Raw genomic sequence first — 69677 nt, 5'->3', positions numbered from 1 at the left:
CTGAATGCTGTTTTAAATACTTTGAGGGGTGCAGTTTTTAAAATGGGGGTGATTTATGGGGGTTTGTATTGTATGGCCCCCTCAAAGCCACTTCACAATTGAACTGCTCCCTGAAAAAATGGCATTTTGAAATTTTCTTGAATATTTGAGAAATTGCTGGTAAAGTTCTAAGCCTTGTAACGTCCTACAAAAAGAAAAGAATGTTCAAAAAACAATGCAAACATAAAGTAGACACATGGGGGATGTGAACTAGTAACTATTTTGTGTGGTATTACTATCTGTTTTACAAGCAGATACATATAAATTTAGAAAAGCGCAAATGTTTGCAAAATTTTTATGTTTTTCACAAATAAATATTGAATTTATCGACCAAATTTTTTCACTTACATAAAGTATGATACGTTAAGAGAAAACAATCTCAGAATCGCTTGGATAGGTAAAAGCATTGCGAAGTTATTAGCACATAAAGTGACATGTCAGATTTGAAAAAATTGGCTTAGTCTTTAAAGAGGCTCTGTCACCAGATTTTGCAACCCCTATCTGCTATTGCCTGTGATCGGCGCTGCAATGTAGATTACAGTAACGTTTTTATTTTTAAAAAACGAGCATTTTTGGCCAAGTTATGACCATTTTTGTATTTATGCAAATGAGGCTTGCAAAAGTCCAAGTGGGCGTGTTTAAAAGTAAAAGTCCAACTGGGCGTGTATTATGTGCGTACATCGGGGCGTGTATTATGTGCGTACATCGGGGCGTGTATTATGTGCGTACATCGGGGCGTGTATTATGTGCGTACATCGGGGCGTGTTTACTACTTTCACTAGCTGGGCGCTCTGACGAGAAGTATCATCCACTTCTCTTCAGAACGCCCAGCTTCTGGCAGTGCAGATCTGTGACGTCACTCACCGGTCCTGCATGGTGTCAGACGAGCGAGGACACATCGGCACCAGAGGCTACAGATGATTCTGCAGCCGCATCGGCGTTTGCAGGTAAATCGATGTAGCTACTTACCTGCAAACGCTGATGCTGCTGCAGAATCAACTGTAGCCTCTGGTGCCGATGTGGCCGACACGATGCAGGACCTGTGAGTGACGTCATAGATCTGCACTGCCAGAAGCTGGGCGTTGTGAAGAGAAGTGGATGATACTTCTCGTCAGAGCGCCCAGCTAGTGAAAGTATTAAAAACGCCCCGATGTACGCACATAATACACGCCCACTTGTACTTTTGCAAGCCTCATTTGCATAAATACAAAAATGGCCATAACTTGGCCAAAAATGCTCGTTTTTTAAAAATAAAAACGTTACTGTAATCTACATTGCAGCGCCGATCACATGCAATAGCAGATAGGGGCTGCAAAATCTGGTGACAGAGCCTCTTTAAGGCCAAAACAGACTGGGTCCTGAAAGGGTTAATAACATTGGCTGTAGGTTTGGGGTCATTTTCCTGCTATAGAATAAATTTGGAGCCAATCAGATGCCCCCTGATGGTATTGCATGATGGGTAAGTTTCTGCTTGAATTTCTTAGCATTGAGGACACCATTAATCCTGACCAAACCCCAACTCCATTAGTTGAAATGGTACCCCAAGGACCCTCCACCACGATTCACTGCTGCCTGCAGACCCTCATTATTGTACCGCTCTCCAGGAGCCTCCACCATGCTTCACTGCTGCCTGCAGACCCTCATTATTGTACCGCTCTCAGGGAGCCTCCACCACGCTTCACTGCTGCCTGCAGACCCTCATTATTGTACCGCTCTCCAGGAGCCTCCACCACGCTTCACTGCTGCCTGCAGACCCTCATTATTGTACCGCTCTCCAGGAGCCTCCACCATGCTTCACTGCTGCCTGCAGACCCTCATTATTGTTCCGCTCTCAGGGAGCCTCCACCACGCTTCACAGCTGCCTGCAGAATTATTATTGTACCGCTCTCCAGGACCCTCCACCATGCTTCACTGTTGCCTGCAGAACCTCATTATTGTACCGCTCTCCAGGAGCCTCCACCACGCATCACTGCTGCCTGCAGAACCTCTTTATTGTACCGCTCTCCAGGACCCTCCACCACGCTTCACTGCTGCCTGCAGAATTATTATTGTACCGCTTTCCAGGACCCTCCACCATTCTTCACTGTTGCCTGCAGAACCTCATTATTCTACTGCTCTCCAGGAGCCTCCACCACGCATCACTGCTGCCTGCAGAACCTCATTATTGTACAGCTCTCCAGGAGCCTCCACCATGCTTCACTGCTGCCTGTAGACCCTCATTATTGTACCGCTCTCAGGGAGCCTCCACCACGCTTCACTGCTGCCTGCAGACCCTCATTATTGTACCGCTCTCCAGGACCCTCCACCATGCTTCACTGCTGCCTGCAGACCCTCATTATTGAACCGCTCTCCAGGAGCCTCCACCACGCTTCACTGCTGCCTGCAGACCCTCTTTATTGTACCGCTTTCCAGGACCCTCCACCACGCTTCACTGCTGCCTGCAGAATTATTATTGTACCGCTCTCCAGGACCCTCCACCATGCTTCACTGTTGCCTGCAGAACCTCATTATTGTACCGCTCTCCAGGAGCCTCCACCATGCTTCACTGCTGCCTGCAGAACCTCATTATTGTACCGCTCTCCAGGACCCTCCCGCATGCTTCACTGCTGCCTGCAAACCCTCATTATTGTACCGCTCTCCGGGAGCCTTCACCACGCATCACTGCTGCCTGCAGAACCTCATTATTGTACCGCTCTCCAGGAGCCTCCACCATGCTTCACTGCTGCCTGCAGAACCTCATTATTGTACAACTCTCCAGGACCTTCCACCATGCTTCACTGCTGCCTGCAGAATTATTATTGTACCGCTCTCCAGGACCCTCCACCATGCTTCACTGTTGCCTGCAGAACCTCATTATTGTACCGCTCTCCAGGAGCCTCCACCATGCTTCACTGCTGCCTGCAGAACCTCATTATTGTACCGCTCTCCAGGACCCTCCCGCATGCTTCACTGCTGCCTGCAAACCCTCATTATTGTACCGCTCTCCGGGAGCCTTCACCACGCATCACTGCTGCCTGCAGAACCTCATTATTGTACCACTCTCCAGGAGCCTCCACCACGCTACAATGCTGCCTGAAGACCCTCATTATTGTACCACTCTCCAGGACCCTCCACCATGCTTCACTGCTGCCTGCAGACCCTCATTATTGTACCGCTCTCCAGGACCCTCCACCATGCTTCACTGTTGCCTGCAGACACATTATTGTACTTCTCTCCAGGAGCCTCCACGATGCTTCACTGTTGCCTGCAGAACCTCATTATTGTACCGCTCTCCAGGAGCCTCCACCACGAATCACTGCTGCCTGCAGAACCTCATTATTGTACCGCTCTCCAGGAGCCTCCACCACGCATCACTGCTGCCTGCAGAACCTCATTATTGTACCACTCTCCAGGAGCCTCCACCACGCTACAATGCTGCCTGAAGACCCTCATTATTGTACCACTCTCCAGGACCCTCCACCATGCTTCACTGCTGCCTGCAGACCCTCATTATTGTACCGCTCTCCAGGACCCTCCACCATGCTTCACTGTTGCCTGCAGACACATTATTGTACTTCTCTCCAGGAGCCTCCACGATGCTTCACTGTTGCCTGCAGAACCTCATTATTGTACCGTTCTCCAGGAGCCTCCACCACGCATCACTGCTGCCTGCAGAACCTCATTATTGTACCGCTCTCCAGGAGCCTCCACCACGCATCACTGTTGCCTGCAGAACCTCATTATTGTACCGCTCTCTAGGACCCTCTACCATGCTTCACTGCTGCCTACTGAACCCTCATTATTGTACCGCTCTCCAGGACCCTCCACCATGCTTCACTGTTGCCTGCAGACCCTCATTATTGTACCACTCTCCAGGAGCCTCCACCATGCTTCACTGCTGCCTGCAGACCCTCATTATTGAACCGCTCTCCAGGACCCTCCACCATGCATCACTGCTGCCTGCAGACACTCATTATTGTAACGCTCTCCAGGACTCTCCACCATGCTTCACTGTTGCCTGCAGACCCTCATTATTGTACAGCTCTCCAGGACCCTCCGCCATGCTTCACTGTTGCCTGCAGACACTCATTATTGTACCGCTCTCCAGGACCATGCACCATACATCACTGCTGCCTGCAGAACCTCATTATTGTACCGCTCTCCAGGACTCTCCACCATGCTTCATTGCTGCCTGCAGACCCTCATTATTGTACCGCTCTCCAAGACTCTCCGCCATGCTTCACTGCTGACTGCAGACCCTCATTATTGTACCGCTCTCCAGGACCCTCCAACATGCTTCACTGCTGCCTGCAGAACCTCATTATTGTACCGCTCTCCAGGACTCTCCACCATGCTTCACTGCTGCCTGCAGACACTCATTATTGTACTGCTCTCCAGCCCTTCACCGAACAAACTGCCTTCTGTTACAGCCAAATATTTCATCAGTCCAGAGCGCCTGCTGCCATTTTTCTTCACCCCAGTTCCTATATTTTCGTGCATAGTTGAGTAGCTTGGCCTTGTTTCAACGTGGAAGTTTTGGCTTTCTGGCCACAGTTCTTCCATGATGATCACTTCTGGCCAGACTTCTCCGAACAGTAGATGGGTGTACCTGGGTCCCACTGGTTTCTGCCAGTTCTTAGCTTATGGCACTTCTGAATATCTTCCGATGTTGAAGTGAAGTAAGCATTATGTGTCTTTCATCTGCTGCACTAAGTTTACTTGGCTGTCCCCAATGTTGCCTGTTTCTTTGTGCTTCTTCAAAAGAACTTGAACAGCACATCTTGAAACCCCAGTCTGCTTTGAAATATTTGCCTGGGAGAGACCTTGCTGATGCAGTATAACTACCTCATTTCTTGTTGATGTGCTCAGTCTTGCCATGGTGGACCTGTGACAAGAAACTGTCTTCCACAACCTCACCTCTGTAGCAGATTTTGGCTGCACCTCACTCAGATATAAGCCTCCTGCACAGCTGTTTCTGTTACACTTAATGATGCTCATTATCACCTGTTTGGTAGAATTTGTTAATCATACACCTGACAAGAATCCTAAAAAATCCATGCCTGTGTGCAAGTGTACCTAGAAGAATTGATGCTGTTTTGAAGGCAAAGGTGGATCACACCAAATATTGACTTGATTTAGATTTCTCTTCTGTTCATTCACTTTGCATTTTGTTAATTAATATATTGTACATAGGGGGCAGAATTATAGTAGTTATATGTTTGTATATAGGCGCAGTATTATAGTCGTTATATTCTTGTATATAGGGGAAGAATTATAGTAGTTATATTCTTGTATATAGGGGCAGTATTATAATAGTTATATTCTTGTATATAGGAGCAGTATTATAGTAGTTATATTCTTGTATATAGGGAGCAGTATTATAGTAGTTATATTCTTGTATATATGGGGCAGTATTATAGTAGTTCTATTCTTGTATATAGGAGGCAGTATTATAGTAGTTATATTCTTGTATATAGAGGCAGTATTATAGTAGTTATATTCTTGTATATAGGGGGCAGTATTATAGTAGTTATATTCTTGTATATAGGGGGAAGTATTATAGTAGTTATATTCTTGTATATAGGAGCACTATTATAGTAGTTATATTCCTGTATATAGGGGCAGTATTATAGTAGTTATATTCTTGTATATAGGGGCAGTATTATAGTAGTTATATACTTGTATATAGGAGTCAGTATTATAGTAGTTATATTCTTGTATATAGGGGCAATATTATAGTAGTTATATTCCTGTATATAGGGGCAGTATTATAGTCGTTATATTCTTGTATATAGTAGCAGTATTATAGTAGTTATATTCTTGTATATAGGGGGCAGTATTATAGTAGTTATATTCTTGTATATATGGGGCAGTAATATAGTAGTTATATTCTTGTACATAGGGGGCAGCATTATAGTAGCTATATTCTTGTATATAGGAGCAGTATTATAGTAGTTATATTCTTGTATATAGGAGCAGTATTATAGTAGTTATATTCTTGTATATAGGAGCAGTATTATAGTAGTTATATTCTTGTACATAGGGGGCAGCATTAGGGCATGACCACACGTGGCGGATTTCCTCCGCAACTGTCCGCATCAATGCCGCACAGAATCTGCGTTGCAGATTCTGCTGCGGATCTGCACAAAATTTGCAGTACATTGATGCGGACTAGCTGCTGCGGACTGCGGGAAAAGTGCTTCCCTTCTCCCTATTCAGTGCAGGATAGAGAGAAGGGACAGCACTTTCCCTAGTGAAAGTCAAAGAAATTCATACTTACCGGCCGTTGTCTTGGTGACGCGTCCCTCTTTCAGCATCCAGCCCGACCTCCCTGGATGACGCGCCAGTCCATGTGACCGCTGCAGCCTGTGCTTGGCCTGTGATTGGCTGCAGCCGTCACTTAGACTGAAACGTCATCCTGGGAGGCCGGACTGGAGACAGAAGCAGGGAGTTCTCGGTAAGTATGAACTTATATGTTTTTTTACAGATACATGTATATTGAGATCGGTAGTCACTGTCCCGGGTGCAGAAACAGTTACTGCCGATCGCTTAACTCTTTCAGCACCCTGGACAGTGACTATTTACAGACGTCTCCTAGCAACGCTCCCGTCATTACGGGAGCCCCATTGACTTCCTCAGTCTGGCTGTAGACCTAGAAATACATAGGTCCAGCCAGAATGAAGAAATGTCATGGTAGTAAAACCAATACGCTCCGCAGCACACATAAGATCTGCGGACTTCATTGCAGAATTTTGACTCTCCATTGAAGTCAATGGAGAAATTCCGCCATGAGTCCGCCACTGCTCCGCAACAGACAGAGCATGCTGCGGACACCAAATTCCGCTCCGCAGCCTATGCTCCGCAGCGGAATTTTACGCCTCGTCTAAACGAACACTGCTAAATTAAAGTGTAAGTCAATGGACAAACGGCACCGCTGCGGATTAACGCTGCGGAGTGTCCGCAGCGGAATTTAAGTGAAATTCCGCCACGTGTGAACCCAGCCTAATAGTAGTTATATTCTTGTATATAGGAGCAGTATTATAGTAGTTATATTCTTGTACATAGGGTGCAGCATTATAGTAGTTATATTCTTGTACATAGGGGGCAGCATTATATTAGTTATATTCTTGTACATAGGAGGCAGTATTATAGTAGTTATATTCTTGTATATAGGGCAGTATTATAGTAGTTATATACTTGTATATAGGAGTCAGTATTATAGTAGTTATATTATTGTATATAGGGGCAGTATTATAGTAGTTATATTCTTGTATATAGGGGAAGAATTATAGTAGTTATATTCTTGTATATAGGGGCAGTATTATAGTAGTTATATTCTTGTATATAGGAGCAGTATTATAGTAGTTATATTCTTGTATATAGGAGCAGTATTATAGTAGTTATATTCCTGTATATAGGGGCAGTATTATAGTAGTTATATTCTTGTATATAGGGGCAGTATTATAGTAGTTATATACTTGTATATAGGAGTCAGTATTATAGTAGTTCTATTCTTGTATATAGGGGCAGTATTATAGTAGTTCTATTCCTGTATATAGGGGCAGTATTATAGTAGTTATATTCTTGTATATAGTAGCAGTATTATAGTAGTTATATTCTTGTACATAGGGGGCAGCATTATAGTAGTTATATTCTTGTATATAGGAGCAGTATTATAGTAGTTATATTCTTGTACATAGGGTGCAGCATTATATTAGTTATATTCTTGTACATAGGGGGCAGTATTATAGTAGTTATATACTTGTATATAGGAGTCAGTATTATAGTAGTTATATTCTTGTATATAGGGGCAGTATTATAGTAGTTATATTCTTGTATATAGGGGGCAGCATTATAGTAGTTATATTCTTGTATATAGGTGTAGTAATATAGTAGTTATATTCTTGTACATATGAGCAGTATTATAGTAGTTATATTCTTGTATATAGGGGCAGTATTATAATAGTTATATTCTTGTATATAGGGAGCAGTATTATAGTAGTTATATTCTTGTATATAGGGACAGTATTATAGTAGTTATATTCTTGTATATAGGGGGCAGTATTATAGTAGTTATATTCTTGTATATAGGGGGCAGTATTATAGTAGTTATATTCTTGTATATAGGAGCAGTATTATAGTAGTTATATTCTTGTATATAGAAGCAGTATTATAGTAGTTATATTCTTGTATATAGGGGCAGTATTATAGTAGTTATATTCTTGTATATAGAGGACAGTATTATAGTAGTTATATTCTTGTATATAGGGGCAGTATTATAGTAGTTATATTCATGTATATAGGAGGCAGTATTATAGTAGTTATATTCTTGTATATAGGGGCAGTATTATAGTAGTTATATTCTTGTATATAGGAGCAGTATTATAGTAGTTATATTCTTGTATATAGGAGGCAGTATTATAGTAGTTATATTCTTGTATATAGGGGGCAGTATTATAGTAGTTATATTCTTGTATATAGGAGCAGTATTATAGTAGTTATATTCTTGTATATAGGGGCAGTATTATAGTAGTTATATTTTTGTATATAGGGGCAGTATTATAGTAGTTATATTCTTGTATATAGGATCAGTAGTATAGTAGTTATATTCTTGTATATAGGGGCAGTATTATAATAGTTATATTATTGTATATAGGGGCAGTATTATAGTAGTTATATTCTTGTATATAGGGGCAGTATTATAGTAGTTATATTCTTGTATATAGGGGACAGTATTATAGTAGTTATATTCTTGTATATAGGAGGCAGTATTATAGTAGTTATATTCTTGTATATAGGGGCAGTATTATAGTACTTCTATTCTTGTCCATAGGAGAGGATAGACGTGTGCTTGTGAGCTCCCTGTTAGGACTATGCATGGCTTCTGACCCAGGTGGAGGGGAGGGGTCCTGGGCTGATGATCCTGGGAAAGCCCAGAGTCTGGAGTTTGACCTGCAGCATGGAGATGGTGGAGGTGAAGATCTGGAAATGGTGGCTGGTGAGTCAACTGAATCTCATGATGTTGGTGAATTGTGCACAAAAATGACAAAGAAAAATATCTTTAAAATGGAAATGCAAGTTCACAAATTGAGAACTGAAATTAACCAAGAGACTGATCCAAAGGCAAAGCTGATGAAATGTGAGTGTCTTGATGTTTGTACACGTGAGCTGGTGATATTGAAGGAGAGATTGCAGAAAGACTCATGCACAGTGCCCAAAATAAAGAACCGGGCAATGGAGAATAAAAGGGAGACTAGAGCCCAAACTGTGAAGAGAAAAAATATCATTGCAAAAAAAGACACTGACTATAAGACTGTGTATAATATTGTGGCACAGGGAAACCCTGGAAGATATGAGTGTGCAGTGGCTGGAGGATCACATCTCTCATCATGTGTGGGGTCTGTGCAATCAGTGAACAAAAATGCTGCTAAAGCTGCAGAGAAATGTGTGCCAGCTGACGAGGGGTTAACTGCAGTAGACTCTATGTGCAGTACTGATGAAGTAAATGCGAGTGGCACTCCTGGGAGTGAGCAAGAAAGTGCCTCATGTCCTGACATTATAAGTGAGACCTCGCTCACCGCGGTGATTGACAGTCTGATATCTGATGAACCAGCGGCTCAGGCTGAGGCGGACATTGCAGACCCTGTGCTGGAGGTTCAGCCGTCCGCAGTGTCAGTGAATGGAGTGCAGGTTACACAGCGATCAGGAGCAGACACAGGAGGATCTGCAGTACAATCAGCTGAGGAGAGGTCCAGTCCTGACCCACCTGCTGACAGACCTCAGTACAGGAGACTGTTCTCCAGCGTCACAAGGCCGACTAACCCCCCACCTCAGAGGAGGAACGCGGTCAGAATCAGGTACTCAGGACCAGAGGAAAACCTCCCCTCCAGACTCTACATTGGGAAAGTTTTGTTGAAGGAGTTTATGAAGTTTAAAGCTTCTGAGGTGTTCGCTCTGATCCACGTTCCCTCCAGCAGGAATTATGACATCAGTTTCAAGCTGCAATATAGTCTAGATTTATTCTGGAGTATTTATAATGATACAAAGGAGCACGCGATGTGGGAGCATCTACATGTCATCCAGCTGACTAAACCCCAGGTAGTCACTGCCACCGTCCTGTTCCAGTCTGAGGTGGTGGCTCTGGCAGATTTGCAGCACTGGTTGAGCAGATATTGTGAGGTGAAGAGGCTGCCAACAAAGATCTATGATGAGGAGGAGATCTGGAATGGAGGATATTCTGTCAAGATCCAGCTGGTTCAGGAGAATGGAGTGACCAGACATCTGCCGCACTCCTTCTACCTGGGCTCGGAGAGAGGCATATGTTACTACCCTGGTCAACCGCGACTGTGCCATAGATGTGGGGGCAGGCACCTGGCATTCAACTGTTCCCGTATTAAGTGCTCACTATGTGGTCAGTTTGGGCATGTGAAGGATGATTGTACAGGACCTGTCATCTGTAACCTGTGCTTAGGACCTGGACATACATTCCGGGAGTGTCCGCATGCAGAGCATAATAAGGAGGAGACCTTTAAAGGAGCCATGGAGGAAGACCAGGAGGATGTCTCCATATGTGTAGATACAACCCCAGAACCTGGAAGTCCCAGCGAGGATGTGAGCCAAAGTACCAGAGACCCTGCTCCAGAGACGAATGTCCCATCTATGGATGCTGCACAAGTGTCACCAGCCACTGAAAATAGAGGTCATGCTAAAAGCAAAATATCCAGTCACTCTGTTACCAAACATCTGCCCGACACCAGTAAGGAACCAGCTGATCCAGCCGCAGCGACCAGTAAAAAACCAGCTGGGCCAGCCGAAGCGACCAGTAAAAAACCAGCTGATCCAGCCACAGCGACCAGTATCGATGAGGAGGGATTTCAGACGGTTAAAAGGAGAAGTAAAACAGATGATTCTTCTAGGAAAAAAATCACTGCTGCAAAGAAATCACCGGAGTCTCCAGTGCTGGCGATAACTGGGGGACGTTACTGTGCGCTGGGGGAAGATGACCAGGAAGAAGAAGCAGAGATGGAGCAAGTCTCCTCACACAACCCAGATGACGAACCTCAGGATGAAGACGCTGACCCCCCAATGTCCACCAAAAGATGGGGTGTTACAGGACATAGCAGTGGAAGAAGGAAAAAAAGTAGGAAAGACATGTAACCAAGATGAGGCTGAAAATCACCTCCATCAATGTGAACAGTCCGAAGAAAAGGAGCAGGCGGCAGGCGATATTCCAGCGTCTGTCTGACGACAAAACCAATGACATCTTTATACAAGAGACTTATGTACAGAGTAATGTCCCTGCTGTGTCCCTGCAGTCACCACATCTAGTGGGACAGTGAAGCTCTTTGCTGCTGTATGGAGACTTCTACCCCGAACTCCGTTCATATCATAGAGGTTCACTATATGTCATAAATGTGGTGACCGTGTACCATCTGTGGTGTGCGCGATGCTGCCCGGTCACCAATAAAGAAGAACTCTCCTGTAATACTGTCTAGAATAATATCATGAAAAATAGTTGAAACAATCTATACTGGAGCAATATTCATATATTATGGTTTGTTTAATTATTGTGATGTTATTAAGAGACAAATGTTTATTTTCTTTATCTGTTATGAGTGTATTGCAAAGGTATTGTAATAATTTGTTGCAAGTTTTCAAATAAAAAAGATAATTATAGTAGTTATATTCTTGTACATAGGGGACAGTATTATAGTAGTTATATTCTTGTATATAGGAGGCAGTATTATAGTAGTTATATTCTTGTATATAGGGGGCAGTATTATAGTAGTTATATTCTTGTATATAGGGGCAGTATTGTAGTAGTTATATTCTTGTATATAGGAGCAGTATTATAGTAGTTATATTCCTGCATATAGGGGGCAGTATTATAGTAGTTATATTCTTGTATATAGGATCAGTATTATAGTAGTTATATTCTTGTATATAGGGGCAGTATTATAGTAGTTATATTCTTGTACATAGGGGGCAGTATTATAGTAGTTATATTCTTGTACATAGGGGACAGTATTATAGTAGTTATATTCTTGTATATAGGGGCAGTATTGTAGTAGTTATATTCTTGTATATAGGGGCAGTATTATAGTAGTTATATTCTTGTACATAGGGGGCAGTATTATAGTAGTTATATTCTTGTATATAGGGGCAGTATTGTAGTAGTTATATTCTTGTATATAGGAGCAGTATTATAGTAGTTATATTCCTGCATATAGGGGGCAGTATTATAGTAGTTATATTCTTGTATATAGGATCAGTATTATAGTAGTTATATTCTTGTATATAGGGGCAGTATTATAGTAGTTATATTCTTGTACATAGGGGGCAGTATTATAGTAGTTATATTCTTGTACATAGGGGACTGTATTATAGTAGTTATATTCTTGTATATAGGAGGCAGTATTATAGTAGTTATATTCTTGTATATAGGGGGCAGTATTATAGTAGTTATATTCTTGTATATAGGGGCAGTATTGTAGTAGTTATATTCTTGTATATAGGAGCAGTATTATAGTAGTTATATTCCTGCATATAGGGGGCAGTATTATAGTAGTTATATTCTTGTATATAGAGGGCAGTATTATAGTAGTTATATTCTTGTATATAGGGGGCAGTATTATAGTAGTTATATTCTTGTATATAGGGGGCAGTATTATAGTAGTTATATTCTTGTATATAGGAGGCAGTAATATAGTAGTTATATTCTTGTATATAGAGGGCAGTATTATAGTAGTTATATTCTTGTATGTAGGGGGCAGTATTATAGTAGTTATATTCTTGTATATAGGATCAGTATTATAGTAGTTATATTCTTGTATATAGGGGCAGTATTATAGTAGTTATATTCTTGTATATAGGATCAGTATTATAGTAGTTATATTCTTGTATATAGGGGCAGTATTATAGTAGTTATATTCTTGTATATAGGGGGCAGTGTTATAATAGTTATATTCTTGTATATAGGGGGCAGTATTATAGTAGTTATATTCTTGTATATAGGAGCAGTATTATAGTAGTTATATACTTGTATATAGGAGCAGTATTATAGTAGTTATATTCTTGTATATAGGGGACAGTATTATAGTAGTTATATTCTTGTATATAGGGAGCAGTATTATAGTAGTTATATTCTTGTATATAGGAGGCAGTATTATATTAGTTGTATTCCTATATATAGGAGGCAGTATTATAGTAGTTATATTCTTGTATATAGGGGCAGTATTATAGTAGTTATATTCTTGTATATAGGGGCAGTATTATAGTAGTTATATTCTTGTATATAGGGGCAGTATTATAGTAGTTATATTCTTGTATATAGGGGCAGCATTATAGTAGTTATATTCTTGTACATAGGGGACAGTATTATAGTAGTTATATTCTTGTATATAGGGGGCAGCATTATAGTAGTTATTCTCTTGTACGTGGTGGCAGTCAATGCACAAAAGAGACTAATCCTCGCAGATTATAGAAAGTATGACATTTTTCGCATTATATTGGGACATGATGGGAATTGCATTTAGAACAATATACATTTAGCAAAATCCCATCAGGACATCCCTCTTTAGTAATCTAGTACAGTGGTGACTCTCAGACCACAATGCCTTCCTTTCATGAATGAGGACTATTTGCCGGTACACATGAAATTATTAAGATGTGGCCCCGGGCTCTGTATTTGTTGCACTTTTAAGGAAGTCACCTGAACTGCCTAAATTCTTACAAGGAACCAGAGATGTGCGGTAGACGCAGATGATACACTAGAAATTTACACATAACGTTGAGTACATTCGCAATTCTATCTTATGTCTTCTACTTGAATGACATCCAGAGCTGCATTTATAATTCTGTCATTTGGAATCCTAACTGCAATGCATTGTTGGGGATATATTTCTTGCTATATCGTGCATGGTAGATAGATCACATTTGCCACAATGCAACACAGCAAGGTATTCTTTGTACTTTCAAAGCCAACAGGGCGACAAGGAGATGAAAATAACAGGAAACTGGCACAACTGTGACTGCAGCTTTGGATGTGACTGCTGTAGAAGACATGATATAGCTGAAAAAGATAAGAAAAGCTAAGGATATGCAAAGATGTTGAGTGTTATATGTAGAATGAGGTTCATTATTGATGCGGTGATACCTCTACCCTGGTAATAGAATACACCTGGCACGGGGAGATGGGGCATTTCTCTGGGTACAATGCTGAGCTTGTTACTAGATTTTTGTCCTGTCCCATCGGACTCACATTATCGTGATTGTGTTGTAGGAAATACTAGCTGACCCCATTACACTGAGTACACAAACCCTCCGCTGTCTACCCGCCCTCCATCGCTGCCAAGATGCCCATAGGTGTGGAGCCAGGAGGGCGCAGAATGGGGAACATTAGACCTGGTTCATCCAGTGAGTTGGAGTCACATTGCATTTCCCATCCTATAATATACAGAGAGCAACTGAGAGAACACAGGACTGGCGCTCCAGCATTAACCCCTGCCTGCACATAGATCTATACGCCCCCAGCGTCACGTCTTATAAGGACATCTCATCTATGGGAAGGGACTATAGCAATAGGGGCAAGTGCCTGGGACTACCACTAATAAGGGGGTCCCTACTAGACATAGCCCCTTGTACAATACCTACCTGGAGGCTCATGGCATGCTAATGACTTCAACTGTCATATTATTTAGAGTATCACACATGAAAGGATTAGATACACAGCTCAGCGCACAGTATCACACATGAAAGGATTAGATACACAGCTCAGCGCACAGTATCACACATGATAGGATTAGATACAGTGGCTCAGCAGACAGTATCACACATGATAGGATTAGATACAGTGGCTCAGCAGACAGTATCACACATGATAGGATTAGATACAGTGGCTCAGCAGACAGTATCACACATGATAGGATTAGATACATTGGCTCAGCAGATAGTATCACACATGACAGGATTAGATACAGTGGCTGAGCAGACAGTATCACACATGATAGGATTAGATACACAGCTCAGCAGACAGTATCACACATGATAGGATTAGATACAGTGGCTCAGCAGACAGTATCACACATGATAGGATTAGATACATTGGCTCAGCAGACAGTATCACACATGACAGGATTAGATACAGTGGCTGAGCAGACAGTATCACACATGATAGGATTAGATACACAGCTCAGCAGACAGTATCACACATGATAGGATTAGATACACAGCTCAGCAGACAGTATCATACATGATAGGATTAGATACACGGCTCAGCAGACAGTATCATACATGATAGGATTAGATACATCAGCTGTATTTTGGCTGGGTACTGTGAAGCCTAGTGATCATGGTATAGCACTGCACTGCGGCAGGAACAGATAACATTGGGGACACAGGCAGAGGATTGTCTAAACTGGATAAAATTGTAACAAACCCTCAGGTGTGGGAGATATTAGGTCTGTACAGGTTTTTAGCCTCTGGGTGTAAACAATAATGTTCCAATTCACTGACTGAAAGCAGAAATCTTGGAAAAAAAGTTGACTGCATTATTGATTCCGTCGAAAATAACAGAAACCTGCTGGAACGGTGACAAACGGAAGCCATTAGCAATTTTTAACGGATCCGTTTTTATAAGTTAATTATAATATAAAAACGGATCATTGTAATGGATTATACAACGCAAGTGTGAACTTAGTCGTAACCAGAATGTTCCCATTTTACTGACAGCAAGCAGAGATTTGGAAAATGGTGAGGAATTGAAACACAAAGTTTAATAGAAAAATCTTTAGCAAGGAGCTTCACTTTATTTCTTACACAGTTACCCCTTCCGAACAGATGTAGCAGAGCTGATTTTATGCACGGAGATCAAATAATGCAGTAGGTTTAACTGCAGTCCTGTGTAGCAGCAAATAACATGATATTACCATGTGCCAAATGACAAACTCAGCTCTGCTTCCTCTAGGACAGGATCATCACTGCTCACATTCAGTCTTTGTTTTGTATCAGAGACGTTAATTCTCAGTGCCAGACCAGCACTTTGCTGCCAAGAAAAGAACAAGCCGCCTACCTCCCTCCTGTCTTCTCTCCTCACATCAGAGCTGACAGATATTTCAGCATCTTCAGACATTTGTGCTGTGCTCAGATATAAAGGATCTGCACATATGAAAACCAATGTGTCTATTTACACAGGAGATGAATTAATGCATCAATACTGCCACCTAGTGGTATGGTTATCATGAAGAATGCGAAGATTTTTGTGAAAGGCTAGGACAAACCATGTTAAATATTACATTTATTCACATTAGTTCATCATTTAAGATTTTTGTAAATTCTGTAATAGATTTGTGTTTCCATTACTTACCATTTGCAAGATCTATGCTTGCTGTCAGTGAATGTAAACTTTTCCATTTACATCCAGAACCTGAAAACCTGTACAGACCTCATCCTTCTCACAGCTGAGCATTTGAACCGGTGGTTTCAGGTCTAGACAATTATCTGCCTGTGTTCCCACTGTCAAGCCTTCCGGAGCTCTATGAAAAAAAAGTGGTTACAAAAGTTGATAAATTCGTTAAATGACCATTAGCCCCAGATTAATAAATGAGAAGACAGAGGACCATATAGCAAATCAGACCTTTAGAGCAGCACAGAGTAACTAAGGAGGGGAGTGGGGTGAATTTGTGATGTGATTATAGTGAGGACAGTGCTACATGTAGCAGAGGTAGTGTCATTATGTGGGGAGGGGAATAAAGTTTTTTTTGTTTTATGCAAATAACGCTTATTCTCTGTAAGTAAAAGTTTTGCGACTTTCTAATTCACTTTGTGTTTCAACTCCTCAGTATTTTCAAGATCGTTGCTTGCTGTCAGTGAATGTGAACATTGTTGTTTACATTCAGAGGCTGTACAGACGTCATACTTCTCACAGCTGAGAGCATTTGTTACTGTTGTATCCCGACAAGATAATCCTCTGTTAGGTAAATAGTTTGGACTCCAGACAAATATTTTACCTTCACTTATACAGTGTAACAAACACAGGATAGAGATTTGTGCAGCTCATGTAACGGAGGTCTGTCTAGACTGGATATAATTGTAGCAAACTCTCAGCTGTGAGAAGTATTAGCTCTACAGATTTTTGACCTTTGGATCTAAACAAGGATAGTCTCAATCACTAACAGCAAGCAGAGATCTTGAAAATGGTGAGAAATTGAAACACAACGTCTATTACAAAGTTGCAGACCTTTTTATTGTGACCTGTATACCCCTCACTCACTTATTTGCTTTGATTCTGGAGACGTGGGGCCTGCTCAGGTTCAGGTCGTGTATATAGCTGGCCTGAGCTGGACCCCTACACCTGAGGGTCCTGTAATAAATACCCGGTTTGCCTGTATAGTAAGAACACCCTTGTCACTTATGATGCCACTGCTCTCACATCACAGGGTGGCATACAGAGCACCAGTTGTGGGGGCTGGTTGAGATCCTCCGTAGCTACACCCCCGGCCAAACAAGAGAAAATATACAGCGTTGCCCCCTGGAGTCACATTTCTTCATATCAGCTTTGAGCGTCTAAGTGAAGATATGATACAGAACTGGAGTACCTTAAGGCTGAGTTCACACGTCGCAGATTTGACGCAGATTTTCAGTGCAGATTTTACCCTTTGCAATGCAAAAGGATGAAATCTGCGTCAAAACCGCAACAAAATCTGCGACAAATCCGCAGCGTCTGAACTCAGCCTTAGTGTATAATTCTATAGTCAGGGAGGGGGTGCACAGGTCTGACCCCCCAATATATCTGTGTGGCTCCTTTGTCCACCTGTGCACCTTCCATTGCTCCAGCCCTCCAGATCCCCTCTCTCCAGTCACTGTGTGTATCAGGCTGCACTGACAGGCTGCACCGACAGGCTGCACCGACAGGCTGCACCATCCCATCCTGCACAGCTCATCCCAACCTCCCAGGCAGCAGAGATCCATCTAAACTTACTTGTGAGACCCTGAGAGTTCACACCCTGGGCACATGGGTCCCTCACTGCTGACTGCCCTGCTCTCTCCTCGCTGGACGCTGATCTCCTGCCTACATCAATCCTGGGCTCCCACATTCAAGGTCAGTGATAAAGGGGGGGGGGACCCCCAATAATGAATCATTGTGTTGTGCTTGATTTGCATTGCAGAGCCTGTCACATGTGCTGTGGGGTTCTATGCCCCTCTTTATATTCCAGTGACCTGCACCGTCCAGTACACTGGAGCAGAATACTGATGTGTGCTCTGCAGATATTTCATCAGTAGCCGGATATAAAACTATAGGGCTCATTGTTATGTGGGATATTGCTTCACCTTGTCTCCTGGATACATTGTTACAGATGAAGGACTGTATCCACACACAATGTCAACGTCACAGACTGATACTTTATCATTGATACATTATTGCAGATGAAGGACTGTATCCACACACAATGTCAACGTCACAGACTGATACTTTATTATTGATACATTTGGGTAATTGCAACATTTTAAAAGTAGAAACCAATAAAAAGGTTGGGAAAGCCAAGGACCCCCTCTCCTCTCCTGGGGGAGTGAGATGAGATCAATAAGTTTTCTGCTCTCAGCCATTGTATATTATGGTTACATTGTAGCAGAATCTTCAGCTGGTGATACATTGTATCTGTGTGGATGGTTTTGTGGATTTTGCTGAATTCTCCATGCACCCAGTACTGCAGTGCCCGGCTCTCCGCTGCGCTATTAATGGAAAGAGACGCAGAGCCCCCCCCCCCCCCGCATTGCTGGCATCGCAAAGTGCTATAAGTAACCCGAGTCACCACCTGCACACAACCTTCATGTAGCGGATTCCCCTTCACCCAGACATTGCTCTGTATCTGTACATCATAGTGTGATACAACCCATCAACCACCAGGGGGCGCAATATCCTTTGCTGCGATATGCTTAACCCCTTAATGACAGCCAATTTGAGTTTATTCATTTTTATTTTTTCCTCCCCACCTACCAAAAGCCATAACTCTTATATTTCTTCGTCCCCATAGCCGTAGGAAGGCTTGTTTATTGCGGGACTAGTTGTAGTTATTCATGGCATAATTTATTGTACCGCATAATGCGCTAGGAAGCTGAAAAAAATTATTTGAGGGGTGAAATAGGCAAAAAACAGCGATTATTTTTTGGGGTTTTGTTTTTACGGCGTCCATCAGGCGGTAAAAGCGACATATTCACCTTATTCTACAGGTCGATACGATTACGGAGATACCAAATTTATATGTTTTGTTTTAGGTTTTACCACTTTTAGAAAAATAAAACTATTTGCTAAAAAAAAAAGTTTTGCGCCGCCGTGTTCTGAGAGCCAGAACTTTTTTATTTTTCCATAATTTAGCGGTGTGAGGGCTTAAATTTTGCGGGGCGAGCCATAGTTTTGACTGATACCATTTTGGGGTACATGCGACTTTTGATCACTTTTTATTTCATTTTTTTGGAGAGCTAAGGTGACGAAAAACAGCAATTTGCATGTTCTATATATATATATATATATATATCATTTTTTTACGGCGAGCACAGAGCGGGTTAAGCAACCCTATATTGTAATAGTTCGGACTTTTATGGACGCGGCGATACCAGTTATGTTAACTTTAATTTTTTTAACATTGCTTTAGGGAAAAAAATGGGAAAAGGGAGGGTTATTTGAACTTTAAATATTTTAACTTTTTTTGAAACATTAAAAAAATGTAACAGTTTTTTCGTTTTCTATTATCTGTCCCCCTAGGGGACGTGAACCATCGCTTGCATGATATACCGCAATAATAATGTATTAAAGTATATCGTGATACTGACAGTCTCCTTTGAGGCTTCAAATGAGTACAAAGATGGCAGACCTGGGGGCTTTCATTAGGCACCCAGGCTGCCATGACTACCACCGGCACCCCCGATCGCGTGTTGGGAGGGGCGATAGCACGTTGAAGGTGGCGCCCCCTGATTCTAACAATTGAAATGCCGCGGTCGCGATTGACCATGGCATTTAAGGTGTTAAATGGGCGGAATCTAAGTGATCTTTGATTCCGCCAGTTGCAGTGAGGTGTCGGCTTTATAACCCGGCCATCACCCGCTGAATATGGAGCGAGCTCAGCCCGTGAGCCTACTCCATACTTCCCCTTAACGGCTGCCCCGTACTAGTACGTAACATGTCATTAAGGGGTTAAAGGGGAATTCCACTTTGGTCAATGCCAAAGGAAAGAGGAGTACAGGGGGTCCCTCAGTATTAACTGTTAGGCCAAATGCACACGATGTGTATTACGTGCGGATTTACCGCGCATATTTTCGTGCAGCAAATCCGCAGCGTAATAAGGTACCAGCAAAGTAAATGAGATGTCAAGAAAAATCATCTACTCGGTGCAGATTTTTTTGTGCACATGAAATTGACCTGCGGTGCGGATTTTAAAATCGGCAGCGTGTACAATTATCTTGCGTTTCTGCTTGCGAATTGTATCTAATACGTTTAAAAAAAATGCAACAAGATCGGCAACATAAAAATGCATTTATTTCCACATCAAAATGTAAAAAGCGCAGCTGAAAACACATAAAAAACTCACTAGTGCAGATTTTACCAGCAGAGTTACCTGCGGGTTTGAGGTGGATTACCGCACCAAATTCTGCACGGTGTGTATGTGGTCTTATAATAAGAGTGAACCATGTGGGAAAACTTTACACTGCACCCACTAAAATGAAAGGATATCCACTATAGAAGGCTGACAGGTATTTAGGTTTGGGGCTGATCTGCACATGGATGCGGCTCTGTGTCTGGAAAATCATCTTGCAGCAAGTAACAAGTCCTCTTTATTCTCATTGATGGGGGCCCCGGGGGTCTGACCCCCACAAGTGGCCTATCCTTAAGATAGTTTATCAATAGGTATTGCTGGAAAACCATGTAATGTGTAGGACAGCTTCACTGTAAGGGTATGTTCACACGACGTGTTCAGCCAAAGTCAGTGTCAGCTCAGCCTGATAGACTTAGGGCATGGCCAGACGTGCCGGAATTGCTCTGGAAATCCGCATCATACACGTTTCTCCATTGGTTTCCACACCTTTTTAGTAGGGTTCGTTTACACGTTGCGGAAAACTCAGCTGCGGAGCATAGGCTGCGGTGCGGAATTTGGTGTCCGCAGCATACAATGGCTGTTGCGGACGTGTGGCGGACTTGTTGCGGACTCATTGCGGAATTTCTCCATTGACTTCAATTGAGATTCAAAATTCTGCAATGAAGTCCGCAGATGTTATGTAGATGTTATGTGTGCTGCGGGGCGTATTGGTTTTAAGAAAAGGATGTTTCTTCATTCTGGCTGGACCTATGTATTTCTAGGTCTAGAGCCAGACTGAGATGAAATGTTTTAAAAAACAGCAGGAAGTTCTCTTCACCTGTTTACGCAACGGCTAATCCGCAGCAATTTACTGCACATTTTAGGCAAAGCCGCAACAGAATCTGCAACGCAGATTATGTGCGGCATTGATGCGGACAGTGTCTACAGAAATACGCCACGTCTGGCCATGCCCTTAATGTTATCAGCAAGAAACAGGAGCACAAACAACTGAAAAGAAGGGAGGGAATGAAAGTAATCACCGATACACTCATTTATTCATGAAAGTAAATACCCATCTCCAAAAAGAGCAGATATAGCGAACGCTACCTAGACCCCCGGTAAGTAACCGACTGTCAACAGTATTATATGTCTCACAGTAAAGAATAATATACAAAATATTACAAACAACATTGCTCGCTATGTATAGGAGTATAATTACTATAATACTGCCTCCTATATACAAGAATATAACTACTATAATACTGCCTTCTATATACAAGAATATAACAACTATAATACTGCTCCTATATACAAGAATATAACTACTATAATACTGCTCCTATATACAAGAATATAACTACTATAATACTGCCCCCTATATACAAGAATATAACTACTATAATACTGCTCCTATATACAAGAATATAACTACTATAATACTGCCCCTGTATACAAGAATATAACTACTATACTACAGCTCCTATATACAGGAATATAACTACTATAATACTGTCCCCTATATACAAGAATATAACTACTATAATACTGCCCTCTATATACAAGAATATAACTACTATAATACTGCCCCTATATACAAGAATATAACTACTATAATACTGCTCCTATATACAAGAATATAACTACTATAATACCGCCCCTATATACAAGAATATAACTACTATAATACTGCCTCCTATGTACAAGAATATAACTACTATAATACTGCCTCTATATACAAGAATATAACTACTATAATACTGCCCCTATATACAAGAATATAATTACTATAATACTGCCCCCTATATACAAGAATATAACTACTATAATACTGCCTCCTATATACAAGAGTATAACTACTATAATACTGCCCCTATATACAAGAATATAACTACTATAATACTGCCCCCTATATACAAGAATATATCTACTATAATACTGCCTCCTATATACAAGAATATAACTACTATAATACTGCCTCCTATATACAAGAATATAACTACTATAATACTGCTCCTATATACAAGAATATAACTACTATAATACTGCCTCCTATATACAAGAATATAACTACTATAATACTGCCTCCTATATACAAGAATATAACTACTATAATACTGCCTCCTATATACAAGAATATAACTACTATAATACTGCTCCTATATACAAGAATATAACTACTATAATACTGCCCCTATATACAAGAATATAACTACTATAATACTGTCCCTATATACAAGAATATAACTACTATAATACTGCCCCTATATACAAGAATATAACTACTATAATACTGCCCCCTATATACAAGATTATAACTACTATAATACTGCCCCCTATATACAAGAATATAACTACTATAATACTGCCCCTATATAAAAGACTATAACTACTATAATACTGTCCCTATATACAAGAATATAACTACTATAATACTGCCCCTATATACAAGAATATAACTACTATAATACTGCCCCCTATATACAAGAATATAACTACTATACTACTGCCCCCTATATACAAGAATATAACTACTATAATACTGCCGACTATATACAAGAATATAACTACTATAATACTGCCCCTATATACAAGCATATAACTACTATAATACTGCCCCTATATACAAGAATATAACTACTATAATACTGCTCCTATATACAAGAATATAACTTCTATAATACTGCCCCTATATACAAGAATATAACTACTATAATACTGCCCCTATATACAAGAATATAACTACTATAATACTGCCCCTATATACAAGTATATAACTACTATAATACTGCCCCCTATATACAAGAATATAACTACTATAATACTGCCTCCTATGTACAAGAATATATCTACTATAATACTGCTCCTATATACAGGAATATAACTACTATAATACTGCTCCTATATACAAGAATATAACTACTATAATACTGCCCCTATATACAAGAATATAACTACTATAATACTGCCCCTATATACAAGAATATAACTACTATAATACTGCTCCCTATATACAAGAATATAACTACTATAATACTGCTCCTATGTACAAGAATATAACTACTATAATACTGCCCCTATATACAAGAATATAACTACTATAATACTGCTCCTATATACAAGAATATAACTACTATAATACTGCCCCTATATACAAGAATATAACTACTATAATACTGCCCCTATATACAAGAATATAACTACTATAATACTGCTCCCTATATACAAGAATATAACTACTATAATACTGCTCCTATGTACAAGAATATAACTACTATAATACTGCCCCTATATACAAGAATATAACTACTATAATACTGCTCCTATATACAAGAATATAACTACTATAATACTGCTCCCTATATACAAGAATAGAACTACTATAATACTGCCCCTATATACAAGAATATAACTACTATAATACTGCTCCTATATACAAGAATATAACTACTATAATACTGCCTCTATATACAAGAATATAACTAATATATTACTGCTCCTATATACAAGAATATAACTACTAAAAAATGGCCTCCTATATACAAGAATATAATTACTATAATACTGCCCTCTATATACAAGAATATAACTACTATAAAACTGCCCCCTATGTACAAGAATATAACTACTATAATACTGCCCCCTATATACAAGAATATAACTACTATAATACTGCCCCTATATACAAGAATATAACTACTATAATACTGCCCCCTATATACAAGAATACAACTACTATAATACTGCCTCTATATACAAGAATATAACTGCTATAATACTGTCCCCTATATACAAGAATATAACTACTATAATACTGCCCCTATATACAAGAATATAACTACTATAATACTGCCCCTATATACAAGAATATAACTACTATAATACTGCTCCCTATATACAAGAATATAACTACTATAATACTGCCCCCCTATATACAAGAATATAACTACTATAATACTGCCCCTATATACAAGTATATAACTACTATAATACTGCCCCCTATATACAAGAATATAACTACTATAATACTGCCCCTATATACAAGAATATAACTACTATAATACTGCTCCATATATACAAGAATATAACTACTATAATACTGTCCCTATATACAAGAATATAACTACTATAATACTGCCCCCTATATACAAGAATATAACTACTATAATACTGCCCCTATATACAAGAATATAACTACTATAAGGGCATGCCCACACGTGGCGGTTTTCCTCCGCAGCTGTCCGCATCAATGCCGCACAGAATCTGCGGCGGATCTGCCCAAAATGTGCAGTAAATTGATGCGGACTAGCTGCTGCGGACTGCGGTAAAAGTGCTTCCCTTCTCTCTATCAGTGCAGTATAGAGAGAAGGGACAGCACTTTCCCTAGTGAAAGTAAACGAATTTCATACTTACCGGCCGTTGTCTTGGTGACGCGTCCCTCTTTCGGCATCCAGCCCGACCTCCCTGGATGACGCGGCAGTCCATGTGACCGCTGCAGCCTGTGATTGGCTGCAGCCGTCACTTAGACTGAAACGTCATCCTGGGAAGCCGGACTGGAGACAGAAGCAGGGAGTTCTCGGTAAGTATGAACTTCTATATTTTTTACAGGTTGCTGTATATTGGGATCGGTAGTCACTGTCCCGGGTGCAGAAACAGTTACTGCCGATCGCTTAACTCTTTCAGCACCCTGGACAGTGACTATTTACTGACGTCGCCTAGTAACGCTCCCGTAATTACAGGAGCCCCATTGACTTCCTCAGTCTGGCTGTAGACCTAGAAATACATAGGTCCAGCCAGAATGAAGAAATGTCATGTCAAAAAAGCAAGACGCATCCGCAGCACACATAACATGTGCATGACATCTGCGGACTTCATTGCGGAATTTAGAATCTCCATTGAAGTCAATGGAGAACTTCCGCAATGAGTCCGCAACCAGTCCGCCACTGGTCCGCAACATCCATTGTATGCTGCGGACACCAAATTCCGCACCGCAGCCTATGCTCCGCAGCGGAATTTTACGCATCGTCTAAACGAACGCTGCTAAATAAAAGTGGAAGTCAATGGACAAACGGCTCCGCTGCGGATTTACGCTGCGGAGTGTCCGCTGCGGAATTCAAGAGGAATTCCGCCACGTGTGGCTTTGCCCTAATACTGCCCCTATATACAAGAATATAACTACTATAATACTGCCCCCTATATACAAGAATATAACTACTATAATACTGCCCCCTATATACAAGAATATAACTACTATAATACTGCCCCTATATACAAGAATATAACTACTATAATACTGCTCCCTATATACAAGAATATAACTACTATAATACTGCCTCCGATATACAAGAATATAACTACTATAATACTGCCCCTATATACAAGAATATAACTACTATAATACTGCTCCTATATACAAGAATATAACTACTATAATACTGCCCCTATATACAAGAATATAACTACTATAATACTACTCCTATATACAAGAATATAACTATTATAATACTGCCCCCTATATACAAGAATATAACTACTATAATACTACTCCTATATACAAGAATATAACTACTATAATACTGCCCCCTATATACAAGAATATAACTACTATAATACTGCTACCTATATACAAGAATGTAACTACTATAATACGGACTCCTATATACAAGAATATAACTACTATATTACTGCCCCTATACACAAGAATATAACTACTATAATACTGCCCCTATACACAAGAATATAACTACTATAATACTGTCCCTTTATACAAGAATATAACTACTATAATACTGCCCCTATATGCAAAAATATAACTACTATAATACTGCTCCTATATACAAGAATATAACTACTATAATACTGCCCCTATACACAAGAATATAACTACTATAATACTGCTCCTATATACAAGAATATAACTACTATAATACTCCTATATACAAGAATATAAGTACTATAATACTCCTATATACAAGAATATAAGTACTATAATACTGCTCCTATATACAAGAATAAAACTACTATAATACTGCTCCTATATACAAGAATATAACTACTATAATACTGCCCCCTATATACAAGAATATAACTACTATAATACTGACTCCTATGTACAAGAATATAACTACTATAATACTGCCCCCTATACACAAGAATATAACTACTATAATACTGCCCCCTATATACAAGAATATAACTACTATAATACTGCCCCTATATACAAGAATATAACTACTATAATACTGCCCCCTATATACAAGAATATAACTACTATAATGTTGCCCCTATATACAAGAATATAACTACTATAATACTGCCCCCTATACACAAGAATATAACTACTATAATACTGCCCCCTATATACAAGAATATAACAACTATAAGGGCATGACCACACATGGCGGAATTCCTCCGCAACTGTCCGCATCAATGCCGCACAGAATCTGCGTTGCAGATTCTGCAGCGGATCTGCACAAAATGTGCAGAAAATTGATGCGGACTGGCCGCTGCGGACTGCAGGAAAAGTGCTTCTCTTCTCCCTATTCAGTGCAGGATAGAGAGAAGGGACAGCACTTTCCCTAGTGAAAGTCAAAGAAATTCATACTTACCGCCCGTTGTCTTGGTGACGCGTCCCTCTTTCGGCATCCGGCCCGACCTCCCTGGATGACGCTCCAGTACATGTGACCGCTGCAGCCTGTGCTTGGCCTGTGATTGGCTGCAGCCGTCACTTACACTGAAACGTCATCCTGGGAGGCCGGACTGGAGACAGACGCAGGGAGTTCTCGGTAAGTATGAACTTATATTTTTTTTTACAGATACATGTATATTGAGATCGGTAGTCACTGTCCCGGGTGCAGAAACAGTTACTGCCGATCGCGTAACTCTTTCAGCACCCTGGACAGTGACTATTTACAGACGTCTCCTAGCAACGCTCCCGTCATTACGGGAGCCCCATTGACTTCCTCAGTCTGGCTGTAGACCTAGAAATACATAGGTCCAGCCAGAATGAAGAAATGTCATGGTAGTAAAAACAATACGCTCCGCAGCACACATAAGATCTGCGGACTTCATTGCGGAATTTTGACTCTCCATTGAAGTCAATGGAGAAATTCCGCCATGAGTCCGCAACCAGTCCGCCACTGCTCCGCAACAGACAGAGCATGCTGCGGACACCAAATTCCGCTCCGCAGCCTATGCTCCGCAGCGGAATTGTACGCATCGTGTAAACGAACACTGCTAAATTAAAGTGAAAGTCAATGGAGAAACGGCTCCGCTGCGGATTAACGCTGCGGAGTGTCCGCAGCGGAATTTAAGTGAAATTCCGCTATGTGTGAACCCGCCCTAATGCTGCCCCTATATACAAGAATATAACTACTATAATACTGCCCCCTTTACACAAGAATATAACTACTATAATACTGCCCCCTATATACAAGAATATAACTACTATAATACTGCTCCTATATACAAGAATATAACAACTATAATGCTGCCCCTATATACAAGAATATAACTACTATAATACTTCTCCTATATACAAGAATATAACTACTATATACTGCCCCCTATATACAAGAATATAACTACTATAATACTGCCCCCTTTACACAAGAATATAACTACTATAATACTGCCCCCTATATACAAGAATATAACTACTATAATACTGCCCCCTTTACACAAGAATATAACTACTATAATACTGCTCCTATATACAAGAATATAACTACTATAATACTGTCCCTATATACAAGAATATAACTACTATAATACTGCCCCCTTTACACAAGAATATAACTACTATAATACTGCTCCTATATACAAGAATATAACTACTATAATACTGCTCCTATATACAAGAATATAACTACTATATACTGCCCCCTATATACAAGAATATAACTACTATAATACTGCCCCCTTTACACAAGAATATAACTACTATAATACTGCCCCCTATATACAAGAATATAACTACTATAATACTGCCCCCTTTACACAAGAATATAACTACTATAATACTGCTCCTATATACAAGAATATAACTACTATAATACTGTCCCTATATACAAGAATATAACTACTATAATACTGCCCCCTTTACACAAGAATATAACTACTATAATACTGCTCCTATATACAAGAATATAACTACTATAATACTGCCCCTATGTACAAGAATATAACTGCTATAATACTGCTCCTATATACAAGAATATAACTACTATAATACTGCCCCTATATACAAGAATATAACCAGTATAATACTGCCCCCTATATACAAGAATATAACTACTATAATACTGCTCCTATATACAAGAATATAACTACTATAATACTGCCCCTATATACAAGAATATAACTACTATAATACTGCCCCCTATATACAAGAATATAACTACTATAATACTGCCCCTATATACAAGAATATAACTACTATAATACTGTCCCCTATATACAAGAATATAACTATTATAATACTGCTCCTATATACAAGAATATAACTACTATAATACTGCCCCCTATATACAAGAATATAACTACTATAATACTGCCCCTATATACAAGAATATAACTACTATAATACTGTCCCCTATATACAAGAATATAACTATTATAATACTGCTCCTATATACAAGAATATAACTACTATAATACTGCCCCCTATATACAAGAATATAACTACTATAATACTGCCCCCTATATACAAGAATATAACTATTATAATACTGCTCCTATATACAAGAATATAACTACTATAATACTGCTCCTATATACAAGAATATAACGACTATAATACTGTCCCCTATATACAAGAATATAACTACTATAATACTGTCCCCTATATACAAGAATATAACTACTATAATACTGTCCCCTATATACAAGAATATAACTACTATAATACTGCCCCCTATATACAAGAATATAACTGCTAGAATACTGCCCCCTATATATGGGGCTATATCTACCTTGGACCTGTACGGTATAGCTATAATATGTATTTTTGGAGCTGATGACAATGTTCTTTTGTAGATTTCTTATATCTCGGATGAGTTGATTTGCTGCCACGATGGGGATTAAGACGGCATTACCGCACTATGAGCTCGGCTTCTACGCTCTGGTTCTGACCTGCGCTCTGGTTTACTCCTTGAATGGGATTTTTGAAGCTTCTCGAGGTATCGCCTTTATTACTTTTGTGGGGATATTATTGTATATACTGTATGAGCCTGTGTATATCACTCACAATATCTTCTTGTCTTGCAGATAACATGAATCGGAAGACATTTAAAGAAAATGTAAAATCTGGCTGGTATTACTTTGGAAGGAAAATGGTAAGAAAATGTAATAACTGAAACAGCTATAGTAACAGCTCCACCTAGTGGCTATTTAGCTATGAAAAAGCCTTTATATAAGTGAGCTCATTGCTATTTTGTCTTTTTCATTTTACTGCCCTGCTTTATAATGTATTTTATAAACTTCACAATTAATCCTGCAGTCGTTCAGGAGCAATTGCACCTAAAATAATTTTCTTCAGCTTTATTTGTTTCCTAGAAAGCTGAGTGACAACAATATGGCTGCCACGACAGCCCCCACAGGGTTTATCACCCCATTTAACAAATCTTCTGTACAGCAAATCTTCTAATCTAATCAGAAATATGGTAGTAGAGGATGTATCACTGCAAGTTTAGGGATAAGACAGATTTGCCATTCTGGAACCTAAGAAAGCTGAGTGGCAACCATTGACAGAATAGAATGAGTTAAAAGCTTCTCTTTTTCTAATTAACAGGAATGACTGCCAGTGCTGGGTTCATCACTCAGCTTTTCCGGGCTCCTGAATGTTATATCTGCCTATTTATGCTGCAATACATGCCACGCTTCTATGCCATTCAGGAGTCTGGAAAAGCTGGGTGACAACTCGTCTTATACCATTTATTATCACATATAAGAACCGTCTCATGTTCATATGTTTATGTGTCCTGGAGTGACGACATGTGATTGTTGCAGGACGCCGCAGACTTCGAGTGGGTCATGTGGTTCACGACATTCAGGAATTACATCATTTTTGCCCTCGCTGGACACATCATCTTTGCCAAGATCTTCTCTCTTCTAGTCCCTCAGGTGGGTTTCTTTACATGATATAGATACAGTGCCAGTACAGTGCCCCCCATAAACTTCCAGATCAGTGCCCCTCATAAACTGCCAGTACAGTGCCCCCCATAAACTACCAGATCAATGCCCCTCATAAACTTCCAGTACAATGCCCCATAAACTGCGAGTACAGTGCCCCCATAAACTGCGAGTACAGTGCCCCCATAAATTGCTAGTACAGTGCCCCCATAAATTGCCAGTACAGTGCCCCTCATAAATTGCCAGTACAATGCCCCTCTTAAACTGCCAGTACAAATGCCCCCCCCCCCCCCATAAACTGCCAGTACAGTGCCCTATTAAGCTACCAGTACAGTGCCCCTGAGGACCTGCCAATACAGTGCCCCTCATAAGCTGCCAACACAATGCCCCTCATAAGCTGCCAGTACAGTGCCCCTCATAAGCTGCCAGTACAGTGCCCCTCATAAGCTTCCAGTACAGTGCCCCTCATAAGCTGCCAGTACAGTGCCCCTCAAACTGCCAGTACAGTGCCCCTCATAAACTGCCAGTACAGTGCCCCTCATAAACTAACAGTACAGTGCCCCTCATAAACTAACAGTACAGTGCCCCTCATAAACTAACAGTACAGTGCCCCTCATAAACTGCCAGCATAGTGCCCCTCATAAATTACCAGCACAGTGCCCCTCATAAATTACCAGCACAGTGCCTCCCAATAAATAGTGACATGTTGATTATTTTATAATATATCTATTTGGGGCTGTTTTTCTGCTACAAAGCTCCAAATCTCCTTCTTGTCTTCACACAGCCATAGAGTTGCATGCTAAAATGCTGTCTCCCTGCAGCCACCACTAGGGGGCACTCTGCATACAGTTAAATGCAGCTCCTGTTCATTAGGAGCAATATAAAGACGTGCAGTGAGCTCCTCCTAGTGGCTGTTTTTGCAGGAAACATGCCTGCTTTGCCGGGAGGTCCCCCCTATTTCAGGAGATTTTGGGGGGAATATGTAAACATGGACTACATGGAGATATTCTGTCATGTTGTGTCCCAATGAAATGAATCAAGAAATGGTTTCAGGAACCTGTACTCAGTGCTGTCGTCCTGTCCTCACTAATATCCTCCCATGAGTGGACTGGTCACTGCTCCTCACAAAAGCAGCACATCCTCTCCTGCAATACTCTGTGCTGCTGGGGGACCATGCACCTCCCACATGTCTTCATTCCCCTCCTCATATCATGACACTGCCCCTGTCACATGCGGTCCTGTCCTCACTAACATCATCACGTGAGGGACAAGGTTCTGCCCCCACAAGGTCAGCACACTCCTCTCCTGAAATACTCTGTGCTGTGAATGGTTTTAATATGTCTCATTGTATATTTTTGTCTTGCCTCCTCACAGCACAGGTCCTGGGTTTACATGCTGTATGGGATGTTGACTGTCCTTACAATCATGGGTAGTAATTACCTGATGCTGATCCTGTCACACTGCGTTATCCTCTACACTGTGTCGCTGGTAAAACAGAAGTGGCTCTGCTTCGCTGCCGGTCTGTGCAGTCTTGCAACCTTCAAAATGGAGCCTTTCAGCTCTTGGCAAGTATGTTTTCTGAGTTATACAGTAGGTGCTCCAAATGCCCAGCAAATTCATAGTAACATGATAACATTATGTGTTCCTGCAGCCGCCACTAGGGGGAGCTCACAAAATACAGATATATACAGCTCCCACAGAATTACATGACAACATTCTGCTACCTGCAGTCACCACTAGGGGGAGCTCACTACATACAGATATATACAGCTCCCACAGAGTTACATGATAACATTCTGCTGCCTGCAGTCACCACTAGGGGAGCTCACTACATACAGATATATACGGATCACATAGAGTTACATGTTAACATTCTGCTGCCTGCAGTCACAACTAGGGGGAGCTCACTACATACAGATATATACAGATCACATAGAGCTACATGATAACATTCTGCTGCCTGCAGTCACCACTGGGGGAGCTCACTACATACAGATCTATACAGCTCCCAGAGAGTTACATGATAACATTTTGCTGCCTGCAGTCACAACTAGGGTGAGCTCACTACATATAGATATATACAGATCACACAGAGTTACATTATAACATTCTGCTGCCTGCAGTCACTACTAGGGGGAGCTCACTACATACAGATATATACAGATCACATAGAGCGAGCTACATGATAACATTCTGCTGCCTGCAGTCACCACTAGGGGGAGCTAACTACATACAGATATATACAGATCACATAGAGCGAGCTACATGATAACATTCTGCTGCTTGCAGTCACCACTAGGGGGCGCTCACTAGAGGTAGTTGATGTATTAACTAGAGATGATCAAATTTCCCAAAATTCTTTTCCGGTCCGATTTATTTCGGTCTGAATAAATTCGCCACAAATCGCAATTGCCCTGAAAACTTGTGTCTGACTGCGATGTCCTCTAGGACTGTATCCAAACCCTTTCAAGCTCTTTAATTGTAATAATAGTAGCTATAATAATAGTGACTGTCTCTAGTCGTTGACTGATTGTGAATTTGTGTTTTCCTCATCTACAGAACGGTGTCGTCACAGGAACGTTCACTCTACAAGAAATTCTCTTCTATGGAGGCAGCGGGTTCACCATCCTGCGCTGTATGAGCTTCGCCCTGGAGACGTGCGACAGAAAAGAAGGATTTTACTCTCCCATCCAACTCCTCAAGTATAACTTCTACCTCCCGTTCTTCTTTTTCGGCCCAATTATGACATATGACCGGTTTTACGAGCAGGTGAGAGAAAGCCATAGAACAAGAAACACCCATATATATATATATTTCATCCTTTTCTGTTGCTGGACCGCTGCCCTAACAATTCAATTCAGAAGCTGCCAATGAAGCAGAGCTTATAATAAAATGTTGGGAAATTCTACTTGAGTTGCATTTTATGCAATTGGATGTTTTAAAGGGACAGGTACTCAATACATATCCTCTGTCATTGGTAAGAGGGGTGATTAAATGAAGAAAAGTTCCTGTACCCCCCCCCCCCCCCCACCGGGTCACTAGAGGTTGCACATGGGGAGCGATGACAGTAACAGGCTGGGTTCACACGAGCATGTTCGGTCCGTAAAGGACGGAACGTATTTCGGCCGCAAGTCCAGGACCGAACACAGTGCAGGGAGCCGGGCTCCTAGCATCATACTTATGTAAAATGCTAGCAGTCCCTGCCTCGCTGCGGGGCAACTGTCCCGTACTGTAATCATGTTTTCAGTACGGGACAGTAGTTCCACGGAGAGGCAGGGACTCCTAGCGTCGTACATAACTATGATGCTTGGAGCCCGGCTCCCTGCACTGTGTTCGTGTGAATCCAGCCTTACAGGCTGGGATCCTCCTTCCTGCTCTCAGTTGCGGCTCCCCCTCCCCTACACAGACTCAGCACCAGGAAGTAAACCTTTTCTTCCTGCCCCCTGACTTTCAAATGAGTGCTGCTCCCCGAATATTATACATAGAATACTGAGCCTGGCATCATTTGAAATCTAAGATTTTGGTCTTTAATCTGAGCTCCAGTCCTTATATTCTAGACGCGGCAAGTGTGACGTATTACATATGTCCTTGACAGTGAAAGGGTTAATCCGGCATCGGATAATCCTGAAAGTTTTATAATCCGGCGCTTGTTTTTAGCACAGAACTGAAATATAATGGAAAAATGAATCCAAAGACTCTTGACTGTCCAATCATCAGGAATGTCTTATTATCCAGCACCTATCAGGTCTCATTGATGCCGGATCCCAGGAGTTTTCTTTCAAAGGAATCCATCGCCTTCCTGTTTCAGATTCTGTTCACTGACAAACAAGTGAAGACAGATTTTTAGAAAATTTTTTTTTGCTTTCCTAATTATTATCAACCCATCACAGGTGCACGCCAAGGCGGTGACCCGTAAAGACAACGAGATGTGGAACATCCGCGTCCAGGCCGTGGTCAATGTGCTGATCATAATCCTTGTGGATCTCTCCTTCCACTTCCTCTACATTCTCTCCATTCCCTCAGACTTGAAGTTTGTAAAGAAACTTTCGGACTGGTCGCTAGGTTTGTCATTTCTTTCTTTTTTGGATCTACATCTAGACATGTTTGTGGACTTATCAGTGGTCAAGGTACTACATTGGCGGACCTAGTGCAAAAATGTCATACGTAGCCCCCCAGATATGTTATAAAATGTCATGCGTAGCCCCCCAGATATGTTATAAAATGTCATGCGTAGCCCCCCAGATATGTTATGAAATGTCATGCGTAGCCCCCCACCTCCTCCCCCAAATGCTACTCAACATTTGTTATAAAATTTCAAAAATGTTCAGCATATCTTCCACGGCTTACCGTCCCCATTATGGAATTTCACCAATTTTAATGTACACATGAATTCTGCACCAAAATTTTTTTCTCCTACTTGTGACCATGGTCTTAGGGTCCTCAGTTTCATTCAGGGTGCATGGTGGGAGTTGTAGTCTTAAATGCATGTCCCTCACCATGCACCCTCACTATTCTGGGGCCTACAGCTTGAATATGGGGGCTGGAAACGTACCCATCACAAATTCCTCCAACTGGGAGCAAGGATCAAGGCAGTGGGTCAATGCAGCAGCAGATCAGCAGCAAAGAGGCCTGATTGGTGCCCGTTTCCCACTGTTATTTGTGGGGTGTAAAAAAATTGTGGTGCCCAAAGCAACCTAGCTGTGCCATGGCACGTGAAATCACATGACTGTGGGGGCAAAGGGTATGTTGGTGAGGCCGGTGCAGTCTGGACTCCAGACTGATGCATTTTATCTGCACTGATACATTGTAACACAAGACCGAAGATTTGTGCTGCTGATATATTTAGCACAGAGCATTGTCTAGACTGGATACAATTGTAACAAACCCTTAGTATTACTTCGGTACGGATTTTCAATAGGAATGTTTCTATTCACTGAGAGTAAGCAGAGATCTTGAAAAGGGGCAGGAATTGAAACACATTGGGGCAGAATTATTATGACTGGGGTTCCTTATGCCAGTCTTAGTCTGAAGCCCGCAGGCGTAAGATAGCGCGCGCCTCTTAATAAATTTAGCGCATTTTCTGCGGTCCGGCCGCCATATAGAGAAATCTATGTAAAATGTGACTGCCGTAGATTTCCGCTATAATTTAAAATGAAAAATTTAATTAAAGGGGAATCTGCCGGCTGTGGGTGACCCCACTTCTTCATATCAAGCCCCGCCAACTTTTTTTTAAAGTGGCGGAGGCAGCGCAGAACGGAAAAAGTCACAAAGTACCGCAGAAATATGGCGTGGGGTTATAATGTGCAACTTTTTAGCATCATAATACTTTCCTACGCCCGTTTATAAATCCCCCCCCCCCATTGTGTCTTTTATAACACTGCGCTACGATTTTCCCGGCAGCCGGATTGGCGTACTCAAACTTAGTCTACGATTGGGTGAAAGCAGCCGTAATGTTTGGAGTTATAAACACCATCTCCAGACTGGACCATCTCGACCCACCGCAGCCGCCCAAGTGTATCACGATGCTCTACGTCTTCGCCGAAACGTAAGTCACCACCGTTTCAACACTACATCCTCACAACAAATTATATATACGATATTCAGTGGTGTGTCTACTTTTGCAACCAGCTATTTATTACTTCAATGGATCTAAAATAAAGCAACTTTACAAAAAGTCTAGATTAAAAAATTTGTACCGTTTTGTGTATTCAGCTCCCATGTAGATCTATACGTCCCCATGGTTACAGACTACAAACACTGTGTAGTCTAAACCTGCAGTCGTGTGTTTACTTCAATCCCCCTGCGTTCTCTTCTTTATAACCTACAGACAGTAAAAGCGGAGGTAGAACTAGACTACACAGGGTTTGTTTGTAGTCTGTAACCATGGAGACACATAGATCTGTATAGGAGCTGTAGACACAAAATGGTAGGAAATTGTTAATCGACTTTGCAAAGTTGCTTCATGCTTTATTTTATTTGAACTCCAGATTACTAGAGGGGGAAGCAAACTGGAGGGTATTATTTTAGATGCATTGGAGCAATTAAAAAAAATAAAAACTGCAAAAGTATACACACCCCAAAGAGATTGGATGATTTCTGTCTCCATTTTACACACATCAAAATGATTTACATATATTTGTCTGGATGACCACCCATATGACCCCCATTTTACCTACCAAAAAGGTTGTGGTCACGTGATTTTTGCGTTACTATTGCTTTGGACTGTGACTGTTTTACAACAAGTCATTGGGGAGGGGAGGGGGTGCTGTCCACTGAAGACTGCACCATTTGTTTGACATCTGTAATTATTTTGGTGGGTGGCAGTGAGTGTGATGCCGCCTGTACTTTATAAACAGTGTGGTCACATCGTCCGGACTCTGATGATTTCCTTTACTGTTTCAGGCACTTTGACAGAGGGATTAATGACTGGCTCTGCAAGTGAGTATCAGCGAGGAGTCCACCAGGACTATTCTAGGAGGTTTTAACCAGAATTATGTAGAAGTAGTAGTACAGTAGTAGTAGTAATAGTAGTAGTAGTAGTAGTGGTGATGGTGGTGGTAGTAGTAGTATTAATAGTAGTAGTAGTGATAGTAGTTGTAGCACAGTAGTAGTAGTAGTAGTAGTAGTAGTAGTAGAAGAAATCAGCAATAGTGGTGGCTGTGGTGGTTGTGGTAGTGGTGGTAGTAGTATGTAGCAGCAGTAGTAGTAGTAGGTGTAGTGGTAGAAGAAAGTAGTAGTAGTAGTAGTAGTAGTAGTAGTAGGTGTAGTGGTAGAAGAAAGTAGTAGTAGTAGTAGTAGTAGTAGTAGTAGTAGAAGAAGAAATCAGTAGTGGTTGTGGTAGTGGTGATAATGGTGGTAGTAGTAGTAGTACAAATAGTAGTAGTGGTAATAGTAGTAGAATAAATCAGTAGTGGTAGTAGTAGCAGGTGTAGCAGTAGTATATACTGTCCTGTAGTAACGGTGGTGGTGGTGGTGGTGGTGGTATATGTATATACTGTCCTGTGGTAGTAGTAGTGATAGTAGTAATAGTGGTGGTGGTAGTAGTAGTAGTAATAGTAGTAGTGGTGGTATAGTAGTAGTAGTAGTAGTAGTGATAGTAGTAATAGTAGTGGTGGTGGTAGTAGTAGTGATAGTAGTGGTGGTGGTAGTAGTAGTGATAGTAGTAGTGATAGTAGTGGTGGTGGTAGTAGTAGTGATAGTAGTAATAGTAGTGGTGGTGGTAGTAGTAGTGATAGTAGTAGTGGTGGTGGTAGTAGTAGTGATAGTAGTAATAGTAGTGGTGGTGGTAGTAGTAGTGATAGTAGTAGTGGTGGTGGTAGTAGTAGTAGTAGTAGTAGTGATAGTAGTAATAGTAGTGGTGGTGGTAGTAGTAGTGATAGTAGTGGTAGTTGTAGTAGTAGTAGTGATAGTAGTGGTGGTAGTAGTAGTAGTATATACTGTCCTGTAGTAACATTAGTAGTAGAAGAAATCAGTAGTAGTAGTAGTAGTAGTAGTAATAGTGGTGGTGGTAGTAGTAGTAGTAGTGATAGTAGTAGTAGTAGTAGTAATAGTAGTAGTGGTGGTGGTGGTAGTAGTAGCAGGTGTAGCAGTAGTATATACTGTCCTGTAGTAACGGTGGTGGTGGTGGTGGTGGGTGTAGCAGTAGTATATACTGTCCTGTAGTAACAGTAGTAGTAGAAGAAATCAGTAGTAGTGGTGGTGGTGGTGGTGATAGTAGGAGTAGTAGTGGTGGTAGTAGTGATAGTGGTAGTAGTAGTGGTGGTAGTAGTGATAGTAATAGTAGTAATAGTAGTGGTGGTGGTGGTAGTAGTAGTAGTAGCAGGTGTAGCAGTAGTATATACTGTCCTGTAGTAACAGTAGTAGTAGTAGAAGAAATCAGTAGTAGTAGTAGTAGTAGTAATAGCAGTAGTAGTGGTGGTGGTGGTGGTGGTGGTGGTGGTAATAGTAATAGTAGTATATTAGTAGTAGTAGTAGTAGTGGTAGTGGTATTAGTAGTAGTAGTAGTAGTAGTAGTGGTAGTAGTAGTAGTAGTAGTAGTAGTAGTAGTAGTAGTAGTGTGGTGGTGGTGGTGGTGGTAATAGTAGTATATTAGTAGTAGTAGTAGTAGTAGTGGTAGTAGTAGTGGTATTAGTAGTAGTAGTAGTAGTGGTATTAGTAGTAGTAGTAGTAGTAGTAGTAGTTATTTATCTGGTTTTAGATTACTATTAGTAGTTGGTGTAGTAGTTGTTATGTTATATTTATCTGATTTTTAAATTTATATCCTTACACCTTTTTTTTTAAATTATTATTATTATTACTGTTCTATAATAGTTTTAGTAATAATCTATTTCATGCCGATTACTATCATTGATGATAATTATTACTAATACTATTTGTATGTTATTATTTGTACCAGTGGAGTGTCGACTATAAGGACAGACCACGCGACTGCTATGGTCCTGGGCTCGGTGGGGAGGGTGAGGGGGGCTCAGCACTAAACTGCTTCTCCCCCTTCTTTCACAGAGTCATAGGGTTTGTCTACAGCCACCACTAGAGGGAGCTCACTGTATAGAGATTTTTACAGCTCACTTTGCGTTCAATGGTAGATATATAAATCCATATGCAGTGAGCTCCCCCTAGTGGTGATTGCAGACATCCCTCGTTTTACCATTTAAAGGCTATGTACACCGTTGCACAGAATTTTTTTTATTTTGTTCATTTGCTTCCTAAATGAAAAATTAACGGGATTTTCCAAGACTTTAATAATGATGGCCTGTCCTTAGGATAGGTCATCAACAGCTGATTCTGACTCCCAGCACCTCTACCGATCAGATAAATGAAGGGGCCGCAATGCTTTTACGAGGCCCAGCGCCATATATGTGGTAGTGGCTGTGCCTGGTACTGCAGCTCTGTAAAGGGGCAGGAGGACCGGCGACAAAATGATTGTGATTGAAATTAACTCTTTGCTTGGAAAAATTCAGCAAACAAACTGGAACAGGGCAATAGCAACGGCATAAATATGATTAACTTCAATAGTGTGCTTAAGCGTTTTTATTTTACTTGCAACATTGACGGCACCAGGTTATAGCGCGGCTTACTGAAACAGTCCAACTGTATGGTGAAGGTTTGGGACAGATTCTGTAATAGCTGAAGTCTGTATTTTTCCCTATGTTAGTTGCTCCGTACACCAGCTGCCCTTTCTCTTTGGTCTGTTAGCTGCAGGCTTGCTCGGAGCTCCCTCTCCGTTTTTACAAGGTACTCGCACTGACTATGATCTCCACTGAGGCCTCCTGGACCAGGCTTCGGGCCGGTTCTCTCCTTGTAAAGCATCTTTTTTAGCAGGCTGTCTTTCCCTCTGTGGTGCAGCTTCTGTGGCAGGCCAGTCCTCTCCCTCTGTGATGCAGCTTCTATGGCAGGCCATTTCTCTCCCTCTGTGATGCAGCTTCTATGGCAGGCCATTTCTCTCCCTCGGTGGTGCAGCTTCTGTGACAGGCCATTTCTCTCCCTCTTTGATTCAGCTTCTGTGGCAGGCCGTTTCTCTCCCTCTGTGATGCAGCTTCTGTGGCAGGCCATTTCTCTCCCTCTGTGATGCAGCTTCTGTGGCAGGCCATTTCTCTCCCTCTGTGATGCAGCTTCTGTGGCAGGCCATTTCTCTCCCTCTGTGATGCAGCTTCTGTGGCAGGCCATTTCTCTCCCTCTGTGATGCAGCTTCTGTGGCAGGCCATTTCTCTCCCTCTGTGATGCAGCTTCTGTGGCAGGTCGGTTCTCTCCCTGCAAAGCAGCTTTTGTAGCAGACCGTCTCCTTCTCTGTAAAGCAGCTCTGCACACACGTGCCTTAACGGAAATAGCTGTGCACATAAGTTTACTCTCCTGGCTGAATTTTCTTCCTTGACCATCCCGATCAATAATCTGACACTCTCTGCTTTACCGATACAGGCACATAGGAGTTAAATGCTGCAGCAGCGTCTGTGTGTTATACCTCAGTCCCACTCAAGTGAATGGGTCTGAGCTGCAAGTGTATGGCACTGGGCCTAGTAAACAATAAGAGGTACACAGTCCTCACTAGAGACCCTTCATTCAGCTGATTGGCGGTGGTGCTCGGGTGTTGGACCCTCAAAGATCAGCTATTAATAACATGTCCTAAGGATAGGCCATAAATATTATAGTCTTAAAAATCCCCTTTTGGCAACTTTTTAAATTGTCTTCTTTAAAATGTTCCTACCATTTTGTGGCTGTAGAGTCTGTGCAACTCTTTTATGTAGCTGGCTGTGCTGCTTCTGACAGCACATGGCTCCTGGCTGCAGTACGCTCGGGGCTGATGCCATTTATCCACTTTAAGCCTTGCTCTCTCTGCTCTAACCCTTCCTCCTCTCACAGTAGCACAGTGTTAGATAGAGATAGTGTGTTGGCATAGCAGGCTGTATTATAGAGGGAGGAGAACAACGGTAGCAGAGTCTTCCAGGGATGGGAGGAATCACACACTCCTAAGCATCAGTGTCTGCAGAGGGGACAGGAGATGTCTGCTGAAGGAGAAAGCAGTACAAGGATGAAGCTGTGGTAGTACAAGAGAGCTAGTGAAGGCAGGGCTGCCATGAGAAATTTGTGGGTACCATACTGCCAAAAAGTCCTGGCCCCGGACTTCCCCCATTCCTGGGGGTTAAGCGAATACAAGGTTGTGAGAGCTTTGCAGTGGTGAGGAGATGAAGGTAGTGGCTCCATTGGAGCTGGTTGCAAACATATAGTGGATATTCTAAATTATAGTAGACATTAACATAAATACTGGTATAGCGCATTTGTCAGATCTCTTAATGTAGTGTGAGGTCCCTGTGATTCTTGGTTATGTCCCTGATTTTTCTAATTGTTTGGACTAGTAACTTGTGTTATTATTATTATTACAGATAAGAGACCTGACAGATCAATGTTATTCACGTCTCCTTATCTGTCAAGTTTTTTAAAAAAAATGTTTATTCAACCATGTCTATTGTTTTCATCGTTTTTTTTTTTCATCTTCCTCAATCAGAAAAAGTAAATCAACATCTAAAGTTAAATACAATAAATCCTTTTATAAACCATCTTCTCTCACACAGATACGTCTATGATTACCTTGGTGAAAGTCATAATAACATAAAGAAGGAGCTACTGGCCACTATTGCCACGTTCTTGGTGACCACCCTGTGGCTTGGCCCATGTGAAATTGTTTACATCTGGTCGATCTTCAACTGCTTTGGTCTGAATTTTGAGTTATGGGTGCAAAAACTATTTGAGCTGAAGCCGTTTGCCAACCTAGAGGTAAGCCATGGGTATATCTGCCAGATAATTACATTAAAACAATACTGTCCCCTATGTACAAGAATATAACTACTATAATACTGTCCCCTATATACAAGAATATAACTACTATAACACTGCCCCCTATATACAAGAATATAACTACTATAATACTGTCCCCTATGTACAAGAATATAACTACTATAATACTGTCCCCTATATACAAGAATATAACTACTATAACACTGCCCCCTATATACAAGAATATAACTACTATAATACTGTCCACTATATACAAGAATATAACTACTATAATACTGCCTCCTATATACAAGAATATAACTACCATAATACTGCCCCCTATATACAAGAATATAACTACTATAATACTGCCTCTATATACAGGAATATAACTACTATAATACTGCCCCTATATACAAGTATATAACTACTATAATACTGCTCCTATATACAAGAATATAACTACTATAATACTGCACCTATATACAAGAATATAACTACTATAATAATGCCCCTATATACAAGAATTTAACTACTATAACACTGCCCCCTATATACAAGAATATAACTACTATAATACTGCACCTATATACAAGAATATAACTACTATAATACTGCTCCTATATACAAGAATATAACTACTATAATACTGCTCCTATATACAAGAATATAACTACTATAATACTGCCCCTATTTACAAGAATATAACTACTATAACACTGCCCTCTATATACAAGAATATAACTACTATAATACTGCCTCCTATATACAAGAATATAACTACTATAATACTGCTCCTATATACAAGCATACAACTACTATAATACTGCCTCCTATATACAAGAATATTACTACTATAATACTGCCCCCTATATACAAGAATAGAAATACTATAATACTGCCCCCTATATACAAGAATATAACTACTATAATACTACCCCTATAAACAAGAATATAACTACTATAATACTGCCCCTATATACAAGAATAGAACTACTATAATACTGCCCCTATATACAAGAATATAACTACTATAATACTGCTCCTGTACACAAGAATAGAACTACTATAATACTGCTCCCAATATACAAGAATATAACTACTATAACACTGTCCACTATATACAAGAATATAACTACTATAATACTGCTCCTATATACAAGAATATAATTACTATAATACTGCCCCTATATACAAGAATAGAACTACTATAATACTGCCCCTATATACAAGAATATAACTACTATAATACTGCTCCTATACACAAGAATAGAACTACTATAATACTGCTCCCAATATACAAGAATATAACTAATATAATAATGTCCACTATATACAAGAATATAACTACTATAATACTGCTCCTATATACAAGAATATAACTACTATAATACTGCTCCTATATACAAGAATATAACTACTATAATACTGCTCCTATATGCAAGAATATAACTACTATAATACTGCCCCTATATACAAGAATATAACTACTATAATACTGCCCCCTATATACAGGAATATAACTACTATAATACTGCCCCTATATACAAAAATATAACTACTATAATACTGCCCCTATATACAAGAATATAACTACTATAATACTGCCCCCTATATACAAGAATATAACTACTATAATACTGCCCCCATATACAAGAATATAACTACTATAATACTGCCCCTATATACAAGAATATAACTACTATAATACTGCTCCTATATGCAAGAATTTAACTACTATAATACTGCCCCCTATATACAAGACTATAACTACTATAATACTGCTCCCTATATACAAGAATATAACTACTATAAAACTGCCCCCTATATACAAGAATATAACTACTATAATACTGCCTCCTATACACAAGAATATAACTACTATAATACTGCCCCTATATACACGAATATAACTACTATAATACTGCCTCCTATACACAAGAATATAACTACTATAATACTGCCCCTATATACACGAATATAACTACTATAATACTGCCTCCTATATACAAGAATATAACAACTATAATACTGTCTCCTATATACAAGAATATAAATACTATAATACTGCCCCTATATACAAAAATATAACTACTATAATACTGCCCCTATATACAAGAATATAACTACTATAATACTGCCCCCTATGTAGAAGAATATAACTACTATAATACTGCCCCCTATATACAAGAATATAACTACTATACTACTGCCCCCTATATACAAGAATATAACTACTATACTACGGCCCCTATATACAAGAATATAACTACTATAATACTGCTCCTATATACAAGAATATAACTACTATAATAGTGCTCCTATATACAAGAATATAACTACTATAATACAGCCCCTATATACAAGAATATAACTACTATAATACTGCTCCTATATACAAGAATATAACTACTATAATACAGCCCCTATATACAAGAATATAACTACTATAATACTGCTCCTATATACAAGAATATAACTACTATAATAGTGCTCCTATATACAAGAATATAACTACTATAATACTGCCGACTATATACAAAAATCTAACTACTATAATACTGTCCCTATATACAAGAATATAACTATTATAATACTGCTCCTATATACAAGAATATAACTACTATAATACTGCCCCCTATATACAAGAATATAACTAAAATAATACTGCTCCTATATACAAGAATATAACTACTGTAATACTGCTCCCTATATACAAGAATATAGCTACTATAATACTGCCCCTATATACAAGAATATAACTACTATAATACTGCCCATATATACAAGAATATAACTACTATAATACTGCCCCTATAAACAAGAATATAACTACTATAATACTGCCCCTATATACAAGAATATAACTACTATAATACTGCCCCTATATACAAGAATATAACTACTATAATACTGCCCTCTATATACAAGAATATAGCTACTATAATAATGCCCCAATATACAAGAATATAACTACTATAATACTGCCCCTATATACAAGAATATAACTACTGTAATACCGCTCCCTATATACAAGAATATAACTACTATAATACTGCTCCCTATATACAAGAATATAACTACTATAATACTGCCCCTATATACAAGAATATAACTACTATAATACTGCCCTCTATATACAAGAATATAGCTACTATAATACTACCCCTATATACAAGAATATAACTACTGTAATACCGCTCCCTATATACAAGAATATAACTACTGTAAGACTGCTCCCTATATACAAGAATATAACTACTATAATACTGCTCCCTATATACAAGAATATAACTACTATAATACTGCCCCTATATACAAGAATATAACTACTATAATACTGCCCCATATACAAGAATATAACTACTATAATACTGCTCCCTATATACAAGAATAGAAATACTATAATACTGCCCCCTATATACAAGAATATAACTACTATAATACTGCCCCCTATATACAAGAATATAACTACTATAATACTGCCACTATATACAAGAATATAACGACTATAATACTGCTCCTATATACAAGAATATAACTACTATAATACTGCTCCTATATACAAGAATACAACTACTATAATACTGCCACTATATACAAGAATATAACTACTATAATACTGCCCCCTATATACAAGAATATAACTGCTATAATACTGCCCCTATATACAAGAATATAACTACTATAATACTGCCCCTATATACAAGAATATAACTACTATAAGGGCAAAGCCACACGTGGCAGATTTCCTCCGCAACTGTCCGCATCAATGCGTTGCAGATTCTGCGGCGGATCTGCCCAAAATGTGCAGTAAATTGATGTGGACTAGCTGCTGCGGACTACGGGAAAAGTGCTTCCCTTCTCTCTATCAGTGCAGGATAGAGAGAAGGGACAGCACTTTCCCTAGTGAAAGTAAACGAATTTCATACTTACCGGCCGTTGTCTTGGTGACGCGTCCCTCTTTCGGCATCCAGCCCGACCTCCCTGGATGACGCGGCAGTCCATGTGACCGCTGCAGCCTGTGATTGGCTGCAGCCGTCACTTAGACTGAAACGTCATCCTGGGAAGCCGGACTGGAGGAAGAAGCAGGGAGTTCTCGGTAAGTATGAACTTCTATTTTTTTACAGGTTGCTGTATATTGGGATCGGTAGTCACTGTCCAGGGTGCAGAAACAGTTACTGCCGATCGCTTAACTCTTTCAGCACCCTGGACAGTGACTATTTACTGACGTCTCCTAGCAACGCTCCCATAATTACGGGAGCCCCATTGACTTCCTCAGTCTGGCTGTAGACCTAGAAATACATAGGTCCAGCCAGAATGAAGAAATGTCATGTCAAAAAAGCAAGACGCATCCGCAGCACATATAACATTTTCATGACAGCTGCGGACTTCATTGCGGAATTTAGAATCTCCATTGAAGTCAATGGAGAAATTCCGCCATGAGTCCGCAACCAGTCCGCCACAACTCCGCAACAGCCCTAGCATGCTGCGGACACCAAATTCCGCTCTGCAGCCTATGCTCCGCAGCGGAATTTTACGCATCGTCTAAACGAACACTGCTAAATAAAAGTGGAAGTCAATGGACAAACGGCTCCGCTGCGGATTAACGCTGCGGAGTGTCCGCTGTGGAATTCAAGAGGAATTCCGCCACGTGTGGCTTTGCCCTAATACTGCTCCTATATACAAGAATATAACTACTAGAAAACTGCCCCTATATACAAGAATATAACTACTGTAATACTGCTCCTATATACAAGAATATAACTACTATAATACTGCCCCCTATATACAAGAATATAACTACTATAATACTGCCCCCTATATACAAGAATATAACTACTATAATACTGCCCCTATATACAAGAATATAACTACTATAATACTGCTCCCTATATACAAGAATATAACTACTATAATACTGTCTTCTATATACAAGAATATAACTACTATAATACTGCTCCTATATACAAGAATATAACTACTATAATACTGCCCCTATATACAAGAATATAACTACTATAATACTGCCCCCTATATACAAGAATATAACTACTATAATACTGCTCCCTATATACAAGAATATAACTACTATAATACTGCCCCTATATACAAGAATATAACTACTATAATACTGCCCGTATATACAGGGATATAACTACTATAATACTGCCCCTATATACAAGAATATAACTACTATAATACTGCTCTTATATACAAGAATATAACTACTATAATACTGCCCCTATATACAAGAATATAACTACTATAATACTGCCCCCTATATACAAGAATATAACTACTATACTACTGCCCCCTATATACCATAATATAACTCCTACACTACGGCCCCCTATATACAAGAATATAACTACTATAATACTGCTCCCTATATACAAGAATATAACTACTATAATACTGCCCCTATATACAAGAATATAACTACTATAATACTGTCCCTATATACAGGGATATAACTACTATAATACTGCTCCTATATACAAGAATATAACTACTATAATACTGTCTTCTATATACAAGAATATAACTACTATAATACTGCTCCTATATACAAGAATATAACTACTATAAGGGCATGACCACACATGGCGGAATTCCTCCGCAACTGTCCGCATCAATGCCGCACAGAATCTGCGTTGCAGATTCTGCAGCGGATCTGCACAAAATGTGCAGAAAATTGATGCGGACTGGCCGCTGCGGACTGCAGGAAAAGTGCTTCCCTTCTCCCTATCAGTGCAGGATAGAGAGAAGGGACAGCACTTTCCCTAGTGAAAGTAAAAGAAATTCATACTTACCGCCCGTTGTCTTTATGACGCGTCCCTCCTTCGGCATCCAGCCCGACCTCCCTGGATGACGCGCCAGTCCATGTGACCGCTGCAGCCTGTGCTTGGCCTGTGATTGGCTGCAGCCGTCACTTACACTGAAACGTCATCCTGGGAGGCCGGACTGGAGACAGAAACAGGGAGTTCTCGGTAAGTATGAACTTATATGTTTTTTTACAGATACATGTATATTGAGATCGGTAGTCACTGTCCCGGGTGCAGAAACAGTTACTGCCGATCGCTTAACTCTTTCAGCACCCTGGACAGTGACTATTTACTGACGTCTCCTAGCAACGCTCCCGTCATTACGGGAGCCCCATTGACTTCCTCAGTCTGGCTGTAGACCTAGAAATACATAGGTCCAGCCAGAATGAAGAAATGTCAAGTAAAAAAAGCAAGACGCATCCGCAGCACACATGACATGTGCATGACAGCTGCGGACTTCATTGCGGAACTTTGAATCTCCATTGAAGTCAATGGAGAAATTCCGCCATGAGTCCGCCACTGCTCCGCAACAGACAGAGCATGCTGCGGACACCAAATTCCGCTCCGCAGCCTATGCTCCGCAGCGGAATTGTACGCATCGTGTAAACGAACACTGCTAAATTAAAGTGAAAGTCAATGTAGAAACGGCTCCGCTGCGGATTAACGCTGCGGAGTGTCCGCAGCGGAATTTAAGTGCAATTCCGCCATGTGTGAACCCGCCCTAAGGGCATGACCACACATGGCGGAATTCCTCCGCAACTGTCCGCATCAATGCCGCACAGAATCTGCGTTGCAGATTCTGCAGCGGATCTGCACAAAATGTGCAGAAAATTGATGCGGACTGGCCGCTGCGGACTGCAGGAAAAGTGCTTCTCTTCTCCCTATTCAGTGCAGGATAGAGAGAAGGGACAGCACTTTCCCTAGTGAAAGTCAAAGAAATTCATACTTACCGCCCGTTGTCTTGGTGACGCGTCCCTCTTTCGGCATCCGGCCCGACCTCCCTGGATGACGCTCCAGTCCATGTGACCGCTGCAGCCTGTGCTTGGCCTGTGATTGGCTGCAGCCGTCACTTACACTGAAACGTCATCCTGGGAGGCCGGACTGGAGACAGACGCAGGGAGTTCTCGGTAAGTATGAACTTATATTTTTTTTTTACAGATACATGTATATTGAGATCGGTAGTCACTGTCCCGGGTGCAGAAACAGTTACTGCCGATCGCGTAACTCTTTCAGCACCCTGGACAGTGACTATTTACAGACGTCTCCTAGCAACGCTCCCGTCATTACGGGAGCCCCATTGACTTCCTCAGTCTGGCTGTAGACCTAGAAATACATAGGTCCAGCCAGAATGAAGAAATGTCATGGTAGTAAAAACAATACGCTCCGCAGCACACATAAGATCTGCGGACTTCATTGCGGAATTTTGACTCTCCATTGAAGTCAATGGAGAAATTCCGCCATGAGTCCGCAACCAGTCCGCCACTGCTCCGCAACAGACAGAGCATGCTGCGGACACCAAATTCCGCTCCGCAGCCTATGCTCCGCAGCGGAATTGTACGCATCGTGTAAACGAACACTGCTAAATTAAAGTGAAAGTCAATGGAGAAACGGCTCCGCTGCGGATTAACGCTGCGGAGTGTCCGCAGCGGAATTTAAGTGAAATTCCGCTATGTGTGAACCCGCCCTAATACTGCCCCTATATACAAGAATATAACTACTATAATACTGCCCCTATATACAAGAATATAACTACTATAATACTGCCCCCTATATACAAGAATATAACTACTATAATACTGCTCCCTATATACAAGAATATAACTACTATAATACTGCCCCTATATACAAGAATATAACTACTATAATACTGCCCGTATATACAGGGATATAACTACTATAATACTGCCCCTATATACAAGAATATAACTACTATAATACTGCTCTTATATACAAGAATATAACTACTATAATACTGCCCCTATATACAAGAATATAACTACTATAATACTGCCCCCTATATACAAGAATATAACTACTATACTACTGCCCCCTATATACCATAATATAACTCCTACACTACGGCCCCCTATATACAAGAATATAACTACTATAATACTGCTCCCTATATACAAGAATATAACTACTATAATACTGCCCCTATATACAAGAATATAACTACTATAATACTGTCCCTATATACAGGGATATAACTACTATAATACTGCTCCTATATACAAGAATATAACTACTATAATACTGTCTTCTATATACAAGAATATAACTACTATAATACTGCTCCTATATACAAGAATATAACTACTATAATACTGCCCCTATATACAAGAATATAACTACTATAATACTGCCCCCTATATACAAGAATATAACTACTATAATACTGCTCCCTATATACAAGAATATAACTACTATAATACTGCCCCTATATACAAGAATATAACTACTATAATACTGCCCGTATATACAGGGATATAACTACTATAATACTGCCCCTATATACAAGAATATAACTACTATAATACTGCTCTTATATACAAGAATATAACTACTATAATACTGCCCCTATATACAAGAATGTAACTACTATAATACTGCCCCTATATACAAGAATATAACTACTATACTACTGCCCCCTATATACCATAATATAACTCCTATACTACGGCCCCCTATATACAAGAATATAACTACTATAATACTGCTCCTATATACAAGACTATAACTACTATAATACTGCCCCTATATACAAGAATATAACTACTATAATACTGCCGACTATATACAAATATATAACTACTATAATACTGCTCCCTATATACAAGAATATAACTACTATAATACTGTCCCCTATATACAAGAATATAACTACTATAATACTGCCCCTATATACAAGATTGTAACTACTATAATACTACCCCTATATACAAGAATATAACTACTATAATACTGCCCCTATATACACAAGAATATAACTACTATAATACTGCTCCTATATACAAGAATATAACTACTAGAATACTGCCCCCTATATACAAGAATATAACTACTATAAACTGCCCCTATATACAAGAATATAACTACTATAATACTGCCCCCTATATACAAGAATATAACTACTATAAACTGCCCCTATATACAAGAATATAACTACTAGAATACTGCCCCCTATATACAAGAATATAACTACTATAATACTGCCCCCTATATGCAACAATATAACTACTATAATACTACCTCTATATACAATATAACTACTATAATACTGCCCCCTATATACTAGAATATAACTACTATAATACTGCCCCTATATACAAGAATATAACTACTATAATACTGCTCTTATATACAAGAATATAACTACTATAATACTGCCCGCTATATACAAGAATATAACTACTATAATACTGCCTCCTATATACAAGAATATAACTACTATAATACTGCCCCTATATACAAGAATATAACTACTATAATACTGCTCCTATATACAAGACTATAACTACTAGAATACTGCCCCCTATATACAAGAATATAACTACTATAATACTGCCCCCTACATACAAGAGTGTAACTACTATAATACTGCCTCTATATACAAGAATATAACTACTATAATACTGCTCCTATATACAAGAATATAACTACTATAAACTGCCCCTATATACAAGAATATAACTACTATAATACTGCCCCCTATATACAAGAATATAACTACTATAAACTGCCCCTATATACAAGAATATAACTACTAGAATACTGCCCCCTATATTCAAGAATATAACTACTATAATACTGCCCCCTATATGCAACAATATAACTACTATAATACTACCTCTATATACAATATAACTACTATAATACTGCCCCCTATATACAAGAATATAACTACTATAATACTGCCCCTATATACAAGAATATAACTACTATAATACTACTACTATAATACTGCTCCTATGTACAAGAATATAACTACTATAATACTGCCCCATATATACAAGACTATATCTACTATAATACTGCCACTATATACAAGAATATAACTACTATAATACTGCCCCCTATATACAAGAATATAACTACTATACTACTGCCCCCTATATACCATAATATAACTCCTATACTACGGCCCCCTATATACAAGAATATAACTACTATAATACTGCTCCTATATACAAGACTATAACTACTATAATACTGCCCCTATATACAAGAATATAACTACTATAATACTGCCTCCTATATACAAAAATATAACTACTATAATACTGCTCCCTATATACAAGAATATAACTACTATAATACTTTCCCCTATATACAAGAATATAACTACTATAATACTGCCCCTATATACAAGAATGTAACTACTATAATACTACCCCTATATACAAGAATATAACTACTATAATACTGCCCCTATATACACAAGAATATAACTACTATAATACTGCCCGCTATATACAAGAATATAACTACTATAATACTGCCTCCTATATACAAGAATATAACTACTATAATACTGCCCCTATATACAAGAATATAACTACTATAATACTGCTCCTATATACAAGAATATAACTACTAGAATACTGCCCCCTATATACAAGAATATAACTACTATAATACTGCCCCCTACATACAAGAGTGTAACTACTATAATACTGCCTCTATATACAAGAATATAACTACTATAATACTGCTCCTATATACAAGAATATAACTACTATAAACTGCCCCTATATCCAAGAATATAACTACTATAATACTGCCCCCTATATACAAGAATATAACTACTATAAACTGCCCCTATATACAAGAATATAACTACTAGAATACTGCCCCCTATATACAAGAATATAACTACTATTAGGGCGGGTTCACACATAGCGGAATTTCACTTAAATTCCGCTGCGGACACTCCGCAGCGTTAATCCGCAGCGGAGCCGTTTCTCCATTGACTTTCACTTTAATTTAGCAGTGTTCGTTTACACGATGCGTACAATTCCGCTGCGGAGCATAGGCTGCGGAGCGGAATTTGGTGTCCGCAGCATGCTCTGTCTGTTGCGGAGCAGTGGCGGACTGGTTGCGGACTCATGGCGGAATTTCTCCATTGACTTCAATGGAGAGTCAAAATTCCGCAATGAAGTCCGCAGATCTTATGTGTGCTGCGGAGCGTATTGGTTTTACTACCATGACATTTCTTCATTCTGGCTGGACCTATGTATTTCTAGGTCTACAGCCAGACTGAGGAAGTCAATGGGGCTCCCGTAATGACGGGAGCGTTGCTAGGAGACGTCTGTAAATAGTCACTGTCCAGGGTGCTGAAAGAGTTACGCGATCGGCAGTAACTGTTTCTGCACCCGGGACAGTGACTACCGATCTCAATATACATGTATCTGTAACAAAAAATATAAGTTCATACTTACCGAGAACTCCAGTCCGGCCTCCCAGGATGACGTTTCAGTGTAAGTGACGGCTGCAGCCAATCACAGGCCAAGCACAGGCTGCAGCGGTCACATGGACTGGAGCGTCATCCAGGGAGGTCGGGCCGGATGCCGAAAGAGGGACGCGTCACCAAGACAACGGGCGGTAAGTATGAATTTCTTTGACTTTCACTAGGGAAAGTGCTGTCCCTTCTCTCTATCCTGCACTGAATAGGGAGAAGAGAAGCACTTTTCCTCCAGTCCGCAGCGGCCAGTCCGCATCAATTTTCTGCACATTTTGTGCAGATCCGCTGCAGAATCTGCAACGCAGATTCTGTGCGGCATTGATGCGGACAGTTGCGGAGGAATTCCGCCATGTGTGGTCATGCCCTTTTACTGCCCCCTATATGCAACAATATAACTACTATAATACTACCTCTATATACAATATAACTACTATAATACTGCCCCCTATATACAAGAATATAACTACTATAATACTGCCCCTATATACAAGAATATAACTACTATAATACTGCTCCTATGTACAAGAATATAACTACTATAATACTGCTCCCCTATATACAAGAATATAACTACTATAATACTGCCCCATATATACAAGACTATATCTACTATAATACTGCAACCCCCGAAAAAGGCCATACTTACAAATGGACACAGCCAGGTCAGAAACGCTGATGAAGGCGAGTGTGCAGGTGCTTTAAATAATAATAGCCACTCCCACTAGTCTTGAGGGGAGTGGTATGTGGTGCATTGGATGTGTAGTAAGAAATAATAAATGAATAGTGTATGTGCAAGTGTAATAATGTAAGTGAAATATAGGGGGCAGTAATGAGTTAAGTGCCTAAAAAATAAATGAATAATGGGATGCAAGTGTGTGAAACATGGAGGGATAGTGTGTAAGTCATGAGGCGCAACGTGACTAGCCAGGTAGAAGCCTATTTGTGACGCCTTGATAATTCATAGAGCGGGCTACCCTGCTTGCTAGGCCAAACAACAACACACCATGCTCTCCCAGCATCAAAGACCTGGCTGTGTCCAAAAGAAGCGAATATAAGTAATAATGAAAAATACCTATATGCTCCCTATATACAAGAATATAACTACTATAATACTGCCCCTATATACAAGAATATAACTACTATAATACTGCTCCTATATACAAGAATATAACTGCTATAATACTGCCTCCTATATACAAGAATATAACTACTATAATACTGCCTCCTATATACAAGAATATAACTACTATAATACTGCTCCCTATATACAAGAATATAACTACTATAATACTGCCCCCTATATACAAGAATATAACTACTATAATACTGCTCCTATATACAAGAATATAACTCCTATAATACTGCCTCCTATATACAAGAATATAACTAGTATAATACTGCTCCTATATACAAGAATATAACTACTATAATACTGGCACTATATACAGGAATATAACTACTATAATACTGCCCCTATATACAAGAATATAACTACTATAATACTACCCCTATATACAAGAATATAACTACTATAATACTGCCCCTATATACAAGAATATAACTACTATAATACTGCCCCCTATATACAAGAATATAACTACTATAATACTGTTCCTATATACAAGAATATAACTACTATAATACTGCCCCCTATATACAAGAATATAACTAGTATAATACTGCTCCTATATACAAGAATATAACTACTATAATACTGGCACTATATACAGGAATATAACTACTATAATACTGCCCCTATATACAAGAATATAACTACTATAATACTACCCCTATATACAAGAATATAACTACTATAATACTGCCCCTATATACAAGAATATAACTACTATAATACTGCCCCCTATATACAAGAATATAACTACTATAATACTGTTCCTATATACAAGAATATAACTACTATAAGGCTGGGTTCACACGTGGCGGAATTTCACTTAAATTCCGCTGCGGACACTCCGCAGCGTTAATCCGCAGCGGAGCCGTTTCTCCATTGCCTTCCACTTCTATTTAGAAGTGTTCGTTTAGACGAGGCGTAAAATTCCGCTGCGGAGCATAGGCTGCGGAACGGAATTTGGTGTCCGCAGCATGCTCTGTCTGTTGCGGAGCAGTGGCGGACTCATGGCGGAATTTCTCCATTGACTTCAATGGAGATTCTAAATTCCGCAATGAAGTCCCAGCTGTCATGCACATGTTAGGGTATGTGCACACACACTAATTACGTCCGTAATTGACGGACGTATTTCGGCCGCAAGTCCCGGACCGAACTCAGTGCAGGGAGCCGGGCTCCTAGCATCATAGTTATGTACGATGCTAGGAGTCCCTGCCTCGCTGCAGGACAACTGTCACGTACTGAAAACATGATTACAGTACGGGACAGTTGTCCTGCAGCGAGGCAGGGACTCCTAGCATCGTACATAACTATGATGCTAGGAGCCCGGCTCCCTGCACTGAGTTCGGTCCGGAACTTGCGGCCGAAATACGTCCGTCAATTACGGACGTAATTAGTGTGTGTGCACATACCCTTATGTGTGCTGCGGATGCGTCTTGCTTTTTTGCCATGACATTTCTTCATTCTGGCTGGACCCATGTATTTCTAGGTCTACAGCCAGACTGAGGAAGTCAATGGGGCTCCCGTAATGACGGGAGCGTTGCTAGGAGACGTCAGTAAATAGTCACTGTCCAGGGTGCTGAAAGAGTTAAGCGATCGGCAGTAACTGTTTCTGGACCCTGGACAGTGACTACCGATCCCAATATACAGCAACCTGTAAAAAAAATTGAAGTTCATACTTACCGAGAACTCCCTGCTTCTGTCTCCAGTCCGGCCTCCCAGGATGACGTTTCAGTCTAAGTGACGGCTGCAGCCAATCACAGGCCAATAACAGGCTGCAGCGGTCACATGGACTGCCGCGTCATCCAGGGAGGTCGGGCTGGATGCCGAAGGAGGGACGCGTCACCAAGACAACGGCCGGTAAGTATGAATTTCTTTGACTTTCACAAGGGAAAGTGCTGTCCCTTCTCTCTATCCTGCACTGATAGGGAGAAGGGAAGTACTTTTACCGCAGTCTGCAGCAGCTAGTCCGCATCAATTTACTGCACATTTTGGGCAGATCCGCCGCAGAATCTGCAACGCAGATTCTGTGCGGCATTGATGCGGACAGTTGCGGAGGAAATCCGCCACGTGTGGGCATGCCCTAATACTGCCCCCTATATACAAGAATATAACTACTATAATACTGCTCCTATATACAAGAATATATCTACTATAATACTGCCCCTATATACAAGAATATAACTACTATAATACTGCCCCCTATATACAAGAATATAACTACTATAATACTGCTCCTATATACAAGAATATAACTACTATAATACTGCCACCTATATACAAGAATATAACTACTATAATACTGCTCCTATATACAAGAATATAACTACTATAATACTGCCCCTATATACAAGAATATTACTACTATAATACTGCTCCTATATACAAGAATATAACTACTATAATACTGCCCCTATATACAAGAATATTACTACTATAATACTGCCCCCTATATACAAGAATATAACTACTATAATACTGCTCCCTATATACAAGAATATTACTACTATAATACTGCCCCCCTATATACAGGAATATAACTACTATAATACTGCCCCCTATATACAAGAATATAACTACTATAATACTGCCACCTATATAGAAGAATATAACTACTATAATACTACCCCCTATATACAAGAATATAACTACTATAATACTGCCCCATATATACAAGAATATAACTACTATAATACTGCCTCCTATATACAAGAATATAACTACTATAATACTGCTCCTATATACAAGAATATAACTACTATAATACTGCCCCCTATATACAAGAATATAACTACTATAATACTGCCACCTATATAGAAGAATATAACTACTATAATACTGCCCCTATATACAAGAATATAACTACTATAATACTGCCTCCTATATACAATAATATAACTACTATAATACTGCCACCTATATAGAAGAATATAACTACTATAATACTACCCCCTATATACAAGAATATAACTACTATAATACTGCCCCTATATACAAGAATATAACTACTATAATACTGCCTCCTATATACAAGAATATAACTACTATAATACTGCCCCTATATACAAGAATATAACTACTATAATACTGCCCATATATACAAGAATATAACTACTATAATACTGCCCCTATATACAAGAATATAACTACTATAATACTGCCCATATATACAAGAATATATCTACTATAATACTGCCCCTATATACAAGAATATAACTACTATAATACTGCCTCCTATATACAAGAATATAACTACTATAATACTGCTCCTATATACAAGAATATAACTACTATAATACTGCCACCTATATACAAGAATATAACTACTATAATACTGCACCTATATACAAGAATATAACTACTATAATACTGCCCCCTACATACAAGAATATATCTACTATAATACTGCCCCTATATACAAGAATATAACTACTATAATACTGCTCCTATATACAAGAATTTAACTACTATAATACTGCCCCCTATATACAGGAATATAACTACTATAATGCTGCCTCCTATATACAAGAATATAACTACTATAATACTGCTCCTATATACAAGAATATAACTACTATAATACTGCTCCTATATACAAGAATATAACTAGTATAATACTGCCCCCTATATACAGGAATATAACTACTATAATACTGCCTCCTATATACAAGAATATAACTACTATAATACTGCCCCTATATACAAGAATATAACTACTATAATACTTCCCCTATATACAAGAATATAACTACTATAATACTGCGCCTATATACAAGAATATAACTACTATAATACTTCCCCTATATACAAGAATATAACTACTATAATACTGCTCCTATATACAAGAATATAACTAGTATAATACTGCTCCTATATACAAGAATATAACTACTATAATACTTCCCCTATATACAAGAATATAACTACTATAATACTGCCCCCTATATACAAGAATATAACTACTATAATACTGCCCCTATATACAAGAATATAACTACTATAATACTGTCCCTATATACAAGAGTATAACTACTATAATACTGTCCCTATATACAAGAATATAACTACTATAATACTGCCCCCTATATACAAGAATATAACTACTATAATACTGCCTCTATATACAAGAATATTACTACTATAATACTCCCCCCTATATAGTAGAATATAACTACTATAATACTGACCCTTATATACAAGAATATAACTACTATAATACTGCCCTCTATATACAAGAATATAACTACTATAATACTGCCTCCTATATACAAGAATATAACTACTATAATACTGCCCCCTATATACAAGAATATAACTACCATAATACTGCCTCCTATATACAAGAATATAACTACTATAATACTGCCCCCTATATACAAGAATATAACTACTATAATACTGCTCCTATATACAAGAATATAACTACTATAATACTGCCCCCTATATACAAGAATATAACTACTATAATACTGCCCCCTATATACAAGAATATAACTACTATAATACTGCTCCTATATACAAGAATATAACTACTATAATACTGCCCCCTATATACAAGAATATAACTACTATAATACTGCCCCTATATACAAGAATATAACTACTATAATACTGATCCTATATACAAGAATATAACTACTATAATACTGCCTTCTATATACAAGAATATAACTACTATAATACTGCTCCTATATACAAGAATATAACTACTATAATACTGCCTTCTATATACAAGAATATAACTACTATAATACTGCCCCCTATATACAAGAATATAACTACTATAATACTGCCCCTATATACAAGAATATAACTACTATAATACTGCTCCTATATACAAGAATATAACTACTATAATACTGCCTCCTATATACAAGAATATAACTACTATAATACTACCCCTATATACAAGACTATAACTGCTACAATACTGCCTCCTATATACAAGAATATAACTACTATAATACTGCTCCTATATACAAGAATATAACTACTATAATACTGCTCCTATATACAAGAATATAACTACTATAATACTGCCCCTATATACAAGAATATAACTACTATAATACTCCCCCTATATACAAGAATATAACTACTATAATACTCCCCCTATATACAAGAATATAACTACTATAATACTCCCCCTATATACAAGAATATAACTACTATAATACTGCTCCTATACACAAGAATATAACTACTATAATACTGCCTCCTATATACAAGAATATAACTACTATAATACTACCCCTATATACAAGACTATAACTACTATAATACTGCCCCTATATACAAGAATATAACTACTATAATACTGCCCCCTATATACAAAAATAGAGATTTTACATTAGATTTTACCCTTCATCATTCAATGGGTTAAATCTACTGCGAATATTGGCGCCATTTCTGTAACATAATGACTAGACTTATGATTTTAGTATCCACAGGATGCTCGCCCCACTTATCAGCAGCCTGTAGAGTGACCCTAAAGTTGCCCCATTTTTTGTTTTTTTCTCCATATCATGGCCCCGTGCAGAGTACAGCAGCTCAGCTGTATTTTACCCCTTGTTGACAAGAGCCGTTCTATTGGACACTATCGTCTTTGGGCTTTATAGAATGGCTGTCAGTTTTACACTGGTCTCTAATGGGACAAAAAAAAATGTAGGAATAAAGTACAGGAAAAAGAAATACAAAATAAAGAAAAAAAGACCTTTGTGTCCCTTATAGAATTCTTTATCATGGTAAAAAAAAATATTAACTAAAATACAGAGAATTGTTATCAGAACTATAAAAGTGTCGCATTATTTATGGCGCACGGTGAGCGTCGCAAACAAGGAATAAAAGTGAATTCGTTTGTCGTTCTGTTCCTAAAATGGAAGCAATAAAAAAAATACAAATTATTCAGGGAAAGACGAATCCTTTATGGAAATATAAAAGTCAACGGAAAAATAAAAAAGTTCTAAATCTCAATACACAATAATAAAAAAAGAAAAACATTGCTGCCTCCTCAAGACCTGAAATACCTGCGTCCTCGAGGGCTCCGGTGAATGTTGATAATGGGCGGAGCTTCCATTTACAGTTACATATTGATCCCGCATGTTATATATTTATTCCTATCAGGCCAGGCTGCCCGAGTCCATGTCCCGAAGAATAAGAGGCTTTTTTGGCGCGGCCAATTTCTGGGCTATTATTTTATACAACATCTTAGCCCTGAACTCCCTGGACTTCGCTCTGCTGGTGGCTAAAAGGATTCTCATCACAGGTAACGTACAGATCTCCGATCACCACAAACATGGAGGGAGATCTAAGCAAAAAGCTTCACCTTTATTATGTGTTTTAGACATTTTGGCACCTTCCTCCATGGGTCTACGGGAAGTCATAAAATACGCCAAATTTATCGATGTGTCATGTCGCAAAATATTGATGTAAAGCACAATATCTAACATGCCTAGCGAGATGCGCCAAATTTATCATAGAGTGTCAGCAGAATAGTGAGTGCTGCTCTAGAGTATAATACAGGAAGTAACTCAGGATCAGTACAGGATAAGTAATGTAATGTATGTACACAGTGACTCCACCAGCAGAATAGTGAGTGCAGCTCTGGAGTATAATACATGAAGTAACTCAGGATCAGTACAGGATAAGTAATGTAATGTATGTACACAGTGACTCCACCAGCAGAATAGTGAGTGCAGCTCTGGAGTATAATACAGGAAGTAACTCAGGATCAGTACAGGATAAGTAATGTAATGTATGTACACAGTGACTCCACCAGCAGAATAGGGAGTGCAGCTCTGGTGTATAATACATGATGTAACTCAGGATCAGTACAGGATAAGTAATGTAAAGTATGTACACAGTGACTCCACCAGCAGAATAGTGAGTGCTGCCCTGGAGTATAATACAGGAAGTAACTCAGGATCAGTACAGGATAAGTAATGTAATGTATGTACACAGTGACTCCACCGGCAGAATAGTGAGTGCAGCTCTGGAGTATAATACATGAAGTAACTCAGGATCAGTACAGGATAAGTAATGTAATGTATGTACACAGTGACTCCACCAGCAGAATAGTGAGTGCAGCTCTGGAGTATAATACAGGAAGTAACTCAGGATCAGTACAGGATAAGTAATGTAATGTATGTACACAGTGACTCCACCAGCAGAATAGGGAGTGCAGCTCTGGTGTATAATACATGATGTAACTCAGGATCAGTACAGGATAAGTAATGTAAAGTATGTACACAGTGACTCCACCAGCAGAATAGTGAGTGCAGCTCTGGAGTATAATACAGGATGTAACTCAGGATCAGTACAGGATAAGTAATGTAATGTATGTACACAGTGACTCCACCAGCAGAATAGTGAGTGCAGCTCTGGAGTATAATACAGCATGTAACTCAGGATCAGCACAGGATAAGTAATGTAATGTATGTACACAGTGACTCCACCAGCAGAATAGTGAGTACAGCTCTGGAGTATAATACAGGATATAACTCAGGATCAGTACAGGATAAGTAATGTAATGTATGTACACAGTGACTCCACCAGCAGAATAGTGAGTGCAGCTCTGGAGTATAATACAGGATATAACTCAGGATCAGTACAGGATAAGTAATGTTATGTATTCACACAGTGACGCCACTGTTTTTGTAGATTATATCTAAACATAACTGCAAAGTGATGGATGTTCATTTTAATATGTAGATGAATTTTGATCATTTTACTATTTGGACACTAGATGGCAGCAAAGTTCAAGTCAATTTTTCTCAGTTTCTTCTGTTGTTTATCTTCTTATATAGCCCAAGTTTCAGTAGGAAATTATAACTTTTATTCAATCATTCCTCACAGCTGTTACACTGCACTGATTCGATTTTCTGTGTCCTGTATAAAACCATTACTCCAGTTTTTGGGGTGTGTTGTTTACTCCACTATATTGATGTACTCTTCTAGTTACTGGTTTGTTTGTTTGTTTGTTTGTTTGTTTGTTTGTTTGTTTGTTTGTTTGTTTGTTTGTTTGTTTGTTTGTTTGTTTTACATCTAAATTAGTTATAATTTCTGTGCCGATTCATATCTTTATATATGTAGAAGTTACACCACTTTTTTCCTGACACAGAGCGCCAAATCCTCTGCATACACATGGAGTAAAAGATGAAGTTTCGCCTCCCTGCAGCCACCACTAGAGGGAGGTCAGGAGCTAACTGCATATTGTGGTATTGTTGATGCCAATGTATTAGCACTATGCAGTGAGCTCCCTCTAGTGTCAACTGTAGGTACACAGAGTTCTATCATGTAATCTATATCTGTATCTATCTATATGTCGGGGATATGGTGTTCTGTATCAGTAAAATGTGGCTCCGACTGCCATAAAGATATATTATGATGATAAAAGGTGGAGATTCACTTTAATATTATATATAACAACTAATATGCACCAAATAGAAAATACCCATCAGAGAATGTACATCGCGTAGATAGAAACCAGACACTTTCTAAAGCAATAAATTTATTCCTTCTCATGATAATAGCAGCAAGTTTATCCACTAACCGCCCCCCTGCTCTGTATAATCTGAATGCAATAAAGAGGCCCCTCCCCCTCATTGAGGCTCCTCCCCCTAAGTCTATGTGCAGGAGTCACCTGATCACCTTCTTCTTCTTATTGATGATTTAGTGTCTTGTAGTTTATAATCTTCTTGTGCTTACTGTAATGGAAATTGTCTCCTTGTGCACTAACTTCCTGCTGAGCTTGTGCATATACACAGCAGCCAATCTGAGCAAGCAGAGCTGCAGTGTAAAGCATCAGGGAGGGGTAGAGCAACAGCAGAGTATCTGTTGAGTCAAGAGATTGATTTTAAAATACTTTAGATTCCAATAGACAATGAAGTTAGGATGGAGTCAATTATCGTAAATGAGTCCTAATGGAGCAGAACTGCAGTGTAGACAGTGCAGCAACCTGTGCGTCTGATGAGAAAGCAGGCGGATTTTAGACTGCTTCAAACTCTAGCAGACAATGCTGCTATGCTAGAGTCACTGATCATATTTGAGAAGAGCTGCAGTGTAAAGAATGAAGCATGGACAAAGCTACAGTTTGAGCCTCTGACTAGACAAGAAGTAGATTTCAGACTACCTCAGACTTCAATAGACAATGTAGCTAGGCTGGAGTTATTGATCAGGGCCATACCCTAATGATGCAGAGCTGCAGTTTAAAGAATAGAGTACAGATAGTGGTGCAGCCTAAGCTAATGATTAGAATAGAGGTGGATTTTGGACTACTTCAGGCTCTAATAGACAATGCAGCTAAGCTGGAGTCAGTGATATCCTAATGGAGCAGAGCTGAAAAGCAGCCAACACTGTCAATGCACAAGTGACAAGTATCACCCATAGGGGTAGTGTCTTTATATAGAATGAGGCTTTAGGCATTTGTGGTTATATCAGGAATATGTGCTATAGGAGACAATGAGTCGCCCGGCTAGATTTACAGTATCTTTATGAATTTTAGGAATTGTGTAAAAAATTGGGGTAACGCAATCGGCACTAACGTCCTGTGTAACCTCCGCAATATCTGACTGTGCAGGCAAAAGCGTAAATTCTATGGAGAATAAAGCGTAAACTTTGCATCATGAAAAGTTTTGCAACTTTCTAATAAGCTTTGTGTTTTGAAGTAATCTCCATCTCCAGGTCTCTGCTTGCTGTCAGTGTACGGAAACGTTACATCCAGAGGCTGACACCGTGTCCTCATAAACCCGTTTCATTGTAACAAGCTATACAGGACAGGATTTCAGCCAAGCATGTTCCCATTCACTGACTGCAAGTAGAGATTTTGAACAGGTGAGAAATTGAAACACATAGATTGCTTTAAGTAGACGAACTTCCAGTCCAGTGCTCTGCTGTGTCATTTCTATGGGGGGGGGGGGTGTTGCCTACTTTGTGGGTGCGCTGGCGTGGTGGAGCAGGTAGCAGTTTCTCCAGCGCCTGAGCATCCCGGAGCCCCCCTAAGGGGACAGCAGTCTATAAATGGCATGTGATGTTGGGGGCACCTGGTAGATATGACCCCTGACCCCCCGTCTCTTCTCTTTTCAGGCTTCCCTTGCAGCACCCTGTCCATCTGGTTTGTGACGTACTGCGGAGTTCAGCTCATCAAGGAGAGGGAGCGGGTCCTGGCCATAGAGGAGGAGAGGAACCAGAAGCTGAAAGCTGCCTGAACCTAGAACCAAAGACCCCCAGATCCTCAGCCCGACCCCCATAGATCAGCGCAACAGGTCGCTCCCTAAACAGGAGTCGTCACCGCAAACCTCTAGAGCTAATAAATATTTTATATAAGGAACCGTTTCAAAATTTTATTTTAACAGACGGGATCACGTAAAGGGCCGGTCCAGACTTATCTCCATAAAATGTAACTTTTCCTCCTAGGGGACTTGAACCAGTCTTCGTTTGATTGCTGGTATAATATTGTGCTATTTACAGGCTCCTATTATGCAGTTCCTCATAGGAGCACAAAGATGGCGGCAGACATGGCTCCTTCATCAGACCCCCAGGATGCACTGGGGTGATGGAGGGGGCCGCCCCTGCTCTTTATTAAGGCTTAGATGCCGCGGATGCTATTGACTGCGGCATCTAAGTGATAAAATGCCCAGGATCGGAGACGTCTCCGATCCCATCCATTTCTGTGAAGTGTTGGCTGTATGTCGCATCTAACACCCGCTGGGTATTGAACCCGCTCTGTGCGCAACCTATTCCCACTATGACGTACAGTTACGTGAAATGTCAGGAAGGGGTTAAAATGACCCTCCTCCTATTTCAGACCCGCAGCTGGTCTAATACTTCAGTTCCATAAATATAACTAATGCCCACAAGCTGCGCCACTGAGTAAAAGCTGGCAACACTGCCATGGGAGAGTGGTCCACTGGCAGAACCGGGGACAGACTAAAGATCAAGAGAATGAACAGAACACGGGGGAACTGGGGAAGGAGGGTCGGCACTAAGTTCCCAACATCCTTCGCCCCATAGTAGTGCCAGACCGTATAGTAGTCACTGAACTGTATATAACAATGACATATACCGCAACAGAGGGCACAGAATGCCCCCCCCCCCATGGGTACCATATCCCGAAAACCAGGACTACCACAGTGAGCAGCATGGACGCCTGCTCATTATTATGGATTCCTTATGAATACAAGTCTATAGGACACAGCTCCGCAGCCATAGATGAGGGATCTCCTTTACTGGACAGTGCCATCAGTCTGTGAATAAAGACCAGGTAGACGCAGTGGAGTAATAATGGACCATTACACTGCCAGCTGGCGAGACTGGATGCAATCCTGGCACTTGTAACCCGAGCGCCTTCTGTAGTGCCCACCATTCCCCAGAGCTGATCCGGGAGCTAATTATAGACGGCAGCTGAACATAGCAGAAGCCTGAGCGAGATAAAGACTTATATATCACAGCACAGGAATAACAGCAGAGATAGTCCGCAGAAAAACCTCCGCCCAGAGAATAGAAGAGCGAGAAGGATGAAAACCAATGAAAGCGCCAAGATCCACAATATAATACATACATGAAAGTCTCCTAATAATCGTACATATTCTTCTACATAGGGGGCAGTATTATAGTAGTTATATTCTTGTATATAGGGGGCAGTATTATAGTAGTTATATTCTTGTATATAAGAGAAGTATTATAGTAGTTATATTCTTGTATATAGGAGCAGTATTATAGTAGTTATATTCTTGTATATAGGGTGCAGTATTACAGTAGTTATATTCTTGTACATAGGGGGCAGTATTATAGTAGTTATATTCTTGTACATAGGGGGCAGTATTATAGTAGTTATATTCTTGTACATAGGGGGCAGTATTATAGTAGTTATATTCTTGTATATAGGGAGCCGTATTATAGTAGTTCTATTCTTGTATATAGGAGCAGTATTATAGTAGTTATATTCTTGTATATAGGGGGCAGTATTATAGTAGTTATATTCTTGTATATAGGAGCAGTATTATAGTAGTTATATGCTTGTATATAGGGGGCAGTATTATAGTAGTTATATTCTTGTATATAGGAACAGTATTATAGTAGTTATATTCTTTTATATAGGAGCATTATTATAGTAGTTATATTATTGTATATAGGAGCAGTATTATAGTAGTTATATTCTTGTATATAGGGGACAGTATTATAGTAGTTATATTCTTGTATATAGGGGCAGTACTATAGTAGTTATATTCTTGTATATAGGGGGCAGTATTATAGTAGTTATATTCTTGTATATAGGGGCAGTATTATAGTAGTTCTATTCCTGTATATAGGGAGCAGTATTATAGTAGTTATATTCTTGTATATAGGGAGCAGTATTATAGCAGTTATATTCTTGTATATAGGGGGCAGTATTATAGTAGTTATATTCTTATATATAGGGGGCAGTATTATAGTAGTTATATTCTTGTATATAGGGGGCAGTATTATAGTAGTTATATTCTTGTATATAGGGGCAGTATTATAGTTATATTCTTGTATATAGGAGCAGTATTATAGTAGTTCTATTCTTGTATATAGCGGCAGTATTATAGTAGTTATATTCATGTATATAGTGGCAGTATTATAGTAGTTATATTCTTGTATATAGGAGCAGTATTATAGTAGTTATATTCTTGTATATAGGGGCAGTATTATAGTAGTTATATTCTTGTATATAGGGCGCAGTATTATAGTAGTTATATTCTTGTATATAGGGGGCAGTATTATAGTACTTATATTCTTGTATATAGGGGCAGTATTATAGTTATATTCTTGTATATAGGAGCAGTATTATAGTAGTTATATTCTTGTATATAGGGGCAGTATTATCGTAGTTATATTCTTGTATATAGGAACAGTATTATAGTAGTTATATTCTTGTATATAGGAGGCAGTATTATAGTAGTTATATTCTTGTATATAGGAGCAGTATTATAGTAGTTCTATTCTTGTATATAGCGGCAGTATTATAGTAGTTATATTCTTGTATATAGGGGTAGCATTATAGTAGTTATATTCTTGTATATAGGGGGCAGTATTAGGGCATGCCCCCACGTGGCGGTTTTCCTCCGCAACTGTCCGCATCAATGCCGCACAGAATCTGCGTTGCAGATTCTGCGGCGGATCTGCCCAAAATGTGCAGTAAATTGATGCGGACTAGCTGCTGCGGACTGCGGGAAAAGTGCTTCCCTTCTCTCTATCAGTGCAGGATAGAGAGAAGGGACAGCACTTTCCCTAGTGAAAGTAAACGAATTTCATACTTACCGGCAGTTGTCTTGGTGACGCGTCCCTCTTTTGGCATCCAGCGCGACCTCCCTGGATGACGCGGCAGTCCATGTGACCGCTGCAGCCTGTGATTGGCTGCAGCCGTCACTTAGACTGAAACGTCATCCTGGGAAGCCGGACTGGAGACAGAAGCAGGGAGTTCTCGGTAAGTATGAACTTCTATTTTTTTTACGGGTTGCTTAACTCTTTCAGCACCCTGGACAGTGACTATTTACTGACGTCTCCTAGCAACGCTCCCGTAATTACGGGAGCCCCATTGACTTCCTCAGTCTGGCTGTAGACCTAGAAATACATAGGTCCAGCCAGAATGAAGAAATGTCATGTCAAAAAAGCAAGACGCATCCGCAGCACACATAACATGTGCATGACATCTGCGGACTTCATTGCAGAATTTAGAATCTCCATTGAAGTCAATGGAGAAATTCCGCCATGAGTCCGCAACCAGTCCGCCACTGGTCCGCAACAGACAGAGCATGCTGCGGACAGCAAATTCCTCTCCGCAGCCTATGCTCCGCAGCAGAATTTTACGCATCGTCTATACGAACACTTCTAAATAGAAGTGGAAGTCAATGGAGAAACGGCTCCGCTGCGGATTAACGCTGCGGAGTGTCCGCAGCGGAATTCAAGTGCAATTCCGCCACTTGTGAGCCCAGCCTTATAGTCGTTATATTCATGTATATAGGGAGCAGTATTATAGTAGTTATATTCTTGTATATAGGGGCAGTATTATAGTAGTTATATTCTTATATATTGGGAGCAGTATTATAGTAGTTATATTCTTGTATATAGGGGCAGTATTATAGTAGTTATATTCTTGTATATAGGGGCAGTATTATAGTAGTTATGTTCTTGTATATAGGGGCAGTAATATATTAGTTATATTCTTGTATATAGGGGCAGTATTATAGTAGTTATATTCTTGTATATAGGAGCAGTATTATAGTAGTTATATTCTTGTATATAGGGGCAGTAATATATTAGTTATATTCTTGTATATAGGGGCAGTATTATAGTAGTTATATTCTTGTATATAGGAGCAGTATTATAGTAGTTATATTCTTGTATATAGGGGCAGTAATATATTAGTTATATTCTTGTATATAGGGGCAGTATTATAGTAGTTATATTCTTGTATATAGGGGCAGTATTATAGTAGTTATATTCTTGTATATAGGAGCAGTATTATAGTAGTTATATTCTTGTATATAGGGGCAGTAATATATTAGTTATATTCTTGTATATAGGGGCAGTATTATAGTAGTTATATTCTTGTATATAGGGGCAGTATTATAGTATTTATATTCTTGTATATAGGGGGCAGTATTATAGTAGTTATATTCTTGTATATAGGGGCAGTATTATAGTAGTTATATTCTTGTATATAGGAGCAGTATTATAGTAGTTATATTCTTGTATATAGGGGTCAGTATTATAGTAGTTATATTCTTGTATATAGGGGCAGTAATATATTAGTTATATTCTTGTATATAGGGGCAGTATTATAGTAGTTCTATTCTTGTATATAGGGGCAGTATTATAGTAGTTATGTTCTTGTATATAGGAGGCAGTATTATAGTAGTTATATTCTTGTATATAGGAGCAGTATTATAGTAGTTCTATTCTTGTATATAGGGGCAGTATTATAGTAGTTATATTCTTGTATATAGGGGCAGTAATATATTAGTTATATTCTTGTATATAGGGGCAGTATTATAGTAGTTATATTCTTGTATATAGGGGCAGTATTATAGTAGTTATATTCTTGTATATAGGGGCAGTATTATAGTAGTTATATTCTTGTATATAGGAGGCAGTATTATAGTAGTTCTATTCTTGTATATAGGGGCAGTATTATAGTAGTTATGTTCTTGTATATAGGGGCAGTATTATAGTAGTTATATTCTTGTATATAGGAGCAGTATTATAGTAGTTATATTCTTGTATATAGGGGGCAGTATTATAGTAGTTATATTCTT

At 39.5% G+C, this 69677-nt stretch overlaps 1 protein-coding gene across 1 annotated transcript; it reads left to right on the top strand.

Moving 5' to 3' along the window:
* The first annotated feature begins 17920 nt into the window (after positions 1-17920).
* On the top strand, positions 17921-64717 carry HHATL (hedgehog acyltransferase like). The gene is made up of 12 exons (XM_075828783.1): positions 17921-18115; positions 29619-29761; positions 29850-29917; positions 30591-30704; positions 32088-32282; positions 33273-33482; positions 34604-34775; positions 36114-36258; positions 37116-37151; positions 41780-41981; positions 60523-60664; positions 64483-64717. The coding sequence occupies exons 2-12, from the start codon at positions 29656-29658 to the stop codon at positions 64602-64604; spliced, it is 1512 nt and encodes a 503-aa protein (XP_075684898.1). The 5' UTR covers positions 17921-18115; positions 29619-29655; the 3' UTR covers positions 64605-64717.
* The last annotated feature ends 4960 nt before the right edge of the window (positions 64718-69677 follow it).

The sequence above is a fragment of the Rhinoderma darwinii genome, chromosome 5 (assembly GCF_050947455.1).
Source record: "Rhinoderma darwinii isolate aRhiDar2 chromosome 5, aRhiDar2.hap1, whole genome shotgun sequence".
Taxonomy (NCBI): Eukaryota; Metazoa; Chordata; class Amphibia; order Anura; family Rhinodermatidae; genus Rhinoderma; species Rhinoderma darwinii.
The sequence above is the reverse complement of the archived record's forward strand: the minus strand, read 5'-3'. Positions and strand labels throughout refer to the sequence as shown.

Coding starts and splice junctions, on each gene's coding strand:
- HHATL (XM_075828783.1), top strand. CDS start 29,656: ATGGGGATTAAGACGGCATTACCGCACTATGAGCTCGGCTTCTACGCT. Junction 29,918..30,590: donor ATTACTTTGGAAGGAAAATG/GTAAGAAAATGT, acceptor TGATTGTTGCAG/GACGCCGCAGACTTCGAGTG. Junction 30,705..32,087: donor TCTCTCTTCTAGTCCCTCAG/GTGGGTTTCTTT, acceptor GCCTCCTCACAG/CACAGGTCCTGGGTTTACAT.